This window comes from Triticum dicoccoides, chromosome 7B (genome assembly GCF_002162155.2).
Source record: "Triticum dicoccoides isolate Atlit2015 ecotype Zavitan chromosome 7B, WEW_v2.0, whole genome shotgun sequence".
Lineage (NCBI taxonomy): Eukaryota > Viridiplantae > Streptophyta > Magnoliopsida > Poales > Poaceae > Triticum > Triticum dicoccoides.
Genome location: NC_041393.1, coordinates 59,298,040 through 59,370,128, shown reverse-complemented (window position 1 = coordinate 59,370,128; position 72,089 = coordinate 59,298,040).

The window sequence follows — 72,089 nt, the reverse complement described above, 5'->3', positions numbered from 1 at the left end:
CCTGCTGCTCGCTATGGCGCCGCCTATTGCGTCCCTTGCTCGTCGAAGCCCCGACACGGCTCTACCCCGCAACTGTTGCCCTGCGCCAGCCGCTGCTCATCGTTGTCCCTTGCGCTGCCGTCCATCGTGGCTGGAGCGCCGCCTCCGCGAGTTCCTACCGGTCCCCGCACCCCTTGTCGACCTCATCTTCACACGCCCTCGCGCCCGGGCCGCTTGCACGACGTCGCATGCGCCCGCTCCCTCACCTCTGACCGCGCCCACGCTCTGTCGGAGCACACCGACACCCCGCGCCCTGCTAGCTCCTCGAGCTGCGGCTGTGCCACCCGCGCGCTGTCTGCTGCGTCCGCCGCCGCTTGCCCCTTGTTGTTTGCTCGCGCCTCCGCGTGCCTGGCCTTCGCTCCGCTGGCCTGCGCCGCACCGGCCACCTCCGGCGCCCGCTAGCGCCCGACGCCCATTCGCCCGCTAGCGCCCGCCCATTGGGGCTCCTGTGAGCCACTAACCTTGGGGCCCACGCCTAGAAAAAAGAGAGATTAATTAAATAATAATTGTTAATTAATTAATTAGTTAGTTAGTAAGTTAACTAGTTAACTTAATTAACCTACTTAATAACCTAATCAACCAGATTAGTTATCCAAATGTTGTTTAGTAAAGCATGTATCAATGACATGCGAGTCCCATGTGCCCTTTTGACCAGTCAACGGTCCGGTCAAATGCTGACTGGACATTTGACCAGGGCCCCACTTGTCAGCCCCTTAGACACACTCTGGGTACACTTCCTGTGTACCCATAGCATTGAAATACAAATTCAATTTCGAATTAAATTAAATCCAGAAGTTAGAAAATCATTTTTAAATCTTTAAAATTTAATATAAAATAATCCGTACCTCAGATGAAAAAACTTTGTACATGAAAGTTGCTCAGAACGATGAGACAAATTCGAATACGCAACCCGCTCGTCTGCCACGCATTCCTAGCATAGCGAACCTGCAACATTTCATCTCCAGTTCATCTGTCCAAAAACGCGAAACACCGGGATACTTTCCCGGATGTTTCCCCCTTTCGCCGGTACCACCTACTGCCGCGTTAGGGCACACCTAGCATCGCTCATTGTCATGTCATGCATCATCATGCTTATGTTTGCATTGTATTTATTGTTTCTTCCCCCTCTTCTCTCGGGTAGACTACGAGACCGACGCTGCTGCTGCCCAGTTCGATTACGGAGTTGACGACCCCTCCTTTTTGGCAGAGCAACCAGGCAACCCCCCCCCTTGATCACCAGATATCGCATATTCTTCTCTCTACTTCTTGCATTAGAGCAATATAGCATGTTACTGTTCGGTTAATACTAATCTGTTGCATAGCCTGTCATTGTTGCTAAAGTTGTTGATACCTTACCCGCAATCCTAAATGCTTAGTATATGACACTAGTTTATCAGCAGTGGCCTTACATTCTTGTCACCGTGCCTTGCTATACTATCGGGCTGTGATCACTCGGGAGATGATCACGGGTTTATACTATACATACGTATACTACCGATGGTGACTAAAGTCGGGTCGGCTCATAGAGTACCCGCAAGTGATTTAGATATGGGGGCTAGAAGGACAGGTGGCCCCATCCCAGTAGAGGTGGGCCTATGTTTCCTATGGCCCCCGACTGTTACTTTGTGGCGGAGCGATAGGGCAGGTTGACACCACCTAGGCAAGAGGTGGGCCTGGCCCTGGTCGGCATTCGAGGTTACTTATAATAACACGCTTAACAAGATCTCGGTATTGGATCTGAGTCTGGCAACTGGCCTATACGCACTAACCAACTATGCAGAACAGTTATGGGCACTCATCGTCGTGGTATCAGCTGAAGCCTTCTTTACATCAGCGACTGAGCGGCACGCGCCGAGTTGGACTGGGATGCCTGCCCTTGTATAAGGGAGGCTAGGTCTGCTCACTGGCCGCCCTCGCAACATGCAGGTGTGCAATGGGTGATGGGCCCACACCCCTGCGCGCATAGGATTTAGACCGGCGTGCTGACCTCTCTATTGTGCCTAGGTAGGGTTGCGACGTGTTGACCCTCCGAGGTCGGGCATGACCCAGGAAAGCGTGTCCAGCCAAAAGGGATCGAGCGTGTTGGGTTATGTGGTGCACCCCTGCAGGGAAGTTTATCTATTCGAGTAGCTGTGTCCCTCGGTAAAAGGATGACCAGGAGTTGTACCTTAACCTTATGACAACTAGAACAGGATACTTAATAAAACACACCCAGACAAAGTTACAGAGACAACCCGATGATCGCTTTCTCACAGGGCAATGAGGGGAGGATCATCGGGTAGGATTATGCTATGCGATGCTACTTGGAGGACTTCAATCTACTCTCTTCTACATGCTGCAAGGCGGAGGCTGCCAGAAGCGTAGTCTTTGATAGGACTAGCTATCCCCCTCTTATTCTGGCATTCTGCAGTTCAGTCCACCGATATTGCCTCTTTACACATATACCCATGCATATGTAGTATAGATCCTTGCTTGCGAGTACTTTGGATGAGTACTCACGGTTGCTTTGCTCCCTCTTTTCCCCCTTTTTCCTCTTCTTCTTGGATGCCGCAACCAGACGTTAGAGCCCAGGAGCCAGACGCCACCGTCGATGATGACCCCTACTACACCGACGGTGCCTACTACTACGTTCAGTCCGCCGATGACCAGGAGTAGTTTAGGAGGATCCCAGGTAGGAGGCTTGCGCCTCTTTCGATCTATATCCCAGTTTGTGCTAGCCATCGTATGGCAACTTGTTTAACTTATGTCTGTACTCAGATATTGTTGCTTCCGCTGACTCGTTTATGTTCGAGCACTTGTATTCGAGCCCTCAAGGCCCCTGGCTTGTAATATGATGCTTGTATGACTTATTTTACTTTTAGAGTTATGTTGTGATACCTTCCCGTGAGTTCCTGATCTTGATCGTACACATTTGCATGCATGATTAGTGTATGATTGAATCGGGGGCGTCACACAAGGCTACCTCGACCACGGCTACACCACCCTTCGCTCTCGGCTACCTCAACATCGGCACAAAGGGCTATCATCCGCTTGAGTAACTCGTTGGCTTCCTCTACAGTAAACACGTCCGCGACGCGACACTGTCCACAAGCTCCCGCTATGACTACGGGGGGAGGGGGTGTTAGCCCGTCGGCTGCTATTCTCTCCAGTCTGACCGTCTGCGACGTTTCTATTATCTGCGACGCTACCGCTACGACTGCGGGGGGATGTTAGAGATATATTTGGGTTACTTGTATTTCATAGTCTAGGATCTGTAATCCGTCTCCTATCTTATCTCCAGGAGAGGCTTATTTCCCTCCAAGTCTTGTACTCAACATATACTCTCTCTTGAGGGTCGATGATACATCCATCATATTTCGCAACAATTCCTTCTCTCCCTTCTAACATTAAGTAAAAATCTTTAATGACCACCCAGGCCGACGTGATAACTGGTTATTACGTGTACAGTCACCACCCTTCCCTACTCCACCCCAGCCATGGAGTCGCTCGCCCGTCGTCCGATCTGGTGGCTCGCTTCCTGTTGTCAGCCATGCCCAAGAAGTCCTCTTGGAAGTCGCCCTCTTCTTTGTCTGCCTGGCGCCTCACAGATTGATGTGCCACCGCCCCGTAGTCAACTAATAGATAGAAAATCCACCTTGTGAACCGTGTTTGTCTTAAAGTACTATCTGAGAATGAATATACCTGTTCCAATCCCTCTAGTGGCTATACTGATTGACATAGGTAGCTTTCGTAGTCAAAGCTCATAGGGCCAAATGCTCTATTGGAGTGGGCACGAACACACACAACCAAGGTTCCAAGAACTTCTACTTCACGCCTTGAGGATTCTATGACGCTCACTCAATGGCGTTGTGGCGATTGCAAGCAATCAACAAATGAGGAAGCCAAATTATGGATCCAGGAAGGCTGCATCAGAAGGAAGAGTAGGCGTTGCTATGCCGTTGGCTGGGACTGAGACAGAGAGAGGGGAGCATAGCCGGTAAAGAGTTCCAACTAAGCTCTTCTCAGGTTCTTTCTTTCTCTTCCATTCTTATGATTATATATTAAAGTGTAGTTTTCATACTTAAATATAATAATATCTAATCTTATTTTTGCATTTCAAATATGGGACCTGCCTTTTTAATGGGACATCTCAGCAATAGGCCTATTCATGCATGTGGCCAAATACTCGACCAATCCTCGGAGCGAAGGGATGAACGAATTCTCGACGTCTGGTTCATTGAGGTCAGCATCATATGAAACCTCTACTTTTAGTAGATGGAGATGCGCACCTAGAAAAGACGGATGAAAGAGAACCTACCCTTATGACTTCTTCTCCTGTGTGTCCTTTATGCAAAGTGATCTATGGTCTCAACAAGCCCCAACGGTGGATGCCGACCACTAGCCCGCGTTTGCTGACACCGCCGAGAACAAGAGCTCGCTCCTACCCCCGGCTCCCTTCTCAGGTACGTGTGCCACTGCTTGAACCCGCACCGACGATGACGCGCACCATGTAGTCCGTGACGTATGTCAATGTGTGCTCACTCATGTTCTCCAGTGACGATGATGTCGATGACGCGACGAAGGAGCGGAGGAGTCGGCCGAGCTCCTCCTGACGGGTGGGGCAGAACTGGACATAGCGGGGGCGGAGGACGATCTGGACGGTGCATATCATCTGAAGCTGCCGCCATGCATCATCGTAGGATGTGCAGATGATGCCCTCGGTTGGCGGCGTTGTATGCCATCTTCTGAAGCAGCAGTCGCGCGTCGCCGTAGGGTGTGAAGATGAAGTTGTCGGCGTCGCGGTCCGCCATCAGCTGCATGAATCTTAGAGGCCTGGAGGAAAAGGATGTGTGAGAATGCATGGTGGGTCTTCGTGATCTCGCGCACGTCATCAGGGAGCGACCGCGTCGAGCTCACCGAGGCAGAGTATCGTGAGCAGGCCGTGGCGTGCGCTAGCGCGATGCAGGAGGGCGCCAGCGAGGTGGTGTGGGTGGTCCATGACCGGCAGCGCCCACGGCTCCCGCGGTGTCGAGCTCGCTGAGGAGGAGCATCATAGGTGGGCCCTAACGTGAGCGCAGTGCGGGCCAACATAGGACAATGTGCCGATGTCCTCGAGCCTACCAATCCACCGGAGGTCAAGCCCGCCCAGGCCACAACAGCTTTGCCGCCTCGCACCACCGGAGGCTTCCGCCGGTCGACCCCACGTCATCCGGTTGTACAGCACCGTACATTCCTTGACCTCTCGCTGCCTACCGGGCTGCTAGCACCCTCTTGTCTCACGGCTGATGCAGAGGAGCCAGAGGAAAGGTTATGTGCCTTGGTACATTTTTTTTGGTAGCAGCGATAGTTGGATAGTTGTAGTTTTTTTTTTTTTGCGGGGAGTTGGATAGTTGTAGTTATGTTTGCAGAGTGGTGTGTTTATTTTGCGGTCTCGATAAAATCTTTTTGCTTTTAATGCTTTACAAGGTTTGGGGTTTCCCATTTAGCTGCAAGTGGTTACTACAGCATACTCTCTAGATGGATCTTTTGATGTATGATGTATGATATATGGACCTATGGTATTTCTGCTCTGCAAGTGGTATGTGAGATTGATAGGAAAATAATACTTCAGAGAGTTTCTATGAAAATGCATACTTTGTATCAACCAAAGCCTGACTAAGGGGCAGTTTGGTTCGTGACCTGGCCACCTGGGTTGCATGCGTTGGAAAAAGTAGTGCCTGGTAGTGGCCTGGAGAGCAGCAGTTTTTCTGCCTGGTGAGGCATGCCTGACGGTGGAGTGTTTGGTTGGAGGCCTGAAGCCTGGGTGTGAGAAGAGCACGTGAAAGACAAAAGGGTGTACTAGACCTGAATAGAAAACGTCACATCGTATGCTAATTTGAGGAATTAGCAGTCCCAGCTGCGGTTGCTCCGGCCAGGCATGGGGAAAAGGATGCCTGGTCCAGGCTAATGAAGTTGCCGATTGTCAAACCAGGCTAATGAAAGTCCATGCCAGGCTAGTTTACACCTTGTCCAGGATAGCAAGCAAACATAACCAGGCACTTCTCAGGCAGGCTTCAGGCCAGGCACCAAGTGTCCAGAATTCGAACCAAACATGCCCTAAATCTAAGTACCGTACCCAGGTGCACTTGGACTCTGATCTCCATCAGGACATCACATTTTTTTGTTTAAAGAATGAACATGGCTACATCCTGTAGGCTGTAAGGTCTTTTGTCTTTCTACAAGGTACAATCTATCTGCAAATAAAATTGTAATATTACATTTAAACCTCTTGCTCATTCCTCTCTGATTCTACCACAAAAGAAGAGGAAAATAATTTATGTATTATTTTTCTTGAACGATGTACATTTAAACATCTTGTTTATTCCTCTCCACTGGTAGAAAAAGAGGCTTCCGTCCAGCCCCATTAGTCGCGAAACTGTAGGAACCGCGACTAATGAAGTCTTTAGTCGCGGTTCGGCAGACGAACCGCGACCAAAGGCCTGGGCCCAGGGCGCTCGGTGGCCAGCTGGTGCACGTGAGGGGCTTTAGTCGCGGTTGGCCAGGCCAACCGCGACTAAAGGTGCGCAAAGGCCTTTAGTCGCGGTTGGCCAGGCCAACCGCGACTAAAGCTCCTCCCCTATATATACCAGTTCAGCACGCTCACTTAGCCATTTGGTGCCACTTCTCTTCACAAGCTTCACAAGGGGGTGTAGGTTTGCTTTTGGTTCCTCTTATGCACACAAGGTGTTTGATGAAATGCCCCAAGAGGGTGAAACAAACATGATATGAAGTGTTGGAGCCACACTTGAGGTTCCTCATTTATTTTTTCCTCCTCGATCGCGGTTAGCAACTTGAACCTTTCATGCATGTGTGTCATTGATAAAATATGCATGTGTGTTGTTCATTGTTTAATTTCTATTGTTTATAGCTAGTTAGTTTAACAAATGCATGATGGTTAATTATATATTTTATATTATAATAATGCAGATGAATCGGCAATGGATGTACGGTAACTGACTATCCCGCGAGTTCACTACGGGTTTGAAAGATTTCCTCGTAGTGGCTAATGCGAACAAACAGAAGGGTTTTGTTATCTGTCCATGTGTTGACTGTAAGAATCAGAAGGGTTACTCTTCCTCAAGAGAAGTTCACCTGCACCTGCTTCGGCACGGTTTCATGCCAAGCTATAATTGTTGGACCAAGCATGGAGAAAGAGGGGTTATAATGGAAGAAGATGAAGAAGGGGATGATTTCATCGATGAAAGCTATCTTGCTCATTTCGGTGATACTTTCATGGAGGATGCTGAAGGTGAAGGGGAAGGTGAAGGGGAAGGTGAAGGTGAAGAAGAGGCACGTGATGAGACCGTTGATGATCTTGGTCGGACCATTGCTGATGCACGGAGACGCTGCGAAACTGAAAAGGAGAGGGAGAATTTGGATCGCATGTTAGAGGATCACAGAAAGTCGTTGTACCCCGGATGCGATGATGGTCTGAAAAAGCTGGGCTGCACACTGGATTTGCTGAAATGGAAGGCACAGGCAGGTGTAGCTGACTCGGCATTTGAAAACTTGCTGAAAATGTTGAAGCATATGTTTCCAAAGAATAACGAGTTGCCCGCTAGTACGTACGAAGCAAAGAAGGTTGTCTGCCCTCTAGGTTTAGAGGTTCTGAAGATACATGCATGCATCAACGACTGCATCCTCTACCACGGTGAATACGAGAATTTGAATGAATGCCCGGTATGCACTGCATTGCGTTATAAGATCAGAGGCGATGACCCTGGTGACGATGTTGAGGGCGAGAAACCCAGGAAGAGGGTTCCCGCCAAGGTGATGTGGTATGCTCCTATAATACCACGGTTGAAACGTCTGTTCAGGAACAAAGAGCATGCCAAGTTGTTGCGATGGCACAAAGAGGACCGTAAGTCGGACGGGGAGTTGAGACACACCGCAGATGGAACGCAATGGAGAAAGATCGACAGAGAGTTCAAAGATTTTGCAGCTGACACAAGGAACATAAGATTTGGTCTAAGTACAGATGGCATGAATCCTTTTGGCGAGCAGAGCTCCAGCCATAGCACCTGGCCCGTGACTCTATGCATCGACAACCTTCCTCCTTGGTTGTGCATGAAGCGGAAGTTCATTATGATGCCAGTGCTCATCGAAGGTCCGAAGCAACCCGGCAACGACATCGATGTGTACCTAAGGCCATTAGTTGATGAACTTTTACAGCTGTGGGGCAGACCTAGTGTCCGTGTGTGGGATGAGCACAAAAAAGAGGAATTTAACCTACGAGCGTTGCTTTTCGTAACCATCAACGATTGGCCTGCTCTTAGTAACCTTTCGGGACTGTCAAATAAGGGATACAATGCATGCACGCACTGCTTACATGAGACTGAAAGTGTACATTTGCCAAATTGTAAGAAGAACGTGTACCTTGGGCATCGTCGATTTCTTCCGAAAATTCATCCAGTAAGAAAGAAAGGCAAGCATTACAACGGCAAGGCAGATCACCGGCCGAAGCCTGCGGAACGCACTGGTGCTGAGGTATTTGATATGGTCAAGGATTTGAAAGTCATCTTTGGAAAGGGTCCTGGCGGACAATCAGTTCCGAAGGGAGCTGACGGGCACGCAGCCATGTGGAAGAAGAAATCTATATTCTGGGAGCTAGAATATTGGAAAGTCCTAGATGTCCGCTCTGCAATCGACGTGATGCACGTTACGAAGAATATTTGCGTGAACCTCCTAAGCTTCTTGGGCGTGTATGGGAAGACAAATGATAAAAGGAAGCACGGCAGGACCAGCAGCGTTTGAAAGACCCTGATGACCGGCATCCGGAATGGTTTCAAGGTCGTGCCAGCTACGCTCTGACCAAAGAAGAGAAGGTCATCTTTTTTGAATGCCTGAGCAGTATGAAGGTCCCGTCTGGATTCTCGTCCAATATAAAGGGAATAATAAACATGGCGGAGAAAAAGTTCCAAAACCTGAAGTCTCACGACTGCCACGTGATTATGACGCAATTGCTTCCGATTGCTTTGAGGGGGCTCCTGCCGGAAAATGTTCGAGTAGCCATTGTGAAGCTATGTGCATTCCTCAATGCAATCTCTCAGAAGGTAATCAATCCAGAAGTTCTACCACGGTTACAGAACGATGTGATCCAATGTCTTGTCAGTTTCGAGTTGGTGTTCCCGCCATCCTTCTTCAATATTATGACGCACCTCCTGGTTCACCTAGTCGAAGAGATTTTCGTTCTGGGTCCTGTATTTCTACACAATATGTTCCCCTTCGAGAGGTTCATGGGAGTATTAAAAAAATATGTTCGTAACCGTGCTAGGCCAGAAGGAAGCATCGCCAAGGGCTATGGAAATGAGGAGGTAATTGAGTTTTGTGTTGACTTTGTTCCTGACCTTAAGCCGATTGGTCTTCCTCGATCGCGGCACGAGGGGAGACTAAGTGGAAAAGGCACGATCGGAAGGAAATCAACGATATGTATGGACGGCCATTCTCTGACTGAAGCACACCACACTGTACTGACCAATTCCAGCTTGGTGGCTCCGTACTTTGAGAAACACAAGAATATTTTACGCTCGGACAACCCGGGGAAGCCTGAATCCTGGATTAGGAAGGCCCACATGGAGACTTTCGGCAGTTGGTTGAGAAAATATTTAATGAATGACAATGATGTTGTAGATCAGCTGTACATGTTGGCCAAGACACCATCTTCGACTATAACGACTTTCCAAGGGTACGAGATAAATGGGAATACATTTTACACGATCGCCCAAGATAAAAAGAGCACCAACCAAAACAGTGGTGTCCGCTTTGATGAGGATGCTCCATGGATACGGCACAATCGTAAGCAAGCAGGGACACAAGGGAAGAAATGATGTGTAATAATTTATTGTACCAAACTTTGTTGAATGGATCATGTGAATTATATTACCCGTGATGTGTTTGGTGTCCATTTTCGAATGATACATGAAATTTGGAGTGATGTAGTCCATGACGCTCCATGGATACCAAAGTTTGACGACCGGCCTCTGGTATATTATTTGATATATTATTTGTATTTTTAGAATTTTGAATTGAATTAGTTTTATTTTTCTGAATTTTTTGATATATTATTTGTATTTTTAACATTTTTTGACGCGCGGTGTTTTTTTAGGGATCGAGAGGGGACGGCGAGGGTTATAAATGTGTTGTCCTCGCCTCCCCTCTCCGTGACGCCGTCGTCTGCCGCCCCGTCTCGCGCTCTACCGCGACACCCTCTCCCACCCCTTCCTCGCCCCCTCCTTTTGCCACCGCCCTTTCGCCACCGCCACCGCCACCGCCCCCCTTCTTCACTTAATTAATTTGTTTTTACTACATGTTTTCAGGACTGATATAATGGCGGACGATAGAGCTGACCCGATTATGGACAACTATGATCCGGACGGTGAAGCACATATGTTCGGCATCATAAACGGCGATATTCTATATGTGCCGACCGGAGAAGAAGAAGATGATATCTCTTCTTATCTGAACCTTGACGGTGAAGATGAAGGGCGCCGTCAGCAAGCTGATGCCGAACAAACGTCGATAAACGACGATCTTCAAATGGAAGTAGCAACCACCTCCGGCGCCGAGGTATATATATACATTGAGCCTCTGGTGATACAAACTAACTGATTTGAATAAATATGTGTGTACTAACGCGCGCGACTCTTTCTTATTTTAGCCCTCGGCCGGATCGTCGAAACAATCGAGTACGTCGTCAAAGCGTGGCGCAACCAAGACGATGAAACAAGGAGAAACATGCACCATCGAGGTTGTCGACAGTGCAACCGGCAGGCCGCTGGAGCCCCGCAAGAACGCCACCAAGTTTGTCAGCCAATGCGGAGCCATTGTTAGAGACAACGTCTCGATCACCGTCCAGGAGTGGAATGAGCCAAAGAAGGCACGAATTGATGGTTTCACTTTTGTCGATAAGAGAACAAAAAAAGATTGCTTCAAGAAGCTTATGGAACATTTCGTTCTACCTCCGGAATACAACAAATTCGATGAGGAGGGTAACAAGATTGAGGAAAACAAGGAGAGGAGGAGGCTAGTCAAACAGTTCGCTCTTCATAAGATGGCCGACGCATTCCGGAAATTCAAGCAAAATCTAGCCCATGACTTTGTCCAGCAGAACAAGACTCCGGATTTCAAAGGACAATATGAGAAACTGAAACATGATTGGCCAGAATTTGTGAAGCAAAAGAAATCGGAGCAGTTCATTCAAATATCGAAAAAAATAAGGAAAATGCGGCTAAGAAGGAGTACAATCATGTTATGGGGCCAGGAGGGTATCGCCTTTGGGAGCCTAGGTGGGAGAAGATGGAGAACGAGCTGAGGGCGCGAGGAATCCATCCAGGTACGGAGGGATGGGACCCAAGGGCCAAAAGCTGGTGGTACGGGCATGGGGGAACGCTGAACCCGGAGACAGGGGAGTGTGTTTACCGGGGCAAATTAATTAAACCCACCCAAGCCCTTATTAACGCAATGAGGGATGCTCAACAGGGGAAGATCAAGTTCAACAGAGAGAACGACGCGCTGACAAAAGCCCTCAGGAATCCTGAACACGGAGGACGTGTACGAGGCATGGGGCACATTCCGTGGAAAATAGGGTTCCCCCAGAACGATGACCCGTACGGTTACAGAAGCCGTAAGAGAAAGATGGATCGGGAAGCAGATGTTGTGGCGCGGTTGGCATCGGAAATTGATGTGATGAAGAAAACCATGAGTGTACTAGTAGCCGAAAGAGATGCAGCTCGGGTGCAGCATGAAGATCATCCAGCGGATCTCGGAAGCCAGCAGCGGAGAAGCAGCGTGGCTTCCACGGAGGCCCCACCGGCTGGTGCAGATGCACCGACGATCGAAATTACTGCACCGGAGCCTCTGGTGGTCCAAATTACTGCACCGGAGCCTCTGGTGGTCGAAATTACTTCACCGGAGCCTCCTCGCTACCCCGTGGACGATATAAAGGAGATGAAAGAATGTCATCTGTATTATCCTATCGGGAACATGTCCATGAAGGTAGCCATCGGTAGTGCTTTACCATGTTTACCTGGAGCACTCCACCACAACAACCCCATTCAAGATGGCTATGCTCGTGTCACGGTGGAGGACATAGTCCAAGGGTTTGAGGACCTGGAGATTGACATTGCTACACCTGAAGGGGAGAAAAGACTTGGAGATGTCAAGCGCCATTTCATTCTATGGCAAAAGAAGTTTATCAAGTTTCCAGGCGAGGCGCCAAGGACAACAAGTCCACCCCCCTATGGTGGTGGTGGTGGCGGTGGCGGTGGTGGTGGTGGTGGTGGTGGTGGTGGTGGTGGCGGTTCACCTACACCTCCGTCACGTCAGCCGACGCCGCCCCCCAGTCCACAACGTCCGGCGGGTGATCAGCCGCCGCCCCCCAGTCCTCGTCCGGCGGGTGATCAGACGCCGCCCCCCAATCCACCTCCGGCAAAGAAGCAGAAGCAGTCCTGGATTATTAACCCGGACCCTTATGTACCTAAGACCACAAAGGTACCGGAGCCATCACTGAAGCCTCTCCCCACAAGGCCTTGGGAACGTAGTGCCGAGGAAGTCGACGCGGCCGTGGCTGCTGATTTGGAGAAATGGAAGGCGGACTGCAAGAAGAAAAGAGAGCCCGAGCCCAAGCCAGTATTTTCTGATGAGCAAAAGAAGTGGGCTAAGTCATTTTTGAGCACACCGTCCCAAGCCGCGAAGAATCTGCCTAACGACTATGCACGTGAACTTCGCAGGCAGGCACTCATGTTCAAGGAGAACAAAGAGCGGGAGAAGGCCGAAAGTAAAAAAAGCGGGAAACAAGTTGCCCAGCTCGGGGAACAAAGTAAACAATCGATTGCCCCGCTTATAGTGGAAGCCTTCTGTCCGGATGCCCCCGAGATCATACAAGCTGCGGCAGCACAGGGATTGACTGTAACGAGTGCCAGAGAACAAGCGGCCAACTTAGGTATTACTCTTCGTGAACTGTTAGGCCTTGATGAGGCGCCAGTGAAGGAGGTAGTAATTACATATGTCAAGAATGGGCCTCTCGTCGAGCCTGCGCAGGAAAAGGATCTACCTCCACAAATGAAAGGTCTGCTGAAATGGTACAAGGGGTACATAAAAAATAAAAACGCCAAAGAATATATTTATGCGGAAGTTAGACATGAGCATCACTTCAAACATTACTATGTACAAATTGAACTGAGTGAATTGTTCCAGCTTTTCAATCTGCGCGAGCTCGATAAATCTATCATCAGTTGCTACGTTCTGTAAGTGATTTATTAATTTCTACCCCATCTCGTTCATATTGCCTGCACTATATATATGTCCTAACTATATTGTTGTGTCCGCTATTATACATGCAGAATGAAGATTAAGGAATGCAGAGTAAGGAACATCCATGATGTTGGGTTCATTGACCCACACATCGTTAATGGACATGTGTTGGAGCGTTACCCCGCCGACGCGGAGGCAGACCTGTGGTAGTTTCTTACAAAGCAGGAACTCAAAAGTGATATTCTATTTCCTTACCATTTTGAGTGAGTGTTTCTGTCTTGAGCACATTCTCTTTTGTTTACTCCATGCATGGTATGTGGCCGGCTAATCGATGAGTTATGCATGACGTACTGTGCATGTATCGTGTCCGCAGGTTCCACTGGATTCTGCTAGTAATTAAAGTTAACACCTCAGAATGTCTCGTCCACGACTCTGTGAATATGGATCCAAAGCTTTGGGGCGGCATGAGAAGAATGCTGCAGAAGTAATTATTTTCATTCATTTGCGCTCTATATCGATCGGCCTATTTCGTTCATTTCCTAATATCAAGTAACTAATTAATAACTCTCTTGTTCATTTAATTTTCTTTGCCTCGTAGGGTTTGGAGACGGTTCATAGATACAAAGGTCGGTGAATTCAAAAAAGAGCTAGAATTCAAAATGTTAAAGGCTAAGAATGCTGGGGATATTCAGCCACCGGAGACCAATCTATGTGGATACTATGTCTGTGAGATGATCCGGAGATACACCTCTGAGCGGGTTCCAAGTGATACCAATGCTCAGAGGAATAACCTCCGGTGGATGCTTAGTCCAGAAGCTCGCTTCCGACCACTTCAAGAGGAACTAGCTGGATGGTTCAGCAGGGAAGTCCTCCATCCTAAAGGAGAACACTATTACGAGGACGTAGAACTTTATATGCATTAAATCATGTATGGAAACTTGTTCAAAATTGTATATGGTCATCCGATGATATTGAATATATATTGTATATTCCTCTTGAATTCTTTTTGGTTCTAATTTCAAATTTATTTGAAATTGTACATTCATATGCATGTATGTAGTACCGTAGAATATATGAAACTCCTTCAAAATTAAAATAAAGCACAAAAGAAATAAAACAATACAAATTAAACAGAAAACAGGTTTAAGGGGGGGGGGGGCTAAAACCCTAAACCTGCGGCGGCCTTTAGTCGCGGTTGGCCAGAAGAACCGCGACTAAAGGTCCTCCGCCCCGACGGCCACCTGGCGCCCACGTGGACGGGCCTTTAGTCGCGGTTCTTAAGCAACCGCGACTAAAGGGGGGGGCCTTTAGTCGCGCCCGTTCTGTCGCGGTTGCGCAACCGCGACTAATGGCAGTTGCGAACCGCGACCAAAGGCCCTTTTTCCACCAGTGCTCCGATTCTACCACAAAAGAAGAGGAACGTAATTTTTGTATTATCTCTTGAATTATTATAATCACAAAGTATTGTACCAACGTTATGTTTCCCTGGGTTATTATGCATACTGCACTATTCCAAATTTGGAACTTCTCTTCAAATACTGATGCCTGCAAAGTTAAGAAATGTTGAAACTTTCTCCTCTCATCATGATCTGCGCCTATTAACTTGTGAATGAGGCGCACTCTTGCCAACTTCGTGTTGTTGCTCTAATTCCTTATGCCAATTTTATTATGGAAATGTTGTAACTCATGTGAAGTTGTTGCCGTTCATAAAGATATGTCAGTTCTGTTATTAGTTTTTGCAAATATAGTTCAGTTTGTGAAACTGAATATCAGTTGCTTTTTGGTTTATTTTATGCAGTGCTTTCTATTGTGCCGCTGTTATTGCAAGTTAATACATATTTTTTTTCTAAATTTACTCTGCTTCCAGTTCAAGTTTGGGCCATTTATCATTGTTAATTATCATGGGTAGTGTTGGGGAACGTAGCATGCAATTTCAAAAAAACTCCTACGATCACACAAGATCTATCTAGGAGATGCGTAGCAATGACAGGGGGAGAGTATGTCCACGTACCCTCGTAGACCGAAAGCAGAAGCGTTTAGTTAACACAGTTGATGTAGTCCAATATCTTCACGATCCAACCGATCCAAGTACCGAACGTACGGCACCTCCGTGTTCAGCACACGTTTATCTCGGTAATGTCCCTCGAACTCTTGATCTAGTAGAGGGTCGAGGGAGAGTTCCATCAGCACGACGGCGTGGCGACGGTGTTGATGATGTGATCCGCAAAGGGCTTCGCCTAAGCACTACGATGCTATGACCGGAGGAGTAAACTATGGAGGGGGGCGCCGCACACGACAAAGAGAACAATTGTTGTGCCTTTGGGGTGCCCCCTGCCCACGTATATAAAGGAGGAGAGGGAGGAGGCCGGTGCCCTAGAAGGGTCGCGCCAAGGGGGAGTCCAACTAAGATTCCCAATCCTAGTTGGTCTCCCTTTCCTATTCCAAGAAGGGGAAAGAGGGAAGGAGAGGGAGAGGGAGAGGGAAAGAGGGGGCCGCGCCCCCTCCCCCTTGTCCAATTAGGAGTCCCTTGGGCGGGCACCCTGCGGGCTGCCCTCTCCTACTCCCTTATGGCTGATTAAGGCCCATAACTTCCCCCCCCGGGGGGGGGGGTCCAGTAACCCCTCGGTTCCCCGATAAATATCTGAAATGTCTCGAAACCATTCCGGTATTCGAATACATTCGTCCAATATATCAATCTTTACCTCTCGACCATTTTGAGACTCCTTGTCATGTCCGTGATCTCATCCGGGACTCCGAACAAACTTCGGTCATCAAAAACACATAACTCATAATACAAATCGTCCTGTTAAGCATGCGGACCCAACGGGTTCGAGAATTATGTAGACATGATCGACACACATCTCCTATCAGTAACCAATAGGGGAACCTGGATGCTCATATTTGCTCCTACATATTCTACGAAGATCTTTATTGGTCAAACCGCAAAACAACATACGTTGTTCCCTTTGTCATCGGTATGTTACATGCCCGAGATTCGATCATCGGTATCTTCATACCTAGTTCAATCTTGTTACTAGAAAGTCTCTTTACTCATTCTGTAATGCTTCATTCCACAACTAACTCATTAGTCACATTGCTCGCAAGGTTTATAGTGATGAGCATTACCGAGAGGGCCCAGAGATATCTCTCTGATACACAGAGTGACAAATCCTAATCTCGATCTATGCCAACCCAACAAACACCTTCGGAGACACCTGTAGAGCATCTTTATAATCACCCAGTTATGTTGTGACATTTGATAGCACACAAGGTGTTCCTCTGGTATTCAGGAGTTGCATAATCTCATAGTCATAGGAACATGTATAAGTCATGAAGAAAGCAATAGCAATAAAATTTAATGATCATTATGCTAAGCTAACAGATGGGTCTTGTCCATCACATCATTCTCTAATGATGTGATCCCATTCATCAAATGACAACACATGTTTATGGTCAGGAAACATAACCCTCTTTGATTAACGAGCTACTCAAGTAGAGGCATATTAGGGACACTTTGTTTTGTCTATGTATTCACTCATGTACTAAGTTTCTAGTTAATACAATTCTAGCATGAATAATACACATTTATCATGATATAAGGAAATATAAAATAACAACTTTATTATCGCCTCTAGGGCATATTTCCTTCAGTCTCCCACTTGCACTAGAGTCAATAATCAAGTTCACATTGCCATGTGATTTAACACCAATAGTTCTCATCAGTATGTGATTAACACCCATAGTTCACATCACCATGTGACCCAAAGGGTTTACTAAAGTCAATAATCTAGTTCACATCGCTATGTGATTGACACCCAAAGAGTACTAAGGTGTGATCATATTTTGCTCGTGAGAGAAGTTTAGTCAACGGGTCTGCCACATTGAGAGCCGTATGTATTTTGCAAATTTTCTATGTCTACAATGCTATGCATGGAGCTACTCTAGCTAATTCCTCCCACTTTCAATATGTATCCAGATTGAGACTCAGAGTCATTCGGATCAGTGTAAAAGCTTGCATTGACGTAACTCTTTATGACGAACTCTTTATCACCTCCATAACCAAGAAATATTTCCTTAGTCCACTTAGGTAACTAAGGATAAGTTTGACTGCTATCCAGTGATCCACTCCTGGATCACTATCGTACCCCTTTGCCAAACCCATAGCAAGGCACACAAATGGTCTGGTAAATAGCATGGCATACTTTATAGAACCTATGACTGAGACATAGGGAATGACTTTCATTCTCTTTCTATCTTCTGCTGTGGTCAGGCTTTAGTCTTACTCAACTTTACACCTTGTAATACAAGCAAGAACTCCTTACATGACTGATCCATTTTGAACTCTGTCAAAATCTTGTCAAGGTATGTACTCATTGAAAAATATTATCAAGCGTCAGCGTCTTAATCTATCTCTATAGATCTTGATGCCCAGTATGTAAGCAGCTTCATCGAGGTCTTCCTTTGAAAAATTCTTATTCAAGTAACCTTTTATGCAATCCAGAAGTTATGTATTATTTACAATCAACAATATGTCGCCCACATATAATATTAGAAATGCTACAAAGCTCCCACTCACTTTCTTGTAAATACAGGCTTCTCCGAAAGTCTGTATAAAACCATATGCGCTGGTCACATTATCAAAGCATATATTCCAACTCGGAGAGGCTTGCACCAGTCCATAAGTGGATTGCTGGAGCTTGCACACTTTGTTAGCACCTTTTGGATCGACAAAACCTTCTGGTTGCATCATATATGACTCTTCTTTAAGAAATCCATTAAGGAATGCAGTTTTGACATCCATTTGCAAATTTCATAATCATAAAATGCGGCCATTGCTAACATGATTAGGACAGACTTAAGCATCGTTACGGGTGAGAAAATCTCATTGTAGTCAACACCTTGAACTTGTCGAAAACCTTCTGCGACAAGTCGAACTTTGTAGGTAGTAATACTACCATTAGCGCCCGTATTCCTCTTGAAGATCCATTTATTCTCTGGCTTGTCGATCATCAGGCAAGTCCACCAAAGTCCACACTTTGTTGTTATACATGGATCCCATCTCAGATTTTATGGCCTCAAGCCATTTCGTGGAATCTAGGCTCATCATCGTTTCCTCATAGTTCGTAGGTTAGTCTTGGTCTAGTAACATGACTTCCAGAATAGGATTTCCGTACCACTATGGTGCGAACCGTACTCTGGTTGACCTATGAGGTTTGGTAGTAACTTGATCTGACATTTCATGATCATCATCATTAGCTTCCTCACTAATTGGTGTAGGAATCATTGGAACTGATTTATGTGATAAACTACTTTCCAATTCGGGAGAAGGTACAATTACCTCATCAAGTTCTACTTTCCTCTCACTCACTTCTTTCGAGAGAAACTCCTTCTCTAGAAAGGATCCATTCTTAGCAATGAATATCTTGCCTTCGGATCTGTGATAGAAGGTGTACCCAATAGTTTCCTTTGGGTATCCTATGAAGACCTATTTTTCCGATTTGGGTTCGAGTTTATCAGGTTGAAGCTTTTTTACATAAGCATCGGAGCCCCAAACTTTAAGAAACGACATCTTAGGTTTTTTGCCAAACCATAGTTCATACGGTGTCGTATCAACGAACTTTGATGGTGCCCTGTTTAATGTGAATGTATTTGTCTCTAATGCATAACCCCAAAATGATAGTGGTAAATCGATAAGAGACATCATAGATCGCACCATATCTAGTAAAGTGTGGTTACGACGTTCCGACACACCATCACGCTGTGGTGTTCCATGTGGCGTGAGTTGTGAAACTATTCCACATTGTTTTAAATGAAGACCAAACTCGTAACTCAAATATTCACCTCCATGATCATATTGTAGAAACTTTATTTTCTTTTTCCGATGATTCTCCATTTCACTCTGAAATTCTTTGAACTTTTCAAATGTTTCAGACTTGTGTTTCATTGAGTAGATATACCCATATCTTCTCAAATCATCTGTGAAGGTCGGAAAATAATGATACCCGCTGTCGGTGTCAAAATCGGCGGATCTCGGGTAGGGGGTCCCGAACTGTGCGTCTAAGGCTAATGGTAACAGGAGGCTGGGGACATGATGTTTACCCGGTTCGGGCCCTCTCGATGGAGGTAATACCCTACTTCCTGCTTGATTGATCTTGATGATATGAGTATTACAAGAGTTGATCTACAACGAGATCAGAGAGGCTAAACCCTAGAAGCTAGCCTATGGTATGATTGTTGATGATAATGATGATGAGTCCTACGGACTAAACCCTCCTGTTTATGTAGACACCGGAGGGGGCTAGGGTTACACAGAGTCAGTTTACAGAGGAGGAGATCTACATCCGGATCGCCAAGCATGCCTTCCACGCCAAGGAGAGTCCCATCCGGACATGGGATGAAGTCTTCCATCTTGTATCTTCATAGTCCAACAGTCCAGCCAAAGTACATAGTCCGGCAGTCTGAGTACCCCCTTATCCAGGACTCCCTCAGTAGCCCCTGAACCAGGCTTCAATGACGATGAGTCCGGCGCGTAGATTGTCTTTGGAATTGCGAGGCGGGTTCCATCTCTGAATACTCCAAGATAAATTCCAAACACAAGGACCGTGTCCGGCTCTCCAAGATAACATTCCATATATCACCATAGAGAGAATAATAATAATCCACGTATCCAATCTGCTGACAATTCTTCGAAGAGCGACATCACGCCATGATCCGGTTTTTATTCGAACCGTTCTTACAACTTGCTACCGCACACACCACGAGGCGGTTTCCTTGGCACGTCCTGTCAGAGCAGAGATCGTGTTCCCCTTATTGCGGGATTCTCATCAACACGAGTATGGGTAATCAAACCATGCCTGTTGGCATCACCCTGTGTTTTTAGGCAAGTCCCGAACGACCACGTTCGGGGACACTTGGTATTCTTCCCCCTTTATAAAGGAGCCTAGGCCTATCCCTTTGTCTCCGTGCTCGCACATCTCGCACCCTGAGTCCCAACACCTAAAGCCCGAGCTTAAGCACCCCGGATCTTCGATCATGTCCGAATCTGGCCATCAAGGCCGATGGATAGCTTCCTCTATCACAGAGGAGGATATTGTGAAGCTTAGGGAGGCTGGGTATTTCACTGCCGATGTCAAGCACAAGCTTCCTGCTCCCGAACAGGTTATTCCCACTCCTGAGACCAACGAGAGCGTCGTGTTTGTCTCCCACTTCCTATGGGGCTTAGGTCTTACTCTTGATCCCTTCGTGAGGGAGCTCATGCACTACTACCGGCTAGATTTCCATGATCTAGCTCCAGATTCCATCCTCCACATCTCGTCATTTATCGTTGTGTGTGAATCCTTCCTTCACGTTGCCCCCCACTTCGGCTTATGGCTCAAGACTTTCAATGTGAAGCCGAAGATAATTGAGGAGCGACCCGCAGAGTGTGGAGGTGCCATAATAAGCAGGAATGTTGATGCCCCGTGGCCCGAAGGCTCCTTCTCGGAGGTATCTGATTTATGGCAACGGAGGTGGTTCTATGTCACAGCTCCCGGAGGCTCAAAGTGGGCGGCCGCGCCTGCCTTCCGCTCGGGCCCTCCACCTCAACTGGCATCATGGGCCAACGTGGGACTAAACTGGGGGCCTGCGAATGATGTACCAATACTACAAAGCCGCATTTGGGAGCTCCTCGAGGGGGACATTAGCCTCGTAAAAATAATCCAAGTAATGCTAGTCCGACGGATCCTGCCGTGCAAACGCCGGCCTCTTCGGATGTGGGAATTCAATCCAGAAGGTCCGTGGACCATTCAGCACTTCCTCGGCATGATTCCCGAAGGGATGTATAAGTTGTTCTTCGGACCACGAATAAAGTGTCCGGACACCACCGAGGATGCGGGCCTGAGCTGCAATCGCCTCGATACCCAAGTTAGTAACCCTATAACCGAACACCTTGCTTATATTTGTCATAGCATTGATCTGAACACTGTCCGCAACCAGGATTGGCTTAGTAAGGCGGAGAGGATCAGGTGTCCGGCCCCTCTTCCCGAAGGTTCGCCTGGCCCGGCAATGGCCAGGATACTTGAACGGACACTAAGTCGGGTGCCACCGGAGAGAGCTGAAGGGGAGAGTGGGGAGGCCAAGAGTGGGCCTCACACATTGCGCATCTGGACCGGGGGAATCAGCGCCTCCACGGAGGAGGAGAATCGGGGAGGCGATTTTGAGGTTTCCTCCCCCCGCAGGAAGAAGAGGGTTGCCTCCAAAGATTTGGAGACGGGGGCGCCTAAACAAGGGAAAAGAATTTCGCCAAAGGGCCCTACCCCGAAGGGCGTCCTCACTGCACAGTGCCCACAAACGGGCCAGCCCTCCACCGAGCTGTAAATTTAATTAAGCAAGGATCTTATTGCTTTTTCCTCTGAGAGTAATAACCGGGACCTGTGTATTGTAGCCCGGCCAGCAGTTCATCTCAACAGGGTTCGTCTTTGGGGGATCTTCTTCTGGAGATGATGGAGAGTGAAACCCCACCCGCCTCTCCGCCCCGTGAGGCGGGTGTCGGGGAAACTGATCCTCGAACACCTATGGGGCCGGCGGACCGGGCCCCTTTCGGTTCGGCGGGGGGTAGAGGTTGCACGAAGAGCAGATCGAGGCGAAGCACACGAGCAGTTTACCCAGCTTCGGAGCTCTCCGGAGAGATAACACTCCTACTGCTGCTTGTCTGGTTGTATTATCTGGTGTTATTGCTCTCCAAAGCGAGAGTGTGATGTTCTCTAGGCTACGGATGGATCGAAGCAAACTATCTGAAGCCCCGAACCTATGAGCCGAACCCCCCCCCTACGTTGCGCATGGGCCTCCTTTTATACGCTAAAGGGGTCACCGACAGGTGGCAACGCAGAGGAGGGTAAAAATGTAAAAAAGTGAGGTAGTTGATACAGTTGCTTGTACAGTGCACCCTACCTAACTCTGATGGCAGGGGACAAGGGCATTAAATGCCCGTCTGAGTCGCCCAAATAGTGCAGGAAAAGGACCGTTAGGGGCGCCACCGTTCGCCACAATGGCGATCTTGTCAGCTTCGCATGCCGCTGCGCACCGCTGGCTGCACAGCCTCCTGCCACGCGCGCCCGGGGAGGCCCCCAGAGCGACACATTGGTGGATGCGCTGGAGCGTGGACGCAGAGTGGCCGCCTGCCGCGGCAAGTGCCTTGCCGCTGCTGCTATCTTGTCGGGCCCGGAGGCTTGTCGCTCGCCGGGCTTCGAGGTACCTTGGTTGGTCTTCCCGGCAAGCTCCTCTTGCCGGGGCCTTGCCGCCTTGCCGGAGCGGAGTGGCGCCTCGCGGCAAGTTCTTTGGTGCGCCTTGATTGGCCTTCCCGGCAAGCTCCTCTTGCCGGGGTCTTGTCTCCTTAGCTTATATACTTTGTTCTTGGATGGCTCCAAGGGAACCTTGGAGGCTCTTGGCGTTCGCCCGGCAAGCCTTGCCGCGGGGTGCTGCCACTGCCCGTGCACAAGTTCGGGGTACTAGGGTACCCCTAATCTAGTACACTGACAGGAGCCCCCGGGCCTGGGCCAGACACGGTGCCGAGCGCTGTTGGGCCAGGCCCAAGACAGTGCACGGGCACACGCGGGCTGGGCCACGCCAAATCTTGTTCCGTATCCACCGCACTCTCCCATAATGGCACGCGTTGATTGCGGCATCGTGGGAGAGATCGTGGGTGGTTGTTTAAGCGGAAGGCCGAAACGTCCGCCCCGTCCCTCTTTATAAGCAGAGGAAACAGGGGCAGTTCATTCCCCCTCGCTGCTTGCTGCTACTCCTTCTTCACAAACTCCGCCGCTCCCCTCTTCTTCTCGAAGCCGAGAGAGCAGCGCTCCGCCCCCCCATTGCCACCAGCATCACCAAGCCATCGACCTTCTCCACCACCTCCGCCATGGCCCCGAAAGGCGACAAGGGAAAGGGCGTGAAGTCGGCTGAGGCGCAGCGGCTCGCGGCACTGCGGAAGGAGCGGGCGATCTTCACCCCCCAGCTCGGAGTGCAGGAGCTGAGGGAGTACTTTTACCTCTTTTGGGCGACGGAGACGCGTGCGCATCCGCGCACGAGGGTACTCCCGGCTGCTGCCTCGGAGTCGGCTCCAAATGGGTACCCGTTCTTCCCGCTGTTCTTCTACTGCGGGCTCTGCCCGCCCTTCTCAGAATTCTTTTGTGACATTATGAACACGTATGGCTTCCGCCTCCTTGACTTCACCCCCAATGCTGTCTTGACCATGGCAGTTTTCGCACACTTGTGCGAAAACTTTGTCGGAGTCCACCCTAGTGTAGCCCTTTTCCGCCATTACTTCATGCCTCAGGTAGAGAGAGGAGAGCCGCTTGCCGGAGGGATTGCTTGGATCTCGAGAGTCGGCAAGAAGGATGCGTACTTGGAGGGTGAGCTCCGCAGCAAGTGGGAAGAGTGGAGAGCGGAGTGGTGTTGGATTGTCGAGGAAGATCCGCAGCCCTTCACCGCCGTGCGCCAAACTCCAATAGTGCGCGGCAATGACTGGAGCAACGTGGCCCCGGAAGATGAGAGGCTGAAGATCGCCATCACTAGGATTCTTCGCCTCAGGCTTGCCGGGCTCACCGTAGGTGCTGTCGGGGCAGATTTCCTCCGCCGCCGCATTGCCCCTCTGCAGGAGAGGAGGAGGCCCGCCTGGGAATTCAATAATTCGGCGGACATCATGAGGCTGCGGCCGGGCCTGAACTACAACTTCACTGTCTTGGAGTTGGATGCAATGCTCTTGGAATTATTCAAACGCGACCCCCAACACCCATTCACACTGCCGAGGGGCGTAGTTCCTTTGTGCAATAACTCTTCACTTGACCGGATCCGCGCCATGATGCCGTTGTGCGATTCACACGGCATCGTCCCCACTTGGCAAGAGCCTGCGGACGACGTTGTGCGAGCGTTCTTCGACACCTTGGAGGAGTTGCCGGTCCGTGCTAATGAGCAGAAGAGCCTCACTTGTGACACCACCGACGAGGAGCTGCAGCTTATCGCTACCAGGGCGGAAGAGGCTGCGGCCGCAGTTGCTGCAGGTGTGTTTGGGTTTACTGTGGAGGAGGCGGAGGCTGCAGAGGTGGCAAATCTTGCCGAACGCGTGGAGTTCATGGGCGAGGAGGAGCCTGGCGGTTCTGAAGCCGAGTCGAGCGAGGCCGGCGAGGAGGAAGCTGAGCCTTCAGAGAACTTGCCACAGGCGGAGCCCCCGGCCCCGCCAAGGAGGCGCCTTCGCAGGGCCGGGGACGTAGCAGGGCGGCAGCCGGCTCCACAGCCACCGAGCCGCGCGACGCGCTCTACCGCGGCAAGCAATGTTGCCGCGGGAGCGCCTCACGCAACAGCGGCAACTGGAGCGGGATCTTCCCGGGCCACCGCCGCCGCCCCCGCCAAGCGGGCAAGGGATCCTACTCCTCCACCTCGCCGCACCGGAGGAGGGCCGGACTTCGATCTTTCCGCGCTCAGCTCCGATGAGGAGGAAGAAGAGTGAGTTTCTTTGATGCTCTTATAATCCTTCAATCTTGCTATTTATATCTTGTTTCTGATTTGCTCCAATCTGGACTCTTTTCTTTTCTGAACATTGGCCCAGAGAGCGGCGAAGAGGGCCAAGGCCGCGGTGATCGTCATCGAGGATGACCCCATCGCGTCGGCAGAAGGTGGGTCCGAGACCACCTTGACGGACCCGGCAATCACCCCTCGGAGCAGCCCCCAGCGCAGCCCCCAGCGTAAGTTCATAGTTTATCCTTCTGCTGTCGGGCGCGCTTGAGTGCTTTTTCCTTTGTTGATATCTTGCTTGTTGACTTGTGCAGGAGCCGAGCAGCCTCACCAGGAGCGCCCGGAGGCCGATCCTGAAGCGCCACCTGCTTCGACTGCGCCGCCAAGGGAGGAGTCCCCGGCAAGGGAGCGCTCTCCGGCAAGGGAGGACTCTCCGGCAAGGGACGGCACTGCTGATCCTGCGGCGACCGAGGCCGCAGCTGAAGATCTTGGTGCAGGTAATCCACTTGCCCAGAAACTTTCCCTTGGGTTCTGTTTCTTCCGTTTTTCCTTTCTTGGATTTTTGATTGATTTTCCTCCCGTCTTCGTTCTTCAGACCCACCTTTGGCTGAGCCAATCGAGATAGAGGGCGCCGGCAAGGAAGGTGTTGGTGCTGATGAGACTGCCGGCGAGGAGGCCGCCGGGGCTGCTGCTGTGGAAGCCGGCGAGGGATCGGGCGATCGTACTGATGACCCTGAGGCCGCAGGAGCGCCGGGCGCTGCACCGACCGCCGAACCCTCTGCCGCTTCCGCGGAGCCGGGCTCCGAGGAGCCCCAGCCCGGCGCCTACTTGCAGGCCGGCGACAACATCTTCATCAAGCTACCCTGGGTGTCGAGCTCCAGGGCGCCGGTCAAGGGGGAGACTTTTGACGGGGAGGTGCTCACCTCTGCTGGGCTGTCATTGGTTGACGCGCCCGGCAGCAGCAGTGGCGAGCCTGAGGAGGAGCAGCTGCTACGGAAGCTGCTGTCACTCTACCGCACCCGGCAAGCCAAGCTGGCTTCCCGGGAAGCGCTTGTCGCGAAGGCGGGAGTTGACATGGAGAAGCGTGCGGAAGAGCTCCGGAGCCAAAATCAAGAAGCTCTCCGGTCCCTGGCGCAGGAGCGGGAGCGAGTCGACGAAGAGCGCACAGCCTTTCTTCTCGAGAAGGCCGAGGCTGAGGAGGAGCAAAGGCTTGCTGCTGAGAAGTAGTCCGCGCGGGAAGGCGAGCTAGTGCAGCGGAAGGCCCACCTCGACAGCTACGAGGAAGAGCTTGCTGAGCGTGAGCGAGCACTTGGCGGGGCGCTCAAGGAGGCAAAGGATGCCGCGGCAACTTCAGAGGCCGCCAAGAGGGAACTAGAGGAGAAGGTGGCGCGGCTGGAGGCCGAAATTGGGAAGAGGGGCGAGGAGATTGCCGCGCTCAAGCGTGAGCGCGAGAAGGATGCTGCCGCCCATGGTGAGCTGCAAGGCCTTCTCGCTGAGAGGGGCAAGGAGCTCAGCGCCGCCAGGGATTCCAAGGCAGACCTGGAGCTGAAGCTGGCCACGTTGACGCAGACGCTGGAGGCCGCCAAGGAGCGGGAGAAGACCTTGGCGGAGAAGGTCAAGGCTGACGCGGCGCTGCTGGAGAGCATTGCAGTCACCCAGAACTCCTTCAGAGACACAGTGGAGCACTGGACCGAGGGTCTGGTGAACACTGCCGCCATCATCAACGAGGAGCTGGCGCAGCTGGGGATGGAGGACTTTGGGTATCCTTCCGACGATAGCCTTCAACCCAGCGCCAAGCTCAGTCTATTCTTCAAGGGCGTGGCGACGACACTCCAGCGGCTCCGAGAGAGGATCCCGAAGGAGCTGGCCGACGAGTCGCGCAAAATCTGCGTTGGGGTTCTCCAGAAGGTGCTGATGAAGGTAGCCTTCCGCAACCCAGGCCTCAGCTTCACCAACGTCCTCCGATCCTTGCCGCCTGACGCCGATCTAGACGCACTCAAGGCCCTTGTCGCACCCATTGTGGACAAGGTGAACGAGATCAAGCGAGTTGAGGGCGGGCGCGTAGATTAGGCCGCCCATTTCTTCTTTTCCCTTGTCGCTGCTAGTCATGTCATGAAAACAGTCTATTAGAGCTGTGACAAGTTATCTTTGTAATATAACTTTATTTATGTTATCAATTGCAATGTTATTTCCTCTACTAGATTCCTTCCTTTGTATGTTTTCACCCTACGCTTCTAGGGAACTTATCGGCGCAGGCGCCCGAGCCGTGAGCGCTGAGTGCGGAACTTCAGCAGCCTGCTGGCGGCGCCGCTTCCGACAAGAAGCCTTGTCGCGACTAGATGCAGCACACTTAAGCTATTGAGCGGACTCGAAACAAAGTAAGGGCGCAACTAGCCACGAGTTGGTTCCTCCGCGCATAGGTTTTCCATACAAAGCAGGGTCGTTCGAGGAAGATAACCTAAAAATTTAAAAAGAGATTGCTCAAACTTTGGCAACTTAGCTTTTCTGTCATTTGCTTCCCGGTAAGGCAAGTCTTTGCTTGAACGACGCCCGGCCCATATCACAATCTTCTCCTCCCCCCCGGCAAACTTGTGTGCGAGGGAACCTTCTTTTCCTTTTAAGAGAAAAAGAAAGAAGAGAAAATAATAATATGGAGCTCTTCGGCTCGTTACTGCTTACCGGATGTAGGTGCTGCACAAAGTGTCAGATAATTGCATGCAAGATAGGAACTAATGCATGAAATGGACAAGCTGTGCGGAGCACATGGGTTTTTACTTATGCACGGGATCTGCGCCCGGCTTTGTACAAAGGATTACATGCAACAGCGGCAAGACTTGTACAAAAGGTGGTTGCCGGAACGGGTTCCGGCAACCGCGCCTTATGGGAAAAACTTACGAAGATGTTCTATGTTCCAGGAGTTGCTCACTGGAATGCCATCTTCGGTCTCAAGGCGGACAGCGCCAGGCCTTGTGACTTGTCTCACCCGATAAGGGCCTTCCCACTTCAGCGTCAACTTGTTGGAATTCTTGGCGGATTGAACGCGCCGAAGAACAAGGTCGCCTTCCTTGAAGCTTCTGGCTTTAACTTTGCGGCTATGATAGCGGCGCAAAGCTTGCTGGTATCGAGCAGCTCGTACAGCAGCCTGAAGACGATCTACCTCAAGGAGCAGCGCGTCGTCTTGCCGCAGCTGTTCTTGCTCAAGCTCATCATAAGCGAGCACTCGAGGTGATCCGTATACGAGTTCCGTGAGGAGAACTTCCTCTGCTCCATAGACTAGAGCGAAAGTTGTCTGGCCAGTGGCTCGATTTGGCGTCGTTCTGATCGACCAAAGAACCACCGGCAGCTCCTCGATCCAGTTCCTTCCGCACCTGTGCAGCCTGTCGAAAGTTCTGGTCTTGAGCCCGTGCAGCACTTCAGCATTTGCCCTTTCTGCTTGACCGTTGCTTCTCGGATGAGCAACAGAAGTGAAGTAGACCTTGGCGCCAAGGTCTTGGACGTACTGCATGAAGGTGCGGCTCGTGAATTGCGTGCCGTTGTCGGTGATGATCCTGTTAGGGATCCCGAAACGGCAAACAATTGCCCTGAAGAACTTGACTGCTGACTGTGCTGTCACCTTCCTCACTGGCTGCACTTCCGGCCACTTTGTAAACTTGTCGATTGCGACGTACAAGTACTCAAAGCCCCCGACAGCTCGGGGGAAGGGGCCGAGAATATCGAGCCCCCAGACCGAAAATGGCTAGGATAAAGGGATCGTCTGGAGAGCTTGAGCTGGCTGGTGTATCTGTTTGGAGTGGAACTGGCACGCTTCACACTTGGTTACTTGTGCAGTTGCATCCTGGAGGGCTGTCGGCCAAAAGAAACCTTGCCGGAAAGCTTTGCCGGCAAGTGCTCTTGCGCCTATGTGGTGGCCACATATGCCTCCATGTATCTCCGCCAACAGCTTTTGTCCATCTTCCCGGCGAATACACTTCAATTTCACACCATTGAGTCTTCTTCTGTACAGTATGCTATTGACAAACTGGTACATACTTGACTGCCGGGCTACTCTTTCTGCTTCTTCTTGCTCTTCGGGAAGTTCTCCTGTCTGAAGGAAATGGACAATCTGCTGTGCCCATGCTGGAGCTTGTGGCTCGACAACAAGGACTAAAGGCATATCTGCTGCTGCGGGAACATCTGCTTCTACGGCAAGGACTTGCGGCTCTGCCGGAGCTTGATGTTCCCCGGCAAGCTTGCCGGAGCAAAGCTTGTCGGGAGCGTCTGCTTCAACGGAACAAACCATAAGGCTTGCCGGAGCAGACTGCCCCTCAGCATCTGTGGTGTTGATCTTGGGGACTTTCTTGGCGGCGGCTTCGGGAAGCTCTGCCGGAAAGTAGTCACCAGAAACCATCTTCCTCTTCTTGCTTTGTCCAGTTGATGGTGTTACGGATGGTTGAGTCAACTTAAGCACAAAGATCCCTGGTTCCACAGGTAACTTTAGTGCGGCGCACTTTGACATGCCATCAGCAATATCATTCTGAGCTCTTGGGATATGCTCCATTTGTAGGCCGTCAAAGTGCTCCTCTAGCTTCCTCACTTCATCGACATATGCTTCCATCAACGGACTCTGGTAGTTCTTGTTCACTTGTCGGTCGACAAGCTGTGAGTCACCCCTGACAATGAGCTTCTTAATCCCTAGGTCTGCTGCGATTCTGAGACCGGCAAGCAATCCTTCATACTCTGCAGTATTGTTGGTTGCTTGCTCCTTGGGAAAATGCATCTAGACTACGTACTTGAGGTGCTCCCCGTTGGGTGCGACAAGCAGCACACCTGCACCGGCGCCTTGCAGCGAGAAGGCTCCATCGAAGTACATCAGCCACTCTTTGCTTGCCTCTTTGATGGGGATGCTCGTTTCTGGAATTTCTTCATCTGGGGTTGGCGTCCACTCTGCTATGAACTCTGCCAATGCTCTGCTTTGGATAGTTGAGGTGCTCTCAAACTTGAGGCCAAAGCTTGACAGTTCCAGCGCCCACTCGACAATCCTGCCTGTTGCTTCTGGATTTTGCAGTATCCTCTTCAGCGGAAAGCGAGTGACGACTGTGATCTCATGTGCTTGGAAGTAATGGCGCAGCTTTCTCGAGGCCATGAGGATGCCGAAAAGCAACTTCTGCACACCAGAGTACCTTGATCTAGCTCCCTGCAGAAGAGAACTGACAAAGTAGACTGGGCGCTGCACCATTCTCCTTGGCATCTCATCTTGTTCCGACGCAAACCCACATTTGTCGGGACCAGAGCCTGTCGGCGAAGCCCCTTGCTTGTCGCTGGATGGATCTGCCGTGGTTGCTGGCTCATCATCCGCCTCCCTCTTCGCCACTAACGCAGCACTGGCCACTTGATTGGTTGCCGCTATATACAGCAGCAACTTCTCTTGCGGTTTAGGTGCGACAAGCGTTGGAGTGGAGGACAGGTATCTCTTCAAATCCTGCAGCGCAGCCTCCGCTTCCGGAGTCCATTTCATTGGACCTGCCTTTTTCAAAATTTTGAAAAACGGCAGGGCGCGCTCAGCAGATCTAGAGATAAACCTGCTGAGAGCATCCATGCAACCGGCAAGCCTTCGTACATCCTTGACGCGCTTTGGTGCTTCGATCTGCTCAATGGCTTTGATCTTGTCGGATTGGCTTCAATTCCCCGCTGAGACACGAAGAACCCGAGAAGTTTGCCGGAAGGGACTCCAAACACGCACTTCTCGGGGTTAAGCTTGAGGTTGATCTTGCGCATGTTTGCAAATGTCTCATCTAAATCTTGAATCAAGGTCGCTTTGTCCTTGCTCTTGACCACTATGTCATCCATGTAAACTTCCACATTTCTGTGTATTTGTGGCTCAAAAGCATGGTGGACTACCCTTGCGAATGTTGAACCAGCATTCTTCAAACCGAAAGGCATCCGTACAAAGCAGTATGTGCCACACGGGGTGATAAATGCGGTTTTCTCTTCATCTTCTTCTGCCATGAAGATCTGATGGTATCCTGAGTATGCATCAAGAAATGAAAGCAAATCACATCCGCCTGTGGAGTCAACAATCTGGTCAATACGCGGCAAGGGAAATGGGTCTTTGGGACAAGCTTTATTAACATCAGTGAAGTCAATACAAAGTCTCCATTTCCCGTTAGCTTTGCGCACAACGACAGGATTGGCCAACCACGTGGGATGGAGTACTCCTCTGACAAGGCCTGCTGCTTCCAACTTCTTGATTTCTTCTGCGATAAATTCTTGGCGCTCTACTGCCTGCTTCCTGACTCTCTGCTTGACAGGCCGCGCATGAGGACAGACGGCAAGGTGGTGCTCAATCACTTTCCTGGGAACACCGGGGATATCAGACGGTTGCCACGCGAACACGTCGACATTCGCCCGCTGGAAAGCAACGAGCGCGCTTTCCTATTTGGGGTCAAGAGTGGCGCTGATGGTGAAAGTACCACCAGTGCCATCCTCCTTGGCGGACACCTTCTTAGTCGCAGGTGGAGCTGCCATCGCCTTCTTGCACTTGCCGGTGGAGCTCGATGGTGCGTCCTCGATGGTAGCGCAGCACTCCGAAGAGGTGCGCTTGCCGGAGTATGCATCAGAGCTCTTGCCGGACTTGGTCTTCTTCTTCCCCCCGGGAGCTTCAGCGGCAAGTGTCCTTCGTTCTGCCGCAGCTGCTGCTTCCCGGTGGATCTTGTCGGCACAAATAAGAGCATCCTTCTGGTCGCCAGGGACAGAGATGACACTTATTGGGCCTGGCATTTTCAGTACGTTGTACGCATAGTGAGAGGCTGCCATGAACTTGGCGAGTGTCGGACGGCCCAGGATTCCATTGTAAGGTAATGGAAAGTCGGCAACGTCAAACGTGACCCTCTCGGTCCTGAAGTTCAGCTCGCTGCCAAATGTTACCGGCAACGTGATCTTTCCCTTTGGCTTGCTCCTTCCCGGATTGATTCCCTGAAATGTGCCGGTCTCTTCGAGCTCGCTGTCCGGGATTTGGAGCTTCTGGAGTACCACGGAGGAGATCAGGTTCAAGCAGGCCCCGTCGTCAACTAGCATCTTGGTGACCTTGAGGTTGCGGATTGTTGGTGAAACCAACACTGACGGATGCATCTTGCCGTCGTACTTCTCCGGTACGTCTGGCTTGAAGTTCTTTGTACTGGGCCACTGGACTTGCCGCAACTCACGAGTGAACGCAGGACAACCTACCGCGTACGGCAGATCGCCTGGTTCCCCTGGCGTATGCACATCAACAGAGGGCCCAGCGCGCTTGTCGGATTGACGTCGCGCTTCTCTTCGGCGCTCGATGCGGGTTCGAGCGTCTTCTTGTTGTCGATCATGAAGAACTTGGCGCTGATCACGATGAACTCGTGGATCCGACGATGCAGTGGAGTAGCTGTCGAGGTGGATCCGACGAGTCGGCGATCTTGGCCTTCGGGGCGGTGATTGCATGGTAGTTGCACCTCCGCCCGTTTCGTCGCCACCGGCTCGCGTTCGGCGGTCCTGCCGTGGCGGCGACACGCTCGGCCGCCGTGGAGTGTCGCCGTTGGCGTAGCCGATGAGACTCTGGATGGTGGCTCTCCATTCGTCGATCTTGTCCGACGTTGGAGGGTAATCTAGGAGAAGTTGAGCTCGCGCCAAAGCTTCTGCCGGGGTGGTGGGTGGCAGTGGCGGACGGCGCGAGGAGCGGGATGTGCTCGAACTTCTAACTATGTTAGAAGGAGCAGTATCCGTCCAGGCGACCATGCCCCGCTCGTGCCAGCATGCTGACGTGCATGCTGGTCTTGAGCGCCCCGAGATCCACCAGCTTGGCCTTGGTCTAACATGTGCATGGTGCTGCGAGCGCCATGGTGCTGTTGGTCTTGCGCCTCCTGAGAGTGGCGCGGAACATGTACAGTCGCCGAGGTTTGTGCAGCCTTGTCCTTGGACTTGGCAGCACTGTGAGCACCCTCATCGACGGCTGTTCTTCCGCCGGCGTCCACTCCACCACCCGTTTGCTCCAACGGTGGTGGAAATGACGTGGACGGAGTGGCTGCTGCCGAAGTCTTCTTCTTCGGTGGCATGTTGATGAAGGGAATGAAGATCTAGCTCGTGTGAACACCGGATCAGGTTCACACAATCTCGACGCCCCCTACCTGGCGCGCCAAAAATGTTGGGGAAACTGATCCTCGAACACCTATGGGGCCGGCAGACCGGGCCCCTTTCGGTTCGGCGGGGGGCGGAGGTTGCACGAAGAGAAGATCGAGGCGAAGCACACGAGCAGTTTACCCAGCTTCGGAGCTCTCCGGAGAGATAACACTCCTACTGCTGCTTGTCTGGTTGTATTATCTGGTGTTCTTGCTCTCCAAAGCGAGAGTGTGATGTTCTCTAGGCTACGGATGGATCGAAGCAAACTATCTGAAGCCCCGAACCTATGAGCCGAACCCCCCCTACGTTGTGCATGGGCCTCCTTTTATACGCTAAAGGGGTCACCAACAGGTGGCAACGCAGAGGAGGGTAAAAACGTAAAAAGCGAGGTAGTTGATACAGTTGCTTGTACAGTGCACCCTACCTAACTCTGACGGCAGGGGACAAGGGCATTAAATGCCCGTCTGAGTCGCCCGAATAGTGCAGGAAAAGGACCGTTAGGGGCGCCACCGTTCGCCATGATGGCGATCTTGTCAGCTTCGCATGCCGCTGCGCACCGCTGGCTGCACAGCCTCCTGCCACGCGCGCCCGGGGAGGCCCCCAGAGCGACACGTTGGTGGATGCGCTGGAGCGTGGATGCAGAGTGGCCGCCTGCCGCGGCAAGTGCCTTGCCGCTGCTGCTATCTTGTCGGGCCCGGAGGCTTGTCGCTCGCCGGGCTTCGAGGTACCTTGGTTGGTCTTCCCGGCAAGCTCCTCTTGCCGGGGCCTTGCCGCCTTGCCGGAGCGGAGTGGCGCATCGCGGCAAGTTCTTTGGTGCGCCTTGATTGGCCTTCCCGGCAAGCTCCTCTTGCCGGGGTCTTGTCTCCTTAGCTTATATACTTTGTTCTTGGATGGCTCCAAGGGAACCTTGGAGGGTCTTGGCGTTCGCCCGGCAAGCCTTGCCGCGGGGTGCTTCCACTGCCCATGCACAAGTTCGGGGTACTAGGGTACCCCTAATCTAGTACACCGACAGCGGGCGACCCTGAGGTATCGTCACGGAGGTGTCCGGATCCAAAGGGGCCAGAAGGTAACACTTCGGCCGCCCCGAGCCCGGTGTGTTCGGCTCCTGCGGAGGACAATGGGAAGGGTCCATGAGAGTCCGGTGTCCGGCCAAACACGCTGACGGGCCTCCTGGAGTCAGCTGATCTCTTGGAGGATCATCGTACCCTAATGGGTATGGTGTCGGAGAAAATTTCCTCCGCCACAAGTGTTTTGAACGAAGCTTTTAGGAGACTTATCAAAGGATTTGAGGTAAGCCGCAACTTTTAGTTCAGCCGCACGCGATACATGTGCTCTGTGTAGATAGTAGCCCCTGAGACTTTGGATGCCAGCCCATGGCGGCAACCGGAGGATCAAACTCCCAGTTAATGGTCGCATTTGCATTGATGTGTAGGTTGCTAAGGGTTCAGCAATAGACCAGGCCGTTGAATGCGCCGAATTGAAGCGGCAAATTGACGTTGTGGAGGCCGATGTCATGCATGTGAACAAGCGATTCGAGGAGTCGCAGAGTATGCTTTCCTATATCCACATCTATTTTTGCAAGAAGGTTGAAATATTAATGTGATGTTATGTAGTTGCAGGCGGAGCTGCTGCCGTTGAGGCCCTAAGGGCGGAGCTTGCTTTAGCCAAGGAACAAGCTCGGATTAGTAATGCGGCTGCTCTAAAGGCAGCCGAAGAATTAAAGGCCGAACAGGCCGCTCGTTTCTGAAGCGAGGAGAAGATAACCGAGATGGCTGTGGAGCTGAGGGACGCCGCCGGCCGGTATGAGCTTCTCGAAAAGGAGAATCAAACAAAGGCAGCCGACCTGAAGAAGGCGATGGATTCGGCTAAAGAGATGCGCTCTCAGATTAGAGACGCACGGGAGGAACTTCGACAAGCCGGAGAAATCGCGGCCGGAAGTCCTTATGTGTTGCGGATGAAGTTTTTAGATCCAAAGCATGCTCCGTTGGATAAGCTATGGAGCGCCGTAGATGAGTATGCGGACTTGGCGAAGAGTGCGACTGATGTGACCAAGTTATTCAAGGATCATGAGGATAATAAAATGGAGAGGCTGTTCTGGTCGCAATTTGATACTCCAGCGTGCTCCTTGCCCTTGAATGAGAAAATGGCCGCTATAGCCGAGCTCCATAGGCTGTCCGGCCTTGCAATGAGGTCTGTAATAGACCATCTATGGCCGAAGGAGCCGAAGCCAGACAGTTACTTTGGTTTGGTGCAACGATTATTTGGCGCCAGAGCGCAGATTGATGCCATGAAGATATCGGCGTGCATAGAGGGTGCGCGAATGGCTTTTGCCCGTGTGAAAACATATTGGGCGGATATGGAGGCCACCCGTATTGCCACCCGGGGTCCGGCAGGAAGCCAAGACCCAGCCGAGCACTATTTTGAGCAAGTCATAGACGGTGCTCGTAGAATAGAGGCCCAGTGCTCCAAGAATGTCATGTTTGAGTGACGAAATTGTAAACAACTATGTGTTTGATTATAGAGGCAGCTTCTTTTTGTTTTTATATATATACTTTTTCCTGAAAGTATTATAGTGTCTCCTGTGCGGCTATTTATATATGCATATAATTGTGAAAGTTAGCAGTCATTGGCTTCAGCCCCCACGCACATAATGCGGGGGTGTTTGAGAAAATATGCATGAACACACTTGATCCAACGTCTTGGTCCATTAAGGAGGTGATCGCACGTCGAACCAGGCAACCGGACTATATAGTTGTAACACTTTCGCTTAGCCATAGGAGTTGAAAGGTGGGGCTACTATATAGCCCCTGGTACTTCCGCGTGCATCCGGATATGGTGCGCGTACTTGACTGGTAGACCGGTCCTTCGTTAATGCGGGGGAATCCTATAGATTCTGATGAGTCCTCGAGTGGTTGATCAGTCTCTTGCTATATCATGACAGTCAGTTTTTGGCTTTCTCTACTGAGGTGCTCATCCGGAATAACCAGGGCACAATCGCAGTAGTTCTTATTTGGCCGCCTTAGCAGATAGAACGGAACGTAAGGCAGCAAACCCAGGAGCCGGGCTAACCCAACATTTGACCAAAGACATGATTCGGAGCTGATGCATATAAGGCCAAACTTGTGACGTCGAACACTCCCGAAGGTATTCAGACTTTATAACATATATTGGGCTGAATAATTCCCTTGGCCCTGTGGTTCCAGTTACACGCACTTATCTGTCGTCTCAAAAAGCCTAAAACACCAGTGTCCCTTACAGGTGTATGAAATACCCAAGGGACGTTGAGCAACAAGAGACATTAAAGAAGGTTTGCGCAGGGGCTTAATCTAAAGAGAAACCTGTGGGTGGGCCCCTGGTGCACGTCTGCGCCTGTATCTCCGTTGTGCCCTATCCTGGAAGGGTGTCGCACTGGTAGTGTCTGTGAGAATGAAAGAAAAAGAAAACGTGCGAAAAGTTAGTTATGCTCGAGAAATGTTCGAGATCCGGCCTGCGGACGAGGCAAGCCGAACTATGGGATTGTGTTACATGTTTTTAGCCCCTCGTATTATTTGGGGGGACACATGTGCAGCCCCTGGCTCATGTCTGTCGAAGCCATTGTGAAGAGTGGTGTATTGGACTCGTCTAACCGTGTTCATGGTCTTGATGACCGGTCATGTGTTCCGGTGGGAGAGGCCGCCTAGAGTCCGGCAGCGGGAACTGCCGCATACTGTTTTGTGTTTCCGCTAACCGTGATGATGCCGCGTGGACCGGGCATTTTGAGTTTAAGGCAGACGTAGTTTGGTATTGTGTTAAAGCAAGCGAAGGCCAGTCTTCCAAGCAATGCATGATAGTCGTTGTTGAAGGGAGCGATGTTGAAGAGTAAGTTCTCGCGTCTGAAATTGTCGGCAGAACTGAATGTTACTTCTAACACGAGGGAGCCCCAGCAATGGGCCACGACACCTGGAATTACTCCATTGAAGTTGGCGTTGTTTTGATTTATTCTGGATGGGTCTATCCCCATGCTGTGAATGGTGTCTTGATATATCAAGTTAAGACTACTGCCGCCGTCCATTAGGACGCGAGTAACATGGTATCCATCAATTATTGGGTCGAGCACCAAGGCAGCCGATTCTCCATGCCGGATACTGGCCGGGTAGTCCCTGTGATCAAAAGTGATCGGGCATGTTGCCCAGGGATTAAACTGGGGGGCTACGAACTCTGCGTGAGTAGCGTGTACCATGTTTACCATTTTGACGTCCGATGGGAATTGTTTCTGGCCCCTAGTGTTCGGCTGGCGAGGTTCATCCTCGTCTTTCTTGTTGTTTCCCTTCCCTTATGTTCGGCGTTTAACTTGCCGACCTGCTTGAAAACCCAACATTCTCTGTGGGTATGATTTGCAGGTTTCTCGGAAGTGTCGTGGATTTGGCACAATCTGTGTTCAGGACGGATGGTTCCTCTTTATTGCCGTTAAATGGCTTTTTTCCTTGACCAAGTCGAGAGCCCCTGAATCCGGTGTTGATTGCTGTGCTGTCCGGACTATCGTTATTCCGACGTTTATTCTTAGTGTGCCGTGGCTTCCCGTTGCCGTCTCGGATTTCAGATGTGCCTCCGTCGCTGGTGCATTTACGGGCCAACCAGCTGTCCTCGCTCGCACAGAATCAGGTCATGAGGCTTTTTAAGGCTGCCATCATTCTCCGCTTTTCTTGGCCGAGGTGTCTAGCAAGCCACTCGTCTCGGATACTATGTTTGAAGGCCGCTAAGGCTTCGGTGTCCGGACAGTCGACAATTTGATTCTTCTTAGTGAGGAATCTATTCCAAAGCTTGCGGGCTGACTCTCCGGGCTGCTGTACTATGTGACTTAGATCGTCAGCGTCTAGAGGCCGGACATAGGTCCCTTGAAAGTTGGCCCTGAAAGCTTCCTCAAGTTCCTCCCAGCTTCCAATTGAGTTTTCGGGGAGGCTTTTTAGCCAATGACGGGCTGGTCCTTTTAACTTGAGGGGGAGGTATTTGATGGCGTGGAGGTTGTCCCCACGAGCCATGTGTATGTGAAGGATAAAATCGTAAATCCAGACCCCGGGGTCCATCGTTCCGTCGTATGACTCTATATTCACGGGTTTGAATCCCTATGAAAATTCATGATCCAGCACCTCATCCGTGAAGCACAGGGGGTGCACAGCCGCTCTGTATCTGACTGTGTCGCGGCCTACTGCCGGCTGTTGTTGCTCCTGGTGTTGATTCCGGACTGGTATTCGATCAGCATGATCATTGTGGTGACCATAATCCCGCGTCGGAGCCTGTCCTCTGGACCCATATAAGGACCTGGCCGCACTGGCCTTTTTGTCCAGGAGCTCCCGTAAATCGTGTGCGGTATCAGTGGCTGCTCTATCGTGGCCATGAGTTGGCTTGTCCGGCTGAGTACCCGTATTGATTTTGGGCCGAGCGGGTGCTGTGGCTTCATTGTCGAATTCGGGTAGCAGTTTGCGCTTTGGGTAGCTCTTTGTGTGGCGATTATCGCCATGTTTTCCTTCGGTGTCCAGCACCTTATTCCATCATCGGTTGAGCGTATCCTGCGCGGCCTTAAGTCTTTGCTTATGCTTCTTCAGGCTCCGTGTTGTGGCCAGGAGTTTTCTGCGGAGTTTGTCTTGTTTTAACTGTTCTTCCGGGATGATGAACGCATCGTCAACCGGACTGTTATCTTCTTTCTAGGTAGCATGATGGGTTTGACGCTCTGAATTGTGATCGGGCGTCTGCTCTTGGCTGTGTTCGGCATGACCTGGTTTATCCTGCTCCATCGTTGGGTCCCTATGGTCGTTGTTGCCTTCGAAATAAACCGGAGTGTCATCCTGTTTTGGGTTGTTATTGCTATTTTTACTGTGACTGGACCTAAGGCGGCGCCTATGCCGTCGTTTTTGCTTTTGCCTGGGGGGTTTATCCTCCGTTGTGTCGTCAACATTGTCTTCTTTGGGGGTTTCCACCATGTAGACGTCGTATGATGAAGTGGCAGTCCAGCGCCGCATTGGCGGTGGTACCGGATCTTCCCCTGCATCACGTCCATACCGTCGATGTTATTGGGGTTGATGTCAAGCATGTCTGTTAGGTCATCGACAGTGGCTATAAAGTGGGTGGTGGGTGGGTTGCGATTTTCTTCGTCCTCTATATCCCACACGGGTCGGACATAGTTCGTCCAGGAGTCTTCTGACAGGGAGAGAGACTTTAATGAATCCATCATGTCTCCGAAGGGTCAGTGCTAAAAGATAGCCGCGGCGGCGAACTCCATGACTGGAGCCCAGTTAGATTCAATGGGCATGGATACGCGCGGCCCGGAACACACGGCCGGAGAAGAGTCCGGGGGTCCAGAGACACAGATCCCTTCAGGAGAGGAGTCTGTGTTCGGTTCCAACGCCGGGGAGTATGCGGCCTTCGGGGCGGAGTCCATCCACCCGTCTTTGGAGGGCACGACCCGCCCTGGAGCGAAGTCCGGAGCGGTAGCAGGTGCGATGTTCCGAATACTGTCCGACTGCTGATCTAGATCGTGCACGTAGTGATTGTTCGACGCTCCTGACACGGGCCCGAATCTGTCGAAGATCAAGTCTCCGCGGATATCGGCGGTGTAGTTTAGGTTTCCAAACTTGACCTGAAGGCCGGGGGCGTAGCTATCGATCTGCTCAAGATGGCCAAGCGAATTGGCCCGCAGTGCGAAGCCGCCGAACATGAAGATCTGTCCGGGGAGAAAAGTCTCGCCTAGGACAACATGGTTGAAGGTTGGAGAAGCCATCTAACCTTGCAGTGACGACACAGAAGAACTCTCAATGAAAGCACCAATGTCGGTGTCAGAACCGGCGGATCTCGGGTAGGGGGTCCCGAACTGTGCGTCTAAGGCTAATGGTAACAGGAGGCTGGGGACACGATGTTTACCCAGGTTCGGGCCCTCTCGATGGAGGTAATACCCTACTTCCTGCTTGATTGATCTTGATGATATGAGTAGTACAAGAGTTGATCTACCACGAGATCAGAGAAGTTAAACCCTAGAAGCTAGCATATGGTATGATTGTTGATGATAATGATGATGAGTCCTACAGATTAAACCATCCGGTTTATATAGACACCGGAGGGGGCTAGGGTTACACAGAGTCGGTTTACAGAGGAGGAGATCTACATCCGGATCGCCAAGCTTGCCTTCCCCGCCAAGGAGAGTCCCATCCGGACACAAGATGAAGTCTTCCATCTTGTAACTTCATAGTCCAACAGTCCGGCCAAAGTACATAGTCCGGCAGTCCGGATACCCCCTTATCCATGACTCCCTCACCCGCCACGAGCCTCAACACTCATTGGTCTGCATACATCGGTATGTATTATTTCCAATAATTTATTAGCTCGTTCCATTGTTCCGGAGAACGGAGTTTTAGTCATCTTGCCCATAAGGCACGCTTCGCAAGTATCAAATGATTAATAATCAAGTGATTCCAAAAGCCCATCGGCATGGAGTTTCTTCATGCGATATACACCAATATGACCTAAACGGCAGTGCCACAAGTATGTTGCACTATTATTATCGACTTTGCATCTTTTGGCATCAATATTATGAATATGTGTATCACTACGATCGAGATTCAATAAACCATCAACATTGGGTGTATGACCATAGAAGTTTTATTCATGTAAATAGAATAACAATTATTCTCTGTCTTAAATGAATAACCGTATTGCAGTAAACATGATATAATCATATTCATGCTTAATGCAAACACCAAATAACATTTATTTAGGTTCAACACTAATCCCCAAAGTATAGGGGGTGTGCGATGATGATCATATCAATCTTGGAACCACGTCCAACATACATCGCCACTTCGCCCTCAACTAGTCTCTATTTATTCCGCAACTCTTGTTTCGATTTACTAATCTTAGCAACTGAACAAGTATCAAATACCCAGGGGTTACTACGAGCACTAGTAAGGTACACATGTATATGAAATATACCTTTGTTCACTTTGCCATCCTTCTTATCCGCCAAATATTTGGGGTAGTTCCGCTTTGAGTGACTATTTCCTTCGTAATAGAAGTGATAACCCACAAGTATAGGGGATCGCAACAGGTTTCGAGGGTGAATATTTAACCCAAATTTATAGATTCGACACAAAGGGAGCCAAAGAAAGTTTGAAGGTTTTAGCAGTTGAGCTGTCAATTCAACCACACCCGGGGATTGATTATCTGCAGCAAAGTGATCAGTAGCAAAGTAGTTTGATAGTTTGGATGATAGCAGCAGTAGTAACGATGACATTAACAGTGGTAGCAGTGATATTGTAACAGTAACGATAGCAGTAGCAACAGTAGTAACTTAGCAAGAACAATGTATGATAAATTCATAGGCATTGGATCGGTGACTTGTTGGATGATATTCATCATGTGATAGTTATAACCTAGGGCGGTACGACACTAGCTCCAGTTCATTGATATAATGTAGGCATGTATTCCGTAAATAGTCATACATGCTTTATTAAAAGAACTTGCATGACATCTTTTGTCCTACCCTCTCGTGGCAGCGGGGTCCATATTGGAAACTAAGGGATATTAAGGCCTCCTTTTAATAGAGAACCGGAACAAAGCATTAACACATAGTGAATACATGAACTCCTCAAACTACGGTCATCACCGAGAGTGGGCCCGGTTGTTGTCACTCCTGGGTTGTCGGATCATAACCGTAGTAGGTGACTATAACTTGCAAGATCGCATCTAAAACATGGATATAATGATGAATTCATAAACGGTTCAGATCCAAGTTCATGGCACTCGGGCCCAAAGTGACAAGCATTAAGGATAGCAAAGTCATAGCAACGTCAATCTAAGAACATAGTGGATACTAGGGATCAGGCCCTAACAAAACTAACTCAATTACATGATGAATCTCATCCAACTCCTCACCGACCAGCGAGCCTACAAAGGAATTACTCACTCCCGGTGGGGAGCATCATGGAATTGGCGATGGAGATGGGTTGGTGATGACGAAGAACGAAGATCCCCCTCTCCGGAGCCCCAAACGGACTCCAGATCTGCCCTCCCGAGGAAGAATAGTGCTTGGCGGCGGCTTTGTCTCGTGGATCGCGATAATTATTTCTCCTTGATTTTTTCTGGAATAATGTGATTTTATAGTATCAGGGGGATCGTCAGCGGGGCCACCAAGTGGGTACAACCCACCTGGGTGCGCCAGGAGAGGGGGGCGCGCCCTGGTGGGTTGTGCCCACCCAGGGGCCCCTCTCTGGTGCGTCTTGGCTCCAAAAATCATCTTTTATTCCATAAAAATTCCTCGCAAAGTTTCTTTCCATTTTGAGAACTTTTCTTTCTGCACAAAAACAACACCATCATAGTTCTGCTGAAAACAGCGTCAGCCCGGGGTTAGTTTTATTCAAATCATGCAAATTATAGTCCAAACCAAGAGGAAAAGCGTGATAAAAAGTCGATACATTGGAGACGTATCAACTCCCCCAAGCTTAAACCTTTGCTTGTCCTCAAGCAATTCAGTTGATAAACGGAAAGTGAGAAAGAAAAACTTTTACGAACTCTTTTGATCTTGTTTGCATAAATAAGCTTAAACAACACCCGGGTTTTCAGCCAACATTATAACTAACCACATCAACAGTAACATTTAAATATTATAATGACTCATATCAATGACATAATCAGCTAGCGAGCAATAATAAAATATCTCAAATAGCAACACATTGTCAAAACAACCATGATATAATATGACAATAGTGGTATCTCGCTAGCCCTTTCTGAGACCACAAAACATAAATGCAGAGCACCTCCAAAGTTCAAGCAGCGACTAAACATTGTAATTCATGGTAGAAAAGATCCAGTCATGATGCACCCAACATTAGCTACACATAATGCATAAATCATGACAGTTGTGCTCTACTCAGTTTCTGGCGCTTGTTTTAGAAGGTGGTGATACAACATAAAAGTAAATAGATAGTCCCTTCGCGGAGGGAAGCAGTGATTTGCAGAGGTGCTGGAGCTCAGTTTTTAAAACAAAGATAAATGATATTTTGGGATATGCACCCTTCTTATTCACTTCACGACCATCAGTTATCAACATCTTCCATGCTAAGCACTCTAGTGGCGGTTCCCAAGCAGAAATCTAAAGGTTTTGACTCCATTGGAAGTTTTTGTTTGATGAGATGAAATCTTTTTCATGTTTGCAGTTTGGGACTGGGCATCCTTATTACCGCCCATTTTCTCGTGCGATGGCGAGTGAATAAACACTCGACCTGAGAATAACCCGCTTAGCATGGAAGATACCGACCACCTCCTGTCGTTCCACGGACGATCCAGGCACACAAAAGGATGATATCTAGAAGTTTTTAGAGGTGGCACATGCAAATTTACTTAGGGCGGTAGGGTAATACCGCATATAGGTAGGTATGGTGGACTCATCTGGAATAACTTTGGGTTCAAGGTTTTTGATGTACAAGCAGAGTTCCCACTTAGTATAGGCGAAGGCTAGCAATTAAGATTGAGAAGCGGCCAGCTAGAGAGAAACACCGATCATAACCATGCATTATGCATAAGTAACATTGGACACTAGCATGAGTAGGATATGGACACCATGAACATAAATATCATAGAGGCTATGTTGGTTTTGATTCAACTACATGCATGAACATGCGCCAAGTCAAGCCACTCGAACATTCAAGGAGGATACCATATCATCATACTACATTACAATCATTTTAATGCTATGTTTATGTCCAAGATAAATCATTATTCACTCCCAGCTACTTATGCATGGCATGAGAAACTATAATCTCTAATTTTCATTGCAAACATGTTTAATCATAATGAGTTGAATCATGGATACTAGGTTAAACATATTTACAAAAACAGAACAAGTTGAGTTCATACCAGTTTCTCCCTGCCACGGCCAGTTCATCGGATGTCATCATTATTGCCTTTCACTTGCACGACCGAATAATATGAAAATAATAATAGTGCAAGAGTGCCATGGACTAAGCTAGAATCTGCAAACATTTTATTCAACAGGGGAAGACAAGGTAAAATGTGCTCTTTATTAGTTCAACAATTATTCATATGAGAGGCACTCAACATTTTCATCGTGGTATTATCCTTGGTACAACTCGAATAAAAAGAAAATAAGTTCAGAGAAACACACTGAAATATTTTTGGAGTTTTTGATTTTCTAGAACGGGCAAATAAAAGGGAAAAGCATAAATGAGAAAAACTATTTACACAGGAAAGCTCCTAACAAGCAAAAGAAGAACAAGGAAATCTTTTTGGGTTTTCTTTTTAATACTACTACTAAGCATGCATAGAAAGTAAATTACTACAACTATTTTTTTTGTTTTTTCTAAAGTTTTTCAAACACACAAGAAGAAAGCAGGAAAATAAATCTAAGCATGGATGATACAATGAAAAAGTGTGAACACCGACTAATGAAGTATGTGGACATTAATACGTGGTCAGTGGGAACACATACTCCCCCAATCTTAGGCTTTTGGCCTAACTTGGTAGCCGATCAGTAGCCTGGAGGGTAGAAGTCTGCGTGGAAGCTCACAGAGGCTCTCAGTGCGGATGCCTCAGCACGACGTGCTGCCACCACTGTTGTGTTACGAGCTCGGGCCTCGCTCTCAAGAACAAAATATCTCCCCTTGTTGTGATAGTCAGAAAGAGCAGGTGCAGGAAAATAAGTATGCACAATAGAGGTTTGGTCAAACAACAAATTATAAGTGAAGTCATGAAATTTTCCTTTGAGGATCTTATGATCTTTTAAGGTGTCCATGTCTAAATATTGTGTGGGTAGGATAAGGTCAAAGGGTAAAGGTGAAACACCCAGCTCTCATGCAAAACGTGTGGCATAAATTCCCCCATAGAACCAGCCACCATTAGCATTATTCTGAAGTCTATGTGCAACAATCGCCCCAAGGTTATAGTTCCATTCACCAGTGAGTGAATGAGGCTCAAGTCTAGCGGAAAAAGTGCACTACAGTCTTGCTTTCCTACTATGCACTTCCCGTTAAATAATGCAAAATACTGAATTGCGGGAAAGTGGATGCTCTTTATTCTGCCTTGTGTCACTCCCCTATTTTCACTGTAATAAAGGCTAGTCAAGAAAGACTCGTACTCAGCCCTCGGTGGTTCATCAAACGAATCCAAATATGGCAGTTTGCAATGGTAAGCAAACTTCTCCAGTGAGATGGTGAATTGATTATCATAAAGCATAAAAGACACCCTAGACCCACGAGGGAAAAATGTAAATCTTTTGACAAATGTCTTAGTGAGAAGTTGGTGTTGTTCACACTTATCTGAAAGGTAGGGACCGAGGCCAACATTGTGAACATATTGCTCAAATTCCTCCTTAACGCCCACACACACCATATATTCATCACAAGGCCATAAGCATGTTTTGGTGGCGGCATCACACATGGAACTTTCACTTGGTTCCACATAAGACCGGCGAGCAGAACTGTCACTAGAGGATGCCCCCGAGGATCTCCTTCCAAATAGGTTCATCGTGTCCGCGTACAATTTTCTGAAAATAATAATTTTGAGGTGACAAAAATTTGTCAACAAAACTTCACAAGATTGATAGCAACTACTCCTAGGGATACATAGAGGTCATAGCAAGCATTCAAACTACTTAGAACACTAAGAATTCATCATGCAAGCTCAAATACAGCAGCACTAAGAGTAGCTAATTAGTCAAAGTATAAACCACTAAAACAAAAACTAATTGGACAAATGGTGGAATCACATACCAAGCAACAACACCCCGAAACAGTTTGGGAAACGGAGCTTTGAGCAAAGAGATCGAAATCCGCGGGTTTGAGCTCAAGAACACGGGAGAGAGAGCGGTGAGGATTGTTTCTAGAGGTAACTGATGATGTGGGCTAAAGAGATAAGTGAGGGGTCCATGTGGGGACCACAACCCACCAGGGCGCGCCTGGGGGTCCTGGCGCGCCCAGGTGGGTTGTGCCCACCTGGTGCACCTCCCTCTGGTATTATTTGCACCAAAAATTCTTAAATATTCAAAAAAATCATATCAGGTTTTTAGAGCATTCTGACAACTTCTATTTTTGGGCAATTTATTATTGCACGGGAAATTCAGAAAACAGAAAAAACATGGCATTTTATTTTATTTAATTAATAAAAAAAGGTAGGGACAGAAGGTAGTGCTTACTAAATTCATCAACTTCATACCGTTCAAAAATGATACATTACTAAGGTTGATCAGGTCTTATTAACAACCACTTTCGATTAGCATGAAACCGAAGAACTTTCGTAAATCACTAAGTTACCTCAATGGGGATATGCATTTCCTCAATAATAAGCATTTCATATTTATTTTTGATAGTAGGTAGAGGTATTTGAAAACTTCCAATAGTGATTGTCGGAGATTTTTCAATAACATTAATACCATTCACTTGGAATTGTTTTTTGGAAAGTGCACCATATGCTCATTACCATTAATATGAAACCTTGCTTTTATTGCAATCAACAATAGCCCCTGAAGTATTCAAAAGGGTCTTTTACATCTGTATCCCTAACTCGAACCCACCACTCACATTTGCCCCTAATTTTGAAGTGTGCTCAAATTTGCCCCTCTGCCGTTAGGTGCACATATGGAAATGCCCTTCTGTGCCGTTTCTGTCCGGTCAAAGGGGTTTGACCGCTATATGAACGTTTGCTGGACAATTTGCCCCTGACTCCATGTGTCACTTATAGGTGGGACCAACTCCTCTAAATAATAAATGGAAAACTCTTTCTCTCACTCACCCCTCTCTATCACTTACAAGTGGACCCAACTGACATAATAAAAATAGAAAAACTTTCTCCCTCACAGTCCCCTTCTCTCTCCTTGACATGTGGGCCATGGGACCCACTGCCAGGGTCAACACCGGCCCTTGCTTGGTCTGGCAAGGCTTGGCGGCTCCGGTGGCTATCGCCGGCGAGGGCCAGGCACGCCTGCATGTCAGGGCCACAGGGTAGGCTCTAGGTGGTCTGGCGGGGCAGGGGGTGGAGGTCAAGGCGGACATCGGCGTATGGCGGTGCCATGGACGGGGACGGTTTCGACACAACTCTGCCGCCCGTATCTATCGTCGGAGTCGATGCTCCTGTGCCACTCCAACGAGCGTTTAGTGGTCTATGTGATCTGCAGCTCCATTTGGCCCACTCCCCAAGCCTCCTCCTCCCCTGTAATGAGTGCTCGGAGTACGCCTGAGAGCGTCCAGAGCTTCTTCCAAGGACATCGTTGCTAGCCACCATGGCCGGAGGCCAGATAGAGAGGTACGAGCATGTCTATGAGCTCCGTCTTGCACCTCTCCTCCGGCCTACATGTTCAATTGGGCCTGGGGCCACCTATACATGATGCACGGGACCTTGAGATCCGCCATGGCCGTCGCTTTTCTCCTCCTAAATTCGGCTGCCCCGATCCACCCTCGACCTACCCGACCACCATGTCGTCATTGTGGAAAGCTTGCGGCCCTACATCCATCTTCCCGCACTCGATTCCGTGCTCGGAGCGCACTACCCGAAGCAAACCGCCATGACCGACCTCGGCTAGCTCGGCCGTGCGGCCTTCTCCCACGGACAGCATGCCTTCCGCGCCCAGCATGCCTACCGTGCTTCACGCGGCTACACGACGTGCCTCGTGCTCTCCTCCCGCGGCCATCCGCCCCCTACGGCAAGCCGCCGGTGAGCTCAGCCTCTCACGCACGGACACACAAGGACCGGCGTTGACCCTGACAGTGGGTCCTATGGCCCACATGTCAGGCAGAGTGAGAGTGAGAGGTAATGAGAGAGGGAGATAATTTTTTATATGTAAGGAAGGAGGGGCAAAAATGTCAAAGAAATGGCATGTTAGCGGCCAAACAGCCTTGACTGGACGGAAACGGCTCGGAAGGGCATTTCTATAAGGGCACATGATGGTGGAGGGGCATTTTTAGCAGGCTTTCGAATTTGGGGTATATCTAATTAGGTGGTTCGAGTTAGGGACAGAAATGCAAATGGCCCTATTCAAAAAGGGTCTACCAAGGATAATTGACATGTTGTCGTCCTCGGGCATCTCAAGTATAACAAAGTCAGTCAAAATAGTAAAATTAGCAACAACAACGAGCACATCCTCACAGATACCGATAGGTATGGAAGTTGATTTGTCAGCCATTTGCAAAGATATTTCAGTAGGTGTGAGTTTATTCAAGCCAAGTCTTTTATATAAAGAGAAAGGCATAACACTAACACCAGCTCCTAAATCACACAAAGCAGTTTTCACATAATTCCTTTTGATAGAGCAAGGTATAGTTGGTATTCCCAGATCCCTAAGTTTTTTAGGTACTCCATCTTTAAAATTATAGTAAGCAAGCATAGTGGAGATTTCAGCTTCCTGTATTTTTCTCTTATTTGTGATGATGTCTTTCATATACTTTGCATAAGGAGGCATTTTAAGAATATTAGTCAAGCGAGTACACAAAAAGACTGGCCTCAGTATTTCAGCAAAGCGTTCAAATTCTTCATCATCTTTCTTTTTAGTTGACTTGGGTGGAAAAGGAATAGGTTTTTGAACCCACGGTTCTCTTTCTTTACCGTGTTTTCTAGCAACAAAGTCTCTTTTATCATATCTTTTATTCTTAGGTTGTGGGTTATCAAGATCAACAGGTGGTTCTATCTCAGCATCATTATCTGCTTCTTTATCATTATTTGGTTGAGTTTCTTCATGAATCTCATTGTAGGCGGGATGGACCCCTGGTAGGCAATGGAACCCGGATCCTTTTCAAAAACAACGGGGCCGGCATTGAGCCTCAAGCCGGCCCATGCTTGGCCGGGTCGCTCAACCCGGCCAAGCCCCTCGTCCCGGCCGAACTCTCCAACCCGGCCAAGCTCCTCGACTCGGCCCCAACAACCGGCTCAAGGCAGCCGAGCCCGACGCACCATGACTTCCCCAACAAGCCAACTCCACCCTTGGCGTGTTCCTCAACTCATCCATGGGTCAGCTCCTGCCCCATCCAGCCCGTACGATGGGACGAGTCTTCGTCTACCGATGACCAAGGCAACAGTGCCCCGCACATGCCTCTGGTCAGCTAGAGCGTGGTAACAGTGCCCCTCACCTATCTGCTGACCAGGGCTGGCATGGCAACAATGCCCCCGTCATCACCACTGACGCTAGCAAGCGGCGACCTGACAGAGCGCCACTGTACCCGACTCGACTCGGCCACTCCCTGGCGATCGACAAGACGGCACATAGTGCCCCTAGGCAAGCGAGGCCCGCGCCTAGGGGAACCCAGCGAATCACTGGCACCCGGCGGGTCCCAGCCCCGGGTTCCCATACGCTCACAACCTGGCCCTACGGACTTGTAACATTACCATTGTACCCCTGGGGGGTTGGCCTGTAAAACCCCCCAGGAGCCCTCATGCATACGGGCAAGCACACAGTAACGTAGCCGACCGATCAGTAGAACACACATACAGGGAGAAGGAGCAGCCTAAGCCCTGGCCAGCCTTCCTTCTTCCTCCATACAGCTCTAGGAGCAACTCCGTACTGTCACACGTCAACCACACTCGGCAGGGATAGGGGTATTATCTCTCCGGAGAGCCCCGAACTTGGGTATGTCTTGCGTCCCGCGCTCTCTCATGCCAACCTCGCCTCTGGAGCCCACTAGTGCCCTCGAGCCTCCTCCTATCTTTAGCCATCCCATGGCATCTGTCATGCGTCCACCATGATAGTTGGCGCCCACCGTGGGGCAGATCAAGGTCCTGGCCGGGATCATGCTTAAGACGGGGCTCATCTCCGACTCCGGCGAGCCCGTCACGCTGGTGGATGACGTCATCGACGCGCTTGCCGCCTCCTTTGCCGCACTGCGCATCTCCGATGCGCCCGCGGTCGACGAGTACCCCAGCGAGGTACTTGACTTTTCTGACTCCCCTCTCTCCCTCGGTGATAGCGCTCCCGCCGGGGCAATGGACGTCCACGTGGAGGTCTTCGTCACCGGCACCGACGCCTCCTCCTTGTCGAGCGCGACAAGGAAGGCCACCGAAGCCAAGGCCGCAGCAGGTCGGGCCGCCTCGCCCAACTCACTGTGCGCCGTGATGCAGAGCCTTCGTGTCCCCATCGACACCGACATCGATGCCTCCAACGTCGCCGAGGCCCAGGCCCGGCTCGTGGAGAACCGCCAGCACCTGAAGGACCTGACTGAGACGCTCGCCGCCATGTAGCATCGCCTGGATTCTGCTCAGCTGGAGCGCAACGCTGCCTACAGCTTCACGCCTGCTGCGGCCGAGCCAAGCAGGGTTGCCAACATATGAGCCTGGGGCGGCACGATCGGCTGTGCCTTCGGCGCCATCCCGCCCGTCTATGAGACTCTCATGAAGAACATGCGTGCTACCCAGGCTGCCGCGGTCGGCTTGGACCAGCTCACGGGTGAGGAGCTGAGGGGTTGCATCAAGAGGATGAACAACCTCCTCGACGCGGCCAACGCACAGCAGGACCGCCTCAACCAACTCGCCAAGCCGGTGGGATCCGGCTCCACCCGCGCTGGCGAGCCCGGTGATCACCAGCACACGACGTCCTCACCACCCGACGAGGCGCACTCCGGTCGCACAAGGACCCGGCGCGACCCGGCCTTGACAGCCGGCAGCGGCTTAGGCGATGAGCCGGCCCTGGAAAACCGACACGGACCCGACCAGCCAGGCCGGCGTCCGGCTCCAACCGACTGGGCCCCCCGCGGCCCGACCGCCAACCGACTCAGCACACGTGCCATCAACGACACCAACGCTCGCCACCGACTCGACCGGCTCGCTTTCTCCCTGGAGGTGGAGGAGAATGGCGTCGTCGGGCCGGCGTGTTTTGGTCCACGCATCCGGGAGGAGCCCTTTCCTAAAGGGTTCACGCTCCCCCACGACACCCACAAGTACAACGGAACCGTGAAACCGGAAGACTGGCTCACTGACTACACCACCGCTATCAGCATCACAGGCGGCAACCATCGACTCTCTATGCGCTACGCGCCGCTCATGCTCCAAGGGTCGGCCCGCACCTGGTTGAATACCATGCCGGTGGGCAGCGTCAACACGTGGGTCGACTTCGAGCAGGCCTTCATCCGCAACTTCAGGGGGACCTACTGGCGACCCGGCCGCCCTAGCCAGCTCGCCATGTGCGTGCAGGGGCCAACGAAAACCGGCCGCGAGTACCTCGCACGCTGGACCGAGCTCCGGAACAGCTACGAGGGTGTCCACGAGGTTCACGCAATCCAGTACTTCCTCAACGGGTGCCGAGATGGCACCCTCCTTAACCACAAGCTCTTGCGCTCTGAGCCAGCCACCATGGCCACGCTCATGGTGACGGCGCATAAGTACGCCAACGCCGACTCCGCCATGTAGATCCAGGTGGCGCTAGATGAAGCCGGCAAAGTAAAGCCGGTTCCCCCTCCGGAGCCAGCCGGCGAAGGTAGCCGGCAGTAGCACAACCAACAGAACAACAAGCGCAAGGCCGACCAGCCGGCTCAGTGCTACGACAACCGGCTCGTCGTGGCCACCGAGCCCGCAACCGACCCGGCAGCCAAGCACTGGCAGGCTAGAAAGGCAGCATGGAAACCCGCCATGAGTTTCGAAGAGATGCTCCACGCCTCCTGCAAGCACCATAGCGGTGCAAGGCCGTCCATGCTTCAGCAGTGCGGCATCACCAGCGCATAATGAGGGGCAACATCCCGCCTCCTCCGGCTTTGGCTCTGGGCGTGGGTCAGCCGCCTCCGCCCCCTCCACTGCCCCCAGCCGGCGGCGCAATGCGCGACTACGTCTATACGAATCAGAACGCAGCCTATGTCGTCTTCACCAGCGTCGGTGACGACAAGCACAACAAACATCCCCTTCAGCAGGAGGTGAACAATGTCATCCCGGCCAAGCCGGAATACATGCACTGGTCGGACCGCCTGGTCACATGGACCCGGGAAGACCACCCGGCCGTCATGCCTAATCCGGGCGGCTACACTCTCATCCTCAACCCCACCATTGTTGCACCACAGTGCACGTGCAAGTTCTCTCGAGTCCTCATCGACGGCGGCAGCAGCATCAACATCCTCTACCGCGACACCATGACCAAACTCGGTATCGAGGCCAAGGACCTGGAGCCAACCCGGACGATCTTTCACGGCATCGTTCCCAGCCTCTGCTGCTCTCCGATCGGCCGGGTCCGGATCGACATCCTGTTCGGCGACAGCAATCACTTCCAGTGTGAGCCAATCTTGTTCGAAGTGGTGGACCTGTCCAGCGCGAACCACACACTGTTGGGTCGACCCACGCTCGCCAAGTTCATGGAGGTCCCCCACTACGCTTACCTGAAGATGAAGCTGCCGGGTCTGAAGGGCCTCATCACCATCACTGGCGACTACCACAAGTCCCTGGAGTATGCTCGAGACGATGCCAAGCTGGCCGAGTCACTGGTCATAGCCGAGGAGCGGCGCCAGCTCGACTGGGTCGTCGCCCTGGCTAATTAGACACCAGCCGCACTAATCCCGGCCGAGGAGCCGGCTGACGAGGTCGCCTTCAAGCCCTCCAAGGAGACCAAGAAAGTGAAGCTGAACCCAGAAGACCCCAGTTGCAGCAAGTACATGGTCGTAGGCACTAGCTTCGATAGCAAATAGGAAGGCAAGCTCGTCGACTTCCTCCGTGAGAATCAGTATATTTTTGCATGGACCCCAAAGGACATGCCGGGTATCCCGAGGTAGTACGCCGAGCACAAACTCCACGTCCGCAAGGACGCCAAGCCTGTCCGCCAACCCATACCACATTTCTCCGAAGAGAAGAGAAGAACCATCGGTGAAGAAGTCCCCAAGCTTTTGGCGACTGATAACCCACAAGTGTAGGGGATCGCAAAAGCTTTCAAGGGTAGAGTATTCAACCTAAATTTATTGATTCGACACAAGGGAGCCAAAGAATATTCTTAAGTATTAGCAGTTGAGTTGTCAATTCAACCACACCTGGATAACTCAGTGTCTGCAGCAAGGTATTTAGTAGCAAAGTAGTACGATAGTAATGGTAACAGTGGCAAAAGTAACGATAGTAGTTTTGTAGTAACTAGCGGAGTGACCCGCACATTTGCGCGGCTAGATTTTCAATACATGGTTACGAATATTATTTTAGATTTTTACATGCATTCAAATACTTAACTCTGACAATATTTTACTTGAGCAGTTCACATATCTTCATATTCACCGATTTGTTGTGACTCCTTATTTTTTACCTTGTATTGATCGTCTAAATTGTTATCATTTATTGAGATTGCATCTACTAACCTAAATTGGTTCATAGAAAATTTCTAATCTATCATGAATTTATGATATTTTGAGCAGAAACTCAACTCCATTAATAATTAGCCTTCAAAAGTTTAACCCTTTTTTATTGAACCATTCCATAGTACTGTTTCTTGGTAGTTACTCGCTCTGTAAACTAATATAAGACTTTTTAGATAATGATCAAAAAGACATATTAGTTTACATAGGGAGTACATTTTATATATTAGTGACAGAGGTTTAACCATCTGAATGCCACACCTTTGTAAGATGATTCAATGTTTATGGACATTTCAATCCACCAATAGATTTAAATATAATACTGAAGGTTTATATGTTAACAATATCTTGTTACTATCTCCACGCGCTGATTCTAGCGCAGTGCAATGTCCCCCGTCTTATTTATTCCACATTACTTTTGTAGCTTGTCCTTTTATACTCGCATATGAACTATCGAAACTACCTATTACATAGTTGCCAAATACAATGTAGGTTCCTTCGTGCCATACATACAGATACAATGGCATGCACACAAAGCACAGTAACATCAACCCACGATTAGTATTACTTGATGTCATGCACGTCGTGCCATACTTTTATGTTCTATGTGTCCATACAATGGCATGCACACAAAGCACATAAGCTGGTTTTTTAAATATTTGTATTTCCTACTTCACTCTTATTTATCCATTTAAAATATTTTTATCGGCATTTTATTCCTAATTTAACTACCTGCATTTTTGTATGGTCATTCTAACATTTTTTTTATAGTTTATACTAAATATTTGTATTTCCTGCTTTTATATTCTTCTTTTTGCGGAAATACTTTACTATTCTTAATCCGCTTTATAATATTTTTATGCGCATTTATTCCTAAATTAACTACCTGCATTTTTATATGCTCGTGCTAACATTTCCTATAGTTTATACTTATCTCTTGAATCTTGTTCCAAAAATGTATATACAAATATGGTTGCTTTTAAAAATAAAACCGTGTATCTTCATATGCATGATTCTCTCGGTCGACCACTTCATCGTAATATGTATAACATTTTCTTTTCAGTGCTAATCGGTTACTTGGTTTACACATGCATGACATCATCACATGCAAGTGTAATACGTTTTCTTCCAGCCAATGGACTTGTACGCATGCTGATGTCAGCATGACATCTACACATGCAAACACAATACGTTTTCTAATCATCCATGATTCCATGCGTGTGACCTTTATTCTACTCTGTTGCCACACATACAAATCAATCCTTTCTTTTTGCTGATGTAAAAGTGACATCATCACATGCATGCTACAGACCGGACCTCCCTTGCCTTCCTTTTTACGTCAACACTTTTTCAAGTAGTACTTGCCTAATTGCTACCGATGGGACTCTTCTCTTCTTTTTTTTATGCGAATCGGACTCTTCTCTTGACCATCGTGATTAAGTCCACGTATATCTCTTACCTAGAATATGTGTACGTGACTATTCAATCATTTGCTTATGACATTATTTGTATGTAACGTTAAAACTTTTAATCTCAGCCATCAATACAAAAAATCAATGGACATGATAATTTAATCTATGTGGATGAACGTGAAAGCTTATTTGTCTTCTGTCTTAATTATGTAATAGATTGTAATAGTAGCGGCGGTAAAGTAAATAAGCGAAGCACAATATGTGAAAAGCTCGTAGGCATTGGATCAATGATGGATAATTATGTCGGATGCGATTCCTCATGTAATAGTTATAACATAGGGTGACACAGAACTAGCTCTAGTTCATCAATGTAGGCATGTATTCCGAATATAGTCATACGTGCTTATGGAAAAGAACTTGCATGACATCTTTTGTCCTACCCTCCCGTGGCAGCGAGGTCCTAATGGAAACTAATGGATATTAAGGCCTCCTTTTAATAGAGAACCGAACCAAAGCATTATCACTTAGTGAATACATGAACTCCTCAAACTACGGTCATCACCGAGAAGTATCCCGATTATTGTCACTTCGGGGTTGTCGGATCATAACACATAATAGGTGACTATAGACTTGCAAGATAGGATCAAGAACTCACATATATTCATGAAAACATAATAGGTTCAGATCTGAAATCATGGCACTCAGGCTCTAGTGACAAGCATTAAGCATAGCAAAGTCATAGCAACATCAATCTCAGAACATAGTCCATACTTGGGATCAAACCCTAACAAAACTAACTCGATTACATGGTAAATCTCAACCAACCCATCACCGGCCAGCAAGTCTACGATGGAATTACTCACGCACAGCGGTGAGCATCATAAAATTGGTGATGAAGGATGGTTGATGATGACGAAAGCGATGAATCCCCCTCTCCGGAGCCCCGAACGGACTCCAGATCAGCCCTCCCGAGAGGTTTTAGGGCTTGGCGGCGGCTCCGTATCGTAAAACGCGATGAAACTTCCTCTCTGGTTTTTTTATCCATGAAACGGAATATATGCAATTGGAGTTGAGGTCAGTGGAGCAGCAGGGGGTCCACGAGGCAGGGGGCGCGCCCAGGGTAGGGGCGCGCCCCCCACCCTCGTGGACAGGGTGTGGGCCCCCTGGCCTTCATATTTTGCCAGTATTTTTTATATTTTCCAAAATTTATCTCCGTGGATTTTTAGTTCATTCTGAAAACTTTTGTTTCTGCACAAAAATAACACCATCGCAGTTCTGCTGAAAACAACGTCGGTTCGGGTTAGTTCCATTCAAATCATGCAAATTAGGGTCCAAAAGAAGGGCAAATGTGTTTGTAAAAGTAGATACGTTGGAGACGTATCAACTCCCCCAAGCTTAAACTTTTGCTTGTCCTCAAGCAATTATGTTGAAAAACTGAAAGTGATAAAGAAGAACTTTTACAAACTTTGTTTGCTCTTGTTGTTGTAAATATGTAAAGCCAGCATTCAAGGTTTCAGCAAAGATTATGAACTAACCATATTCACAATAACACTCGGGTCTCATGTTTACTCATATCAATGGCATAATCAACTAGCGAGCAATAATAATAAAACTCGGATGACAACACTTTCTCAAAACAATCATAATATGATATAACAAAATGGTATCTCGCTAGCCCTTTCTGAGACCGCAAAACATAAATGCAAAGCACCTTTAAAGATCAAGGACTGACTAAACATTGTAATTCATGGTAAAAGAGATCCAGTCAAGTCATACCCAATGCAAACTAACAGTAATGCATACAAATGACAGTGTGCTCTCCAGCGGGTGCTTTTTAATAAGAAGGTGATGACTCAACATAAAAGTAAATAGATAGGCCCTTCACAGAGGGAAACAGGGATTTGTAGAGGTGCCAGAGCTCGATTTTGAAATAGAGAGATAAATAACATTTTGAGCGGTATACTTTCACTGTCAAGATAACAACTATGAGATGGCGATATCTTCCATGCTACATACATTATAGGCAGTTCCCAAACAGAATGGTAAAGTTTATACTCCCCCACCACCAACAAGCACACTCCACGGCCATCTGAAACAACGGGGTACCGTCCATGCCAACAACAGTCCTGGGGGAGTTTTGTTTTAATTATTTTGATTTGCTTTGATCTTTTTGATCATGGGACTAGGCATCCCGGTTACCAGCCATTTTCTCGTGAATGAGGAGCGGAGTCCACTCCTCTTGAGAATAACCCACCTAGCATGGAAGATACAGACAGCCCTAGTTGAAACATGGGTTGCTCGAGCATACAAAACAGAATTTCATTTGAAGGTTTGGAGTTTGGCACATACAAATTTACTTGGAACGGCAGGTAAATACTGCATATAGGAAGTTATGGTGGACTCATATGGAATAACTTTGGGGTTTATGGAGTTTGGATGCACAAGTAGTATTCCCGCTTAGTACAAGTTAAGGCTAGCAAAAGACTGGGAAGCGACCAACTGAGAGAGCGACAACAGTCATGAACATGCATTAAAATTAATTTACACCAGGTGCAAGCATGAGTAGGATATAATCCACCATGAATATAAATATCGTGAAGGCTATGTTGATTTTGTTTCAACTACATGCGTGAACATGTGCCAAGTCGAGTCACTCAATTCATTCAAAGGAGGATACCATCTCATCATACCACATCACAATCATTTTAATAGCATGTTGGCATGCAAGGTAAACCATTATAACTCATAGCTAATTAAGCATGTCATAAGCAACTATAATCTCTAAATGTCATTGCAAATATGTCTACTTCATAATAAGCTGAATCAGGAACGATGAACTCATCATATTTACAAAAACAAGAGAGGCCGAGTTCATACCAGCTTTTCTCATCTCAATCAGTCCATCATATATCGTCATCATTGCTTTTCACTTGCACGACCAAACGGTGTGTATAATAATAAGAGTGCACGTGCATTGGACTAAGCTGGAATCTGCAAGCATTCATTTTAAGAGAGAAGACAAAGTAATATGGGATCTAAATTAAATCATCAATCATTCATATGAGAACCACGAAACATTTCAATATGGTCTTCTACTCTTGACCCCCAAAGGAAAGAAAAGAAATAAAACTATTTACACGGGAGAGCTCCCAACAAGCAAAAGAAAAACGAGCAATCTTTTTTGGTTTTCTATTAATTACTACTAATACAACATGGGAATTAAACTAACTAATTTTTTTGGTTTTCTTTAGAGTTTATCAAACACACAAGAAGAAAACTAGAAAAAGAATTTAAACTAACATGGATAGTACAATGAAAGAGTATGAGCACTGACGCTAGAATGAGTGTGTGAACATGAATGTAAAGTCGGTGGAAAATACGTACTCCCCCAAGCTTAGGCTTTTGGCCTAAGTTGGTTTATGGCCATGGGTAGCCTGGTTGTTATCCGTAGTTGTAACTGGGGTCGTACTGAGATGTAGCAGTCATTGACTCCTGAGCGGCATCCTGGCGGCGGGCTGCTTCCGCTCTTCTCTCGTATAAGTTTGCCTCCTCCCTGGTGACAACATATCTTCTTTTTGCCTGATAATCAAAAAGGGTAGGAGCAGGGAGAGTAATATGGACAGCACGACGTCTGTCAAAGATTAGTCGATATTGGAGGAATTGGTCATTCCTCTCAAGAAAATGATTTCTAACCATGGCATTATAATCTAAATACGCGGGAAGCAACTCCGTATCATTTTCATGTATAGGTATCTCAAGATAATTAGCCACACGGGTTGCATAAATTCCTCCGAAAAAGTCTCCAGCTAAACCATTATGATGCAACCTACGTGCAACAATTGCCCCCAAGTTATATTGTTTATCACCTAATACAACACTCTTGAGAACACAAAGATCAGGGACACACATGTGACATGCTTCATATTTACCGTTAATGCATCTACCAATGAAGAGAGCAAAATAAAGTATAGCAGGAAAATGAATGCTCCCTATGGTAGCTTGTGCTATTTCCCTAGATTCTCCCACAGTGATACTAGAAAGAAAGTCTTTATATTCAGATTTACTAGGTTCATTAACACTTCCCCACTGCGGGAGTTTGCAAGAAGTAGTAAAATCTTCTGGGGCCATGGTATATGATTTATCATAAATATCAAACAGGACACTTTGAGAATTGCGCGAAGATGTAAATTTAAACCTTCTAACAAATGAATCCGTCAAATATCGGTATTGCGGGCACTTATCTTGCATGAACGCCTCAAGGTCGGCATTATGCACATATGCATCAAATTCATCCTTGATACCCACTGCAACCATGAACGGCTCTGACGGCCGTTCACAAGGCCGCACATCAGCTTCCCTTGGTGGTTTGTCATCCAGCTCACATATCACGAGCATGGGTCCTTTCTTTCATGAAGAACCACCTTGATACATTTTCCTAAACATATTTCTTTTTCTGCAATATTTCTGAAATTTTTAGTAACTTCAAAATAAAAGTGAATCAAACTAAACAAGATTGATATCAACTACTCCTACAAGTGCCTAGAGCCTATATCATGCATTAGCATTACTTGGGACCTCATAAATTTAACATGCAAGCTCAAGAACAGGGTCACCAAGGCAGCAAGAATTTGCAATGAATAAAGCAGTAGAACAAAAAATAATTGGATCATTGGAGGAGTCACATACCAAGCAACAATCTTCCAAAGCAGTTTTGTGAATGGAGCTTTGAGCAAGGAGATCGAAAATCACAGCAAAACAAGCTGGAACTCGTGCTTGAGCTGGACGGGGATTTTTTTGGGAGAAAGAAGAAGTGTGTGGGTGCAGGAATAAGTGGAGGGGGTCCACCGTGGGCCCACAAGACCGGGGGGCGCTCCCTCCATCCTCGTGGCCAGGTGCTTGCCCCCCTGCAGTGTTTTCAGTGCCTAAAATCCTCAGATATTCCATAAAAAATCATACTAAATTTGCACGGCATTTGGAGCACTTTTATTTTCGGGATATTTTTTATTGCATGGATAATTCAGAAAACAGACCAAAAAATACTATTTCTAATTTATTTATTCCAAGTAATAGAAAGTAAAGAGAGTGTACAGAAGGTTGTGCCTTCTAGTTTCATCCATCTCATGATCATCAAAAGAAATCCACTAACAAGGTTGATCAAGTCTTGTTAACAAACTCATTCTGAATCGCATGAAACCGGAGAAATTTCAAAGTGACACTAGGTTACCTCAATGGGGATATGAACATCCCCAATAATAAGAATATCATATTTTTTTCTTTGCAGTAGGAAGAGGAAATTCAAAACCTCCTAATATAATTGATGGAATTTTCCCAATAGAATTTATGATGTGAACTTGAGGTTGTTTCCTCGGAAAATGTACCGTGTGCTCATTTCCATTAACATGAAAGGTGACATTGCCTTTGTTGCAATCAATAACAGCACCTGCAGTGTTTAAAAAGGGTCTACCAAGGATAATCGACATACTGTCGTCCTCAGGAATATCAAGAATGACAAAGTCTGTTAAGATAGTAACGTTCGCAACAACAACATGCACGTCCTCACAAATGCCGATAGGTATGGCAGTTGATTTGTCAGCCATTTGCAAAGATATCTCAGTAGGTGTCAACTTACTTAATTCCAGTCTACGGTACAAGGAAAGAGGCATAACACTAACACCGGCTCCTAAATCACATAAGGCAGTTTTAATATAATTTCTTTTAATGGAGCATGGTATAGTGGGCACTCTGGGATCAGCAAGTTTCTTAGGTATTCCACCCTTAAAGGTATAGTTGGCAAGCATGGTGGAAATCTCAGCTTCATGTATTTTTCTTTTATTTGTAATGATATCTTTCATGTATTTAGCATAAGGGTTTGTTTTAAGCATATCGGTTAAGCGCATACGTAAGAAAATAGGTCTAATCATTTCAGCAAAGCGCTGAAAATCCTCATCATCCTTTGTTTTGGATGGTTTAGGAGGAAAAGGCATGGGTTTCTGAACCCATGGTTCTCTTTCCCTACCATGTTTCCTAGCAACAAAATCTCTCTTATCATAACGTTGATTTCTTGATTGTGGGTTATCAAGATCAACTGCAGGTTCAATTTCTATATCATTGTTATTACTAGGTTGAGCATCTACATGAACATCATTATTAGCATTATCATTAGGTTCATGTTCATCTCCAGATTGTGTTTCAGCATCAGAGATAGAAGTATCATTAGGATTCTCAGGTGTTTCTACATTAGGTTCACTAGAAGCAGGCAAAGTCCTATCATTTTTATTTTTCTTCTTCTTAGAAGAACTAGGCGCATCTAGATTATTATTCGTAGAATTTGTTCAATTCTCTTAAGGTGGCCTTCAGGATACACAGGTTCCTGAGTCATTTTACCAGTTCTAGTAGCCACTCTAACAGCAAAATCATGTTTATTATTTAATTCATCTAGCAATTCATTCTGAGCCTTAAGTACTTGTTCAGCTTGAGTGGTGACCATAGAAACATGTTTACTAGTGAGTTTAAGTTTACCCTTAACTCTAGACATATAATAGCTCAAGCATCCAATCATATAAGCATTATTTTTCAATTATCTACTAACATAATAATTGAAATTTGCTTGTTTATCCATAAAGTCATCAAATTCATCTAAGCACTGGCTAGCAAATTTAGTAGACGGGATTTCAACTTTATCATATCTATAGAGAGACTTTACCTTTACTACCTGTGTCGGGTTATCAAGACAATGTGTTTCTTCGACAGGAGGTATATTAAGACCATGTATTTCTTCAATAGGAGGCAAATTCTTAACATCTTCATCTTTAATACATTTTTCTTTCATTGATTTCTTTGCCTCTTGCATATCTTCAGGACTGGGAAATAGAACACCTCTCTTCTTCGGAGTAGGTTTAGGAATAGGCTCAGGAGTTGGCTCAATTGGTTCAGGAATTGCTTTAGGAATTGGCTCAGGAAGAGTCCAATTATTTTCATTTGTCAACATATTATTCAATAACAATTCAGCTTGGTCGACTGTTCTTTCCCTGAAAACACAACCAGCACAACTATCCAAGTAGTCCTTGGAAGCATCGGTTAGTCCATTATAAAAGACATCAAGTATTTTATTTTTCTTAAGAGGGTGATCAAGCAAAGCATTAAGTAATCGAAGAAGCCTCCCCCAAGCTCGTGGGAGACTCTCTTCTTTGATTTGCACAAAATTATATATTTCCCGCAAGGCAGCTCGTTTCTTATGAGCAGGGAAATATCTAGCGGAGAAGTAATAAATCATATCTTGGGGACTACGCACACAACCAGGATCAAGGGAATTAAACCAAGTTTTAGCATCACCCTTTAATGAGAATGGAAATATCTTAAGGATATAATAATAGCGAGACTTCTTGTCATTAGTAAATAGGGTGGCTATATCATTCAACTTGGTAAGATGTGCCACAACAGTTTCAGATTCATTGCCATAAAAAGGATCGGATTCAACTAAAGTAATATCTCAGGATCAACAGAGAATTCATAATCCTTATCAGTAACACAGATAGGTGAAGTAGCAAAAGCAAGGTCAGGTTTCATTCTAGCATTAAGGGATTGCTGCTTCCATTTGGCTAATAACTTCTTAAGATCATATCTATCATTGCAAGCAAAAATAGCTCTAGCAGCTTCTTCATCCTTAAGATAACCCTCAGGAACAATAGGCAATTCATAATTAGGGGGAGAACCTTCATCATCGCTTTCATCAATGATTTCATTTTCAGTTATTTCATTCTCTCTAACCCTAGCAAGTTGTTCATCAAGATATCCACCTAATGGCACAGTACTGTCAAGCATAGAAGTAGTTTCATCATAAGTATCATGCATAGCAGAAGTGGCATCATCAATAACATGCGACATATCAGAATTCTTAGCAGTAGCAGGTTTAGGTGTAGCAAGCTTACTCATAACTGAAGGAGAATCAAGTGCAGAGCTAGATGGCAGTTCCTTACCTCCCCTCGTAGTTGAGGGATAGATTTTAGTTCTTTGATCTTTCAAGTTCTTCATAGTGATCAGCAGATATAAATCCCAAGTGACTCAGAGAATAGAGCTATGATCCCTGGCAACGGCGCCAGAAATTAGTCTTGATAACCCACAAGTGTAGGGGATCGCAACAGCTTTCGAGGGTAGAGTATTCAACCCAAATTTATTGATTCGACACAAGGGGAGCCAAAGAATATTCTTAAGTATTAGCAGTTGAGTTGTCAATTCAACCACACCTGGATAACTCAGTATCTGCAGCAAGGTATTTAGTAGAAAAGTAGTATGATAGTAATGGTAACAGTGGCAAAAGTAACGATAGCAGTTTTCTAGTAATTGTAACAGTAGCGACGGTAAAGTAAATAAGAGAAGCACAATATGTGAAAAGCTCGTAGGCATTGGATCAATGATGGATAATTATGTCGGATGTGATTCCTCATGTAATAGTTATAACATAGGGTGACATAGAACTAGCTCTAGTTCATCAATGTAATGTAGGCATGTATTCCGAATATAGTCATACGTGCTTATGGAAAAGAACTTGCATGACATCTTTTGTCCTACCCTCCCGTGGCAGCGAGGTCCTAATGGAAACTAAGGGATATTAAGGCCTCCTTTTAATAGAGAACCGAACCAAAGCATTAGCACTTAGTGAATACATGAACTCCTCAAACTACGGTCATCACCGAGAAGTATCCCGATTATTGTCACTTCGGGGTTGTCGGATCATAACACATAATAGGTGACTATAGACTTGCAAGATAGGATCAAGAACTCACATATATTCATGAAAATATAATAGGTTCAGAACTGAAATCATGGCACTTGGGGCCTGGTGACAAGCATTAAGCATAGCAAAGTCATAGCAACATCAATCTCAGAACATAGTGGATACTAGGGATCAAACCCTAACAAAACTAACTAGATTACATGGTAAATCTCATCCAACCCATCACCGTCCAGCAAGCCTACGATGGAATTACTCACGCACGGCAGTGAGCATCATGAAATTTATGATGGAGGATGGTTGATGATGACGACGGCGACGAATCCCCCTCTCCGGAGCCCCGAACGGACTCCAGATCAGCCCTCCCGTAAGGTTTTAGGGCTTGGCGGCGGCTCCATATCGTAAAACACGATGAAACTTCCTCTCTGATTTTTTTTCTACGCGAAACGAAATATATGGAGTTGGAGTTGAGGTCGGTGGAGCAGCAGGGGGCCCACGAGACAGGGGGCGCGCCCAGGGGAGGGGGCGTGCCCCCCACCCTCATGGACAGGGTGTGGGCCCCCTGGCCTTCATCTTTGGCCAGTATTTTTTATATTTCCCAAAAGTTATCTCCGTGGATTTTAGGTCATTCCAAGAACTTTTGTTTCTGCATAAAAATAACACCATGGCAGTTCTGCTGAAAACAACGTCAGTCCGGGTTAGTTCCATTCAAATCATGCAAATTAGGGTCCAAAAGAAGGGCAAAAGTGTTTGGAAAAGTAGATACGTTGGAGACGTATCAGCGGCCGGCTTCATCATACAAGTGTTCCACCCCGAGTGGCTGGCTAACCCAGTCCTCGTCCTGAAGAAGAACAACACCTGGCGCATGTGCATCGACTACACCAGCCTGAACAAGGCCTATCCCAAGGATCCGTTCACCCTCCCGTGGATCGACCAAGTCATTGAATCGACCGCCGGGTGCGAGCTCCTGTCCTTCCTGGATGCTTACTCCAGCTACCACTAGATCAAGCTGGATCCGGCCGACACCCTGAAGACATTCTTCATCATTCCCTTTGGGGCGTATTGCTACATCACCATGTCATTCGGCTTGAAGAACGCCGGCGCCACCTTCCAGCGCTGCATGCAGATATGCTTGATGACGCATCTCAGCCGCAACATCCACGTTTATGTGGACGAGATCATGGTGAAGACCAAGCAGCACCTCACGCTCCTCGACGACCTGAAGGAAACATTCACCAACCTGTGCGAATACAAAGTCAAGCTCAACCGGAGAAATGCGTTTTCGGTGTCTCGTCCATAAAGCTACTCGGCTTCCTCGTCTCGGAGCGCGGCATCAAGGCGAACCCGGAGAAGATCGAGGCCATCGAGCGCATGCGCAAGCCATCTCGGCTGCACGATGTCCAGAAGTTCCCCGGCTGCTTGGCCTTGGTCAGCCAGTTTCTCAGCCGGCTGGGCGAGAGGGCCTTTCCCCTGTATCAGCTGATGAAGAAGATGATATTGTTCGAATGGAACGATCAGGCGGACGAGGCTTTCCGGGTTCTCAAGCGCATGCTCTCCACCGCACCGGTCCTGGCCGAGCCGGCCGAGAAGGAGCCGCTGTTGCTCTACTTTGCCGCAACCTCACGGTTGGCTAGCACGGTGATGGTGGTCGAGCGACTAGAGAAGCGCAAGGTCCAAGCCATCCAGTGCCCGGTCTACTACTTGAGCAAGGTTCTCTCTGCCTCCAAGTAGAACTACCCGCACTACCTGAAGAAGTGTTACGACGTGTACTTCACCGCCAAGAATTTGAAGCAGTACTTCCAAGAGCACGTTGTCACTGTGGTCAGCACGTCCCCCCTCGGCGAGATCATCGGGTGTCGGGACGCCTCCGGCCGGGTCACCAAGTGGGTGCTCGAGCTAGCCGGCCACACCACCCTCTACGAGCCCCGCACCATGATCAAGTCACAGGCCCTGGCCGACTTCCTCGTCGACTGGACTGAGACCCAATACCTACCACCGCCACTGGACTCAACACACTGGCGCATGCACTTCGACGGCTCCAAGATGCATCTCGGCCTAGGGGCCGGCATTATGATGTCTTCCCCGAAGGACAACTATCGGGGATATACCCCGCGGTATGACCCGGCCGGACTTGGTGTTTCATTGGTAACCCGCCGGAGGATTGGCAACTCATCGGACTGGCGGCTCATTGGTCTGACGACTCACGAGCCTAGCGACACAATATTTTCGATGGCGGGTCAGATAGAAGACTAGGGCCAAGGCCCAGAAGGCCGGCTCATGTTAATGGTGGGGCGGTTTAAGAGGAAAGACATGAGGAATATTTCCTTTACAAGGAGTCAGACCCGGACTTGTATCCGGCTTGTATTAGAAGATAGACTGGTCCTAATCCTATTTGGACTCCACATGTAACCTGCCCCTTCAACTTATATAAGGAGGGGTAGGGCACCCAAAGAGGGGACACGAAAAATAATCTCTAAGGCTAGAGACAACTAAAGGGGAGCCGGCTTATGCGACGTCCCCCTCATGAGCATGATGAGATCTAGCTACAAACAACATGTAGGGCTATTACCGGATGATGTTTTTCGGGGCCCGAAGCTGTCTAAATCCTTGTCTTGTGTGTTGCGTCACTCATCCCGATCAACCCCTCTCAAACTACCACATAGATGTGTTGGCCTCGCGACTAAGTCCTCGCACTAGGATATCTACCGTGACAATTCCATGACAGTTGGCGCCCACCGTGGGGCTCGCGCACGTGATATTGAGTTCTTGGAGGGATCTCTCCCAGGATCGAGAAATTCACAAAATTCTGAATGAAGAATCACCATTTTTTGAAAAATTAGGGTTACAATTCTATTCGTTGCCTCCGTCCTGTGATTTACCCAGTGGGTTTTGAGTCGCCTGAAACTGACGAATTTCGGAAACTCCAAGGGAGCCAGTGTTTCTAATACAGCTACAGGCTACAAGACAAATCGCTGTTATGATAGGAATTCGCTACTGAGAATTGTTTTGGTCAAAGCTACTACTGCTCCGAGTTGACTCCGAGAAAATCCATCATCGACTATTGCTGTTGCTACACAAATGGAAAGTCATGGCCAAGTGCTAGTAGTTGTACGGATTGTGAGATCTGTTTTGATTTTTTGGAGTAATACTACTGCTACTTCTAGCATGTGAGCTTTAATCAGAACAAGATCAGACTCTTATTCATCACGTACCGAGGGAAGACTTCAAACATGCCACGATTGAACAAGGCACCACCGAGTAGCCCATGGACTCTGCTTCCGCCTCTGGTCTCGTCGCCACCTCAATGAGCCGCCCCGGTCGTGAGCCACCCGGCCTCGCAGCTTCCAAGGCACCGAATCAGACTTCTCCCCTTGCCAGCACATAGACGGCTTTGTGCATCTTCTGCCTCCTCAAGCCGCCGCACCGCGAGTCGCCGCCTTCACCCCGGGCTTGCCGGCGTGCTTCTATTAACCGGCCTCGAACGGCCCGCTCTGTTGCCCACCTTCTAGCACCTAGCCTCCTACGCCATCCCAGGCCAGCTCCACATCGGCCTCGCCGCTCTGCCTCTGGGTCAAACCAACCCCGCGCTGCTTTCACCTGTCGCGGCATGTAAACGGCCGGACGTAATAGAGCCGCCTGCCTCCATCTGTAAGTCAATGTCGCCGCTTCACTTAATCTCCATGGAGCCACCGGCCGCCGTCGTCACCTCTGTGGTCGGCTTCTACTGCCGCCGCCTCTGCCGCTGCACTTTGAGCCAATGGGGGCTTCCTCACCCGTGGCCACCGTTGAGCTGCCTGTCGGCTCTGACTAGGCTCCGTCACCCTGCATCTACCTGTGTTGAGCCGTGGCAAGGACTCTACCTTCAAAATTTCCTCCGCAAAGGTTGGCCTTGAGCCACCGCCTGCAAAGCTCTCCTACGTCGAGTCGCTGCTACACTGTCGACCCGCCAACAAGCCGTCATAGAGAAATTGATCTGAGCCGCCACACTGCCAGAGACTTGCTTCTGCTGACATTCAGCCGCCGTGTCAACTCGCGTCGCCAAACTCCACGGTCCTGCGCGTTGAACTGACCGCGGCCTCGCCTTTACCAGGACCCGCTTCCGTCGTTGCCTGCCTGAGCCACAACCTCACCTCAGCTGGCCATTTGCCAAGTCACCGCTGCTGGATTTTCCGCTCTGCTGCTGCTACTCCCACTGGCCGCTTGTATCAGCAAAAAAAAATACTGAATTGAAAATGGGAGCGGTTCATTGCTTTTGTTAACAGGCTTGTTTTAAACTTTGGCCTTGGGGGGAGGTGGCGTTATGGAGTCCAAAAAATCTGTTTTGGTCGAGGTTCTGGAGCACGGGTCGATGCTGTAATGATCTGCTCTTGGAAGAAAATTATCTGGTTCAGTACATAACAAAAGAGTCATTATATTTTGAGGACTTTGAGGGGGTGTAGTGCCCCCATATGCTAAGGCAACCTGCATGCATAACACCAACCACGGGTTGTTAGCTGTTTCTACAAATAGTTCTCCACTTTTACATGGGTCAAACATGACCCAGAGGATTCCTTCTGAGCTGTCACGGCCTTTTCTGATGGGGCTGTTTTGAGTCGCCAGTTTGTCTGAGGCGCTTCTGCCGCGTGGAACGGATCATCTATCATCCACACGAATCAGGTGATATTCATCTAAGTTTGTTTTATTAACACATATAATTTTTATCCAAAAACAATTACTTGGTCTATGATATTTTTTCATAGGACCATTATTCCTTACAAAAATGTGTCGCAAAAGGGGCATGAGCAAATATTATTTTTGCACTAGCGCTCGTCCCGCGTAAGTTGTCACCCCCGCTACATCAATACATGTGGTTGACTCATTGTCTGGGCCCATGGATGACTCGCCCGTTCGTGTCGGCTTACAACGACGCGGCAGACTCTCTCGTCCGCACCGTCTTACAACGCCGCCGCCGACTCTCCCCGTCCGCACGTCCGCACGGTTGACCACGCATGCGATTGACTCACCCATTCGCGCCAGCTTACAACGCCGCGGCCGGCTCATTTGTCTGCTCCTGTGGCCGAATCGGCTGTGATTGATTTCAGCTCACCATGATGATCATCAACTCCATGGCGGATAATGTCCGGCTCAAAATATCAGGTGAAATCCATCCAGTATATTTTTATATTACATATTACTTTCTTTAAAAAGAGAACATTACTCTGGCTTGTGATGTTTTTGATGCAGGACAATTATTCACTCCATCAACATGACGTGATTGACTTGCCCACACGGCTTACGACGCCTGCGACTGACTCGCCCATCTGCGCGGCTCACGACGCCTACGATTGACTTGCCCGCGCGGCTTATAGCGCCTGCGATTGACTCGCCCGTGCGGCTTACAACGCCTGTGATTGATTCGCCCGTCCGCGCCAGCTTACAATGCCATGACCAACTCATCTATCTGTACCACCTCTGATGCTACAGTCGTCTTTACCGTCTGTCTCTTGCGGCCTGGTCTATATCAACATACCGGGCCACACCTGTCTGCATGAGCTGATTATTGAGTATGAGCAGGTCACTGCTTGGGTAGCCTGGTTTTTTCTTCCAACAAATTGGAGGCAAATTATCATGTATTATCAGCCGCCATCTGCACTAGATGGCTCAATGGGCAGGCACACAAAGTTGCCGCCACTACAGTGTGGTTAACTTTAAACAGCCAGTTGGAAGGAACCATTGGCCAAGTTGCTGACACGGCTCATACGGGATCATTTATAACCCACCGCAGTCACCTCAACCTTCTCTGGATTCGCATCGCGCTATCAACACCAATAGTATACACTTTATGCTATGGTGCAAAATATGAAGAATCTCAAGCCAACTCTTTGAGTCGTCTTAAGACTTGGGGGATATGATGATATGACTCAGCAAATATTGCCAGTTTCAGCAAAAATCAAGAATCACGGGTCATTGAATGGAAAATAACCCGGTCCCGGAGGCTACTACTGCATTGGTTTAAAGGCTGTTAGAATATTTCCAACTTAAAATGAAGATTCTGGTTTAAAATCCGGCTCAAGATACATCTCACTCCTACAAAGCTTTGAAGCTCTCAATATCCGGTTTAAAGTCCTGGCTCAAGAAGAATTTAATCTGTCACAAGTTAGAGCTCTCAGGAAGAAATTAAAGGGACCAAAGAGAGTTTGTTGCAAAGCACAACTCAAATATAGGTACCCTGCTTAAATGACCATTGGGGGCTTCTTGATCGTATTCGAATCATAGCTTAGCCCCTTTTGGGTCCGACTTTGATTGTATTCGAATCAGAGTCATTAAAAAAATCTCAAGGTAATTTGGGGGATTCCTGTTCAAACATAGGTCGTATTCGAACCAAAGAGAACATAGATGTCGGTACCCTCTTTATCGGCGCAATGCCAAACCCACTAGCGGGCTTCTTGATCGTATTTGAATCATAGCTTAATCCCTTTTGGGTCCGACTTTGATCGTATTCGAATCAGAGTCGTTAAAAAAATCTCAAGGTCATTTGGGGGCTTCCTGCTCAAACATAGGTCATATTCGAACCAAAGAGAACATAGTTGTCGGTACCCTCTTGATCGGCGCAATGCCAAACCCACTAGGGGGCTTCTTGATCGTATTCGAATCATAGCTTAACCCCTTTTGGTCCGGCTTACTGGTCGTATTCGAATCAGAAGCCTCGCTTTTTTCTCTCTGTTTGACTTAAGTTTTTGAAAAAAACAATCTTTTGGGTTTGTCTTGAGACCTGTTTGTTCATATGTGAGGCATATATATGTGGTTTCTATGTAACCCGGCTTAACTTGTGATGATAAGTCGCAAGCATATGGAAATCATTCAACACTTGGAAGTTTTGGCTTCTAAAAGATTGGGTCATCACCCTTAGTGTACAGGTAACATAAGCCAATAGTACAATTCAATATCACAGGTATGATATTGTTATTATAGTTATGTTTAAAGTTCTGGTTCATACTAGCCCTATCTATGACTATTTTAAACATCAGTGGTTATATGTGAGATATTATGACCCACCCTGCGGTAACCCGCCAGGGTATATGTTGTTTAAACTCTGTGCAGGATTTGCAGAACTATGACTTATATAAATGGTTAAGTTCAAGATCATCATGAAAATTGATGCTTCAAAATGATTATCCGTTCTACATTTTCTCAAAGGCTATAAGCTGCCGGGTTATAAAAATTTCGGCTTACAATAAATGTGCATTAAGTCGCCATCGGCTAAGAGTCGCCGAGTATTTAAACTTCGGATTTACTTGTTAACCGATAAGGTATTCAAATTTCTAATAGCCAAACTTGGTAGGATTTTCATAATGATATTGAATGATTGAGTTTTTCTTACCGGATTATATTATTCAAATCTTGAATACCCAACATGGCTAGATTTTATTATGGTTGTCAATAACCAGTATTATGATTGAGGTTTTCAATGTCGCTTCAGCGCAATGGCTATTATTTATTTGTCAATGGATATAATTGTTTCTACACTAGAAGGAATAGTCCCGAGTCGCTGCAGGCTTACGGCCCGGCACTTGGGGCTACATTATTCAAGTTGAGATTACATCAAATATGCAAGTCCAATGTCACTGTCAGCATGTACCATGGCACTTGGGGGCTAATGCAAAGTCATTTTTCGCTCAAACTTATTGAAGACCCGACTCATCACATTGTAATGAGCCGACCCTTGGGGGCTGCCAATTACTCCTATCAAAAAATTCAAGGTACACAAGCTTTAATCCATTATATTGAAAGATCCACTACTCAGTTGGTAGAGTACAAAGCTCTTAACCTTGTGGACGTGGGTTCAAGCCCCATGGTGGAGATTTCATCATATGATGTTATTATCAATAAATTATATGCAAAAGTCTCTACTCATTATTGCATAATGACCTGACCCTTGGGGGCTACACTGGTTGAAGTTTTTATGAGCATAAGGCAATTACAAGTCCCAGGTTGCTGCAAGCATGACAACCCGACACTTGGGGGATACAGGTGATATACATATGAGGGAAGGATAACATCAAATTCCCAGTTTTCAGCAAAACATGTATTATATTATTATTGGAGAAATTTGCAAAGTTTTATGACCCAGTGTCACCATAAGATTGACCCGGCATCAGCAACAATTACATGACCCAGCATCATTTATTTATAACCCAGCAAATTTGGCAATCATAAATCGGCAAGATCTATATCTTTAAGCCGGCTGAATATCAGTTGAATATTTCAAAGACCAATCTTTTTGTCAAGTCAGAGCATTGAAGGACGACTCAAATGGATTGTTTCACTACAAGAGCCAATGTCAGCAAATTGATTATGAAGCGGGCATATTGACCCGGATTTTTTGCATTGGTAATATTTGAACACATTTGTTAAAGGAGATTTGCTATGAGATGATGAATATGCATCCAGGAGGAAATGACAAGGACTTAAGGATAATTAGGTGTTGGTTCAGGAAAATATTTAACCTGGAGAACAACCTATCAAGTTTATTCTTGTGTTTATTTTACAGGATCGGTTTAACATGGAAAATTCCAAATTAAACTAGGGGCTAATGTCGGAGATATACTCCGCGTTATGACCCGGCCGGAAGTATGACCCGGCCAGACTTGGCGTTTCATTGGTAACCCGCCGGAGGATTGCCAACTCACCGGACTGGCGGCTCACTGGTCTGACGACTCACGAGCCTAGCGACACAATAGTTCCAACGGCGGGTCAGATAGAAGACTAGGGCCAAGGCCC